At 46.8% G+C, this 71,623-nt stretch overlaps 1 protein-coding gene and 1 pseudogene across 6 annotated transcripts; one reads left to right on the forward strand and one right to left on the reverse strand.

The window, feature by feature from the left end:
* Positions 1-830: 830 nt before the first annotated feature.
* On the reverse strand, positions 831-46,131 carry LOC118985602 (signal-regulatory protein beta-1-like). 6 transcript variants are annotated; one of them, XM_037044287.1, is made up of 7 exons: positions 45,990-46,126; positions 43,826-44,176; positions 40,220-40,540; positions 39,485-39,648; positions 16,798-16,948; positions 10,608-10,716; positions 9,478-10,075 (listed from the first exon to the last, which is right to left on the reverse strand). In XM_037044287.1, the coding sequence occupies exons 1-6, from the start codon at positions 46,057-46,059 to the stop codon at positions 10,610-10,612; spliced, it is 1,164 nt and encodes a 387-aa protein (XP_036900182.1). In that variant the 5' UTR covers positions 46,060-46,126; the 3' UTR covers positions 9,478-10,075; positions 10,608-10,609. The 6 variants fall into 6 exon arrangements, with proteins under 6 accessions (XP_036900181.1, XP_036900182.1, XP_036900180.1 ...); XM_037044286.1 differs by lacking the exons at positions 9,478-10,075; positions 39,485-39,648; positions 40,220-40,540; positions 43,826-44,176 and adding exons at positions 831-1,492; positions 17,685-18,005; positions 23,836-24,186 and having other exon boundaries at positions 16,798-17,112; positions 45,990-46,130; XM_037044285.1 differs by lacking the exons at positions 39,485-39,648; positions 40,220-40,540; positions 43,826-44,176 and adding exons at positions 17,685-18,005; positions 23,836-24,186 and having other exon boundaries at positions 16,798-17,112; positions 45,990-46,130.
* Positions 46,132-64,048: 17,917 nt separating this feature from the next.
* Positions 64,049-65,161, forward strand: LOC118985993 (L-aminoadipate-semialdehyde dehydrogenase-phosphopantetheinyl transferase-like; annotated as a pseudogene).
* The last annotated feature ends 6,462 nt before the right edge of the window (positions 65,162-71,623 follow it).

A 71,623-nucleotide genomic window follows, 5' to 3' on the forward strand; every position in this document is an offset into this window, starting at 1 on the left:
TCTGGAGAGGACTGCTGGCCTTAGATGTGAGCTAAATTAGGAGCCTGGTCCTCAGACTGCAGCTTTTATGGAAACCAAACAAGCCTCTGTCAAGAAAGATTGGCAGGTGGACATTGCTCTCTGCTGCCTCCGTGCTGAGCGCCTGGTGTCAGGATAGACAGTCAAGTTAGTCCTCACAGACCATCAGGAGCTGCTTCCTTGTTCCCTGCACTGCTGTGGGCGTTGTGGATCCAAGCCCCACTGGCTTCCAGATCTATTTGGGGGGCTCATTCCTTAGGGAACTTCAACATTTAAGGTGGGAGATGTTAGGTTTAAATTCCACTCGTCAAGGAGACGCTGGGAGTTGTGAGTCTCTCCCGTTTGTAGGTCTCTGTGCTGTGGGTGGAATTTGGGGTGAGATTGTGTCCCATTCTCTCCTCTTCATTTAGATGTGGGTGTTTTCCAATGTGTGGGAGCCTTCCAAACAGTCTCTGGGTCTCTTTCTTGGGGAATCATTCCCCTAATGCCTGTAGGTACAGTGAGTCCCTGGGGGAAGGTGAGTTCCGGTGCCTCCTAAGTCACAATCTTGAACTATAAGGTTTTGCTTAAAAGAACAAAACCTTATTTTTCTCATTTAAGCCAATAAAGGCAGCCAGTTCGATGTTCAGTGCTCACAGGGAAGCCAGAACCTGAGGCAACAGGGTTTTGGAGAGACAAGGTTTACTCGTCCAGCTGACGTACTAGGGGACAGAGATGGCTCAGGTCAGTCCCTCCCGCACTCCAGAAGAAAGGCTTGAAACTTTTAAAAATAATGTAAAGGAGGGAGACATTTATTGTGTTCCATTGTACACATTTATTAAATCTAATTTATGAGTCTTGATTGGACAATTTTGGAAGGAAGTCATCAAAGGGAAGGAATGGGAAAGGTGAGAGAAGGTGTAAAGGATCCCTCGTGGGCAGGGTCTCACTGGGTGAGATCTGAGCGCCCCGCCAAGTGCCCATTCCTGGGCCTCCATCACTCCTGACTACTGGCTATGAGCACCGAGTCTGTGCTCAGAGGTTCTGGCTTGGCACAAATATAGCTTCAGGCCAGCCTTCAGGGTTAGTTGAAGTTCATTTGTTGGCTTTCTGAACTCGCCCTTTGCCTCTGGGATCAGTCTGATGCGGTTTGGTCCTGTGTCCCTGAAACTCTGCTCTGTGAGGAGGCCTGCTCTTATAAAAGGGAAAGAAAAACCCCAAACTATTAGGGTCTGGTTTCAGTGTTAGAGCCTAGTCTCAATTATATTGTGATTTGCTCCCGTTTCCCCTCACCCTGGCAATTGTGCCCCCAGCTTTGAAGCAAATGTCACTTGTGCTGTCTTTAAAGAGAGTCTCAGATCCGGATGCCAGGCTACAAGTAGGGAAATTTTTCCCAGAAAAGTCTGAAAACACCTTCAGGCAGCCAGGCTGCTGCAAGACATTCAATGTCATTTCTTCACAGGGTTGGAGACCCACAGATGGTGTGAGTTCCTCACTGAGCAAAGGAAGAGGAGGATCTTATCACACACAACCTTGTTCCAGACCCTGTGTGCTTCACAAGTTGCTCTCCCCTTTAAAGCCCCCACAGTTCTTTGAGGCAGCAGGATTCCTATTTTTTAGGGAGGCAAGGAATTGGCTCAGAGGGGGTCAGTGAGTTGCCCAAGTTCAAGGACACATAACTGAACCCAGGTATCTGAACCCAGGCATCTCTGCCTACCAGACCTCAGAGGGGAACATCTCTGCCTGATTTCTCTCAAGATGTTGAACTCACCTTCACTCAGTGTCTGATGAATCACAGGACAGTGTGGTTCCTAAAGGCTCCTCAGGTCCAGAGATTCCTACACTCAGACACTCTAGGCCAACACATTTTCAAAATATAATTGTATGTGTCAGTTTTCAAAGAAAAATTACTTTCAGGAAAATGGCAGCAGAGTAGGACGGAGCGACTCCAGTTCTCGTACCCCTGGGAGAAAATCCTGGCAGATTTACTGAAGAACAGCGCAATCAATTCCCCAACCAACAATTCCCCAGCATTTATGAAAATAAGAGACCAGAGATAGTGACGAACCAGACAGCTAGAGGTCGTTGGGGTCTCAGGGACGCAAGTAAGGACGGAGGCGGCCAGGCCAGCGGCAGCCATTTTCTAGCGCGTTAAGACCTCGGAGCTGCTGCTGCTGCTGCAGCTTCCAGGGCCCAGAGGCTTCTGTCTATTGCCAGTGTCGGGGCATCTGTCACAGAGGACTCACTGGGACCCCAGCACCTGTGAGTAAAGACAAAAGCGGCAGCGGCAGGGCCAGCTGCCCTCGGGAGCCAGACACCCCAGAGTAAAGTCAAAAGCAGCAGCGGTGGGACCGGCAGCCATTGGCCAGCGTGTGAAGACCTCGGAGCTGCTGCTGCTGCAGCTTCCAGGGCCCAGAGGCCTCTGTCTATTGCCAGCGTCGGGGCGTCTGTCACAGAGGACTCATCGGGAGCCCAGCACCTGTGAGTAAAGACAAAAGCGGCAGCGGCAGGGCTGGCTGCCCTCAGCCAGCCCAAAACGCCTCGGAGCCGCCACTGCCACTGTGTTAGGGGTGTAGAGGCTTCCTTCTGCCGCCAGTGCCATGGAGGACTCATAGGGAGCCCAGTAGCCAGTGGAGCATTGGGCCGGCTGCGGGGTCCCTGGAAGAGCTGGCTCCCTACCTCACCATCTAGGTGGGGCTGGGTGGCAGAAACCTGTCTGCCTAGATGTGCAGGGAGGGTGGCAAGGACAGGGGGCCATGTTCAGTTGCGATCTCTGTGGTCACCAGCCCACCAGCCTGCCAGCTCAGGAAATTTGAGAGGAGCGTTGTCCTAAACAGTCAGGTTGGGGATTGGGCTGGGCTGAGAGGCACGCTTTCTGGAGAAGTTTTTACTGGAAAGTGGACTGAGGTGTTCTCCTGTGAAGGCAGCTTGACTTGCTTCTCACCCAGCCACAGGATCGGGAAGGACCAGTACCAAATCCCGTGGGACCCAGGCAGCCTGTTGGGTGAGCAGGTGCCCGCACCCCAGTCTGGTAGCCTGGCTGGCGGGCGGGTGTATGCCTGGGCCTACAACCCAGCCCACAGAGGGGTCCTGCCAAAACCAGAAAAAACGGATTGGACAGTTTGAAACCAACAAGGAAGGAGTTTTTTTGTTTGTTTTGTTTTTTAAACTTTAAAAAAATTTTTTTTCAGTAATCATATATATTTTTTAATTTTATTGTTGCTGTATCTTTCTGTTCCTCTCCTTTCTTTTTTCCTGTTTTAGTCCTTTTTCCTTTCACCCCAAACTTATTGCTTTTTCCTCACTTTTCTTGCCCTTTTTTTGGTGTGTTTGTTTGTTTGTTTGTTGCTTTCTATACCACTGTAAATACTTCACAACACATCTCTCGGGTCTTAGCCCACTTTAAAGGTTCCTGAATTCTATTACTGTAGTGATTAACTCTACTTGCTCACACGCTACATCTATTTACTATTCTTTACTCTCACCTTACCTCAAAATCTGACCACCTGCAACCTCACTGCTTTCTAGATACAACTCACAAGCCTTCCCTCCCCAACCAGAGACTTATCTTTGGTCTATCCTTTCTTAAAAGTGGCAAATTGGGTTGAAGATTACAGTTAACACTATATAGAGCCTAAAGATCTTCTATCTCTTCTCTACTGGCTTTGACTGTAAATATCATAAAGTACTCTCCTGCTGTCATAAACCATTTTGCCTCCCCCTCCAGCTGATCACACACACACAAAGAAAGGAGTAGGTGGAAGCAGAGAACATCAAGATACCTGCAGGAGACTGTACCACTGAATTTCACAGGAATTCTACCACAGAAGTTCACACCATAAACCTAGGGAGTCAGAACAGATCAATTTAAGAAGCTGAAGCTAACAAGAAGAGTCTCATAAGCAATGGGAAGACAAAGAAACAATGCCCAAATGAAAGAAAAGGTGGAAGTCTCAGAAATAATGTTAGATGAAAGAGAGGCAAGTCAGCTATCAGATATTGAATTCAAAGCACTAGTTATCAGGAAATTCAAAGAGCTCACAATGAGCTACCAGAAACTAGAGGGGAGCTACCATGAGCTCTCCGCAAACTATATCAACATGAAAAAGGAAATAGAAACTATCACCAAAGGACAAGAGGAAATGAAGAATACAATTTCGGAACTGAAGAACACAGTAGAAGGAATGAAAAGCAGGATCGATGAGGCAGAAGATCGGATCAGTGAGTTGGAGGACACAGTAGAAAGAATCTCCCAGAAAGAGCAAGAAAGGGAAAAGAGGCTCAAAAAGAATGAAGATGGGCTAAGAGAAATGCAAGATAATATGAAACGTAATAATATCCGAATAATAGGAATACCAGAAGGAGAAGAAGAAGAACAAGGGATAGAAAACCTATTTGAAAGAGTAATGATGGAAAATTTTCCTAATTTGATGAGAGAAAAAGTTACACGAATCCAGGAATCACAGAGAGTCCCATTCAAGAGGAACCCAAAGAGGCCCACTTCAAGACACATCATCATTAAAATGGCAAAATTTCAAGACAAAGAGAGAATCCTAAAGGCAGCAAGGGAGAAAAAGGAAGTAACATACAAGGGAGCCCCAATAAGGTTAGCTACTGACTTCTCAATGGAAACACTCCAAGCAAGAAGAGAATGGCAAGAAATATTTCAAGTAATGAGAACCAGAGGCCTACAACCAAGGCTACTTTACCCAGCAAGGCTCTCAATCAAGATAGAAGGCCAAATAAAGAGCTTCCAAGACAAAAGAAGTCTAAAAGAATATGCCTCCACCAAACCAGCTCTACAAGAAATACTAAAAGGGCTGCTTTAAGGAAAGGAAGGAAAAGAGAGAGACAGAGAGGAACTGTGGTACAAAAATGGCAATGAATAAGTCCCTATCAATAATAACCTTAAATGTAAATGGATTAAATGCTCCAATCAAAAGACATAGAATAGCTGAATGGATAAGAAAGCATGACCCACACATATGCTGCCTACAGGAGACCCACCTCAGGACAAAAGACCATCACAGACTAAAAGTGAAAGGCTGGAAACAAATTTTCCAAGCAAATGGACAAGAAAAAAAAGCCGGGGTAGCAATTCTAATATCAGACAAAATAGACTTCAAAAAAAGGGCCATAAAGAGAGACCCAGAAGGTCACTTCATATTGCTCAAGGGAAGAATCCAGCACGAAGACATTAACATCATAAATATATATGCACCCAACATAGGAGCACCCAAATATATAAGAAAAATCCTAGAAGACTTCAAGAAAGATATTGACAGCAACACAATTATAGTAGGGGATTTTAACACCCCACTGTCAAAAATGGACAGATCTTCCAAACAAAATATCAACAAAGATATAGCAGCATTAAACGACACTCTAGAAGAAATGGACTTGACTGATATATATAGAGCGCTTCATCCCAAAGAAGCTAAATACACATTCTTTTCAAATGCACATGGAACATTTTCAAAGATAGACCACATGATAGGACACAAAATGAGCCTCAACAAATTCAAGAAAATTGAAATCATACCAAGCATTTTCTCTGACCACAAGGGACTGAAATTAGAAACCAACCCCAAAGGAAAAAACCCAAAACACCCAAAATCATGGAGACTGAATGGTATGCTATTAAACAACGAATGGGTCAAGATTGAAATTAGGGAAGAAATCAAAAAGTTTCTGGAAACAAATGAAAATGAACTCACAACAACCCAAAACTTATGGGACACGGCCAAGGCAGTCCTGAGAGGGAAGTTCATAGCAATACAGGCTTACCTAAAGAAAATAGAAACATTTCAAACAAACAACCTAACCCGACGCCTGCAAGAACTCGAAGAACAACAACAAAGACAGCCCAGAGCAAGTACAAGGAAGGAAATAACCAAGATCAGAGCAGAATTAAATGACATAGAGACCAAAAGCACAATTATAAGGATCAATGAATCCAAGAGTTGGTTTTTTGAAAAGATAAACAAAATAGACAAGCCTTTAAGTAGGCTCATTAAGAAAAGAAGAGAGAGGACACAAATAAACACAATCAGAAATGAAAGAGGAGAGATTACAACTGATACCACAGAAATAGAAGGGATTGTAAGGAATTACTATGAAGAACTGTATGCCAAGAAATTTGAAAACCTAGGTGAAATGGACAAATTTCTAGAAAAATATAATCTTCCAAAACTCAATGAAGAAGAAGTAGAAAGCCTGAACAGACCAATAACAGCAAATGAAATTGAAGCAGTAATCAAAAAACTCCCATCACACAAAAGCCCCGGACCAGATGGTTTCACAGGAGAATTCTACAAAGCGTTTAAGGAAGAGCTAACCCCTATTCTTCACAGACTATTCCAAAAAATCCAAAATGATGGGAAACTCCCAAACTCTTTTTATGAAGCGAGCATTATCCTAATTCCAAAACCAGAGAGAGACACAACAAAGAAAGAAAATTACAGGCCAATATCACTGATGAACATAGATGCTAAAATCCTCAACAAAATATTGGCAAATCGCATCCAACAATACATCAAAAAGATCATACACCATGACCAAGTGGGATTCATCCCAGGGATGCAAGGATGGTTCAATATCCGCAAATCAGTAAATGTAATACACCACATAAACAAAAGCAAGGACAAAAACCACATGGTCATATCAATAGACGCGGAAAAAGCTTTTGATAAGGTACAACACCCATTTATGATAAAGGTACTCAGCAAAGTGGGAATAGAGGGAGCATTCCTCAATATAATAAAGGCCATATATGAAAGACCTACAGCCAACATCATACTGAATGGGCAAAAACTGAAAGCTTTTCCACTAAGATCAGGAACAAGACAAGGTTGTCCACTTTCACCACTTCTATTTAATATAGTATTGGAAGTTCTAGCCACAGCGATCAGACAAGAAAAGGAAATAAAAGGCATCCAAATCGGAAAGGAGGAAACAAAACTGTCACTGTTTGCAGATGACATGATAGTGTACATGGAAAATCCTATAGACTCTACCAAAAAATTGCTGGAACTAATAAATGAATTTGGCAAAACAGCGGGATACAAAGTCAATATCCAGAAATCAAAGGCATTTCTGTATACTAACAATGAATCAGCAGAAGCAGAAATCAAGAAAAAAATCCCATTCGATATAGCAAAAAGAAAAATAAAATATCTGGGAATAAATCTAACCAAGGAGGTTAAAGACCTGTATGCAGAAAATTACACAACACTGAAGACAGAAATCAAGGAAGACACAAACAAATGGAGACGTATACCGTGTTCATGGATTGGAAGAATTAACATCATCAAAATGTCCATACTACCCAAAGCAATTTACAGATTCAATGCAATACCTATTAAAGTACCAATGGCATATTTCACAGACATAGAACAAACACTTCAAAAATTTATCTGGAACCATAAAAGACCCCGAATAGCAGCTGCAATGTTAAGAAAGAAGAACAAAGTAGGAGGGATCACAATACCTGATATCAAACTGTATTACAAGGCCACTGTAATCAAAACAGCCTGGTACTGGCATAAAAACAGGCACATAGACCAATGGAACAGAATAGAGAGCCCAGAAATAAACCCAAATCTCTACAGTCAATTAATATTCGACAAAGGGGGCAGTATCATAAAATGGGGTAAAGATAGCCTCTTCAACAAATGGTGTTGGGAGAACTGGACAGCTACATGCAAAAAAATGAAACTCGAGCACCAACTTACATCATACACCAAAATAAATTCAAGGTGGATAAAAGACTTAAATATAAGCCATGACACCATTAAAGTCCTAGAGGAGAACATTGGCAGGAAAATCTCAGATATTTCACGCAGCAACATTTTTACTGATATGTCCCCTAGAGCAAGGACTATAAAGGAAAGAATAAACAAATGGGATCTCATCAAAATAAAAAGCTTCTGCGCAGCTAAAGAAAACAGCATTAAAATAAAAAGACAACCAACTGTATGGGAAAACATATTTGCCAATGATACCTCAGACAAAGGTTTAATCTCCAAAATATACAAAGAACTCACACGACTTCACTCTAAGAAGACAACTAACCCAATTAAAAAATGGGGAAAGGACTTGAACAGACACTTCTGCAAGGAGGACATACAGAGGATCCAGAGACACATGAAAAGATGCTCAATATCACTAGCTATCAGAGAGATGCAAATTAAAACTACAATGAGATACCACTTTACACCGGTGAGAATGGCTATCATAAACAAAGCAATAAACAACAAATGTTGGAGAGGGTGTGGGGAAAAGGGGACTCTGGTCCACTGTTGGTGGGATTGCAGACTGGTACAACCATTATGGAAAACAGTATGGAATTTTCTCAGAAAACTAAAATTGGACTTGCCTTTTGACCCAGCAATTCCACTGCTGGGATTGTATCCTAAGAACCCTAAAACACCAATCCCAAAGAACCTATGCACCCCAATGTTCATAGCAGCACAATTTACAATAGCCAAGAGTTGGAAGCAACCTAGGTGCCCGTCAGTAAATGAATGGATCAAAAAACTATGGTACATATACACAATGGAATTTTATGCTGCAGAAAGAAAGAAGGAGCTCCTACCTTTTGCAACATCATGGATGGAACTGGAAAGCATTATGCTGAGTGAAATAAGCCAGGTGTTGAAGGACAAATACCATATGATCTCACCTTTAACAGGAAGCTAAACCACAAAACAAACAAGCAAGCAAAATATAACCAAAGACAGTGAAATAGAGAACAGGCTGACAGTGACCAGAGGGGAGAGGGGAGGGAATTTCAGGGGAAATAGGGGAGGGATTTAGAGGAACATATATAAAGGATACATGGACAAAAACAGAGAAGGGTAGAAATGGGAGGGAGGTGGGGAGCTCCGGGGGGGGGGGGGCAGGGGGGGGGGATGGTAGTAATAGACAGAAAACTGTACTTGAAAAGTAATTAAATTAAAAAATTGGGGGGAAAAAGAAAAGAAACTAAAAAAACAAAAGAAAAAATAAAATAAAATTCCTGAAGTTCATACTGGGATCTTGCAGAATGTATGGCACCCATACTCTTCTCAAGTGCCCCCCAATACCATCATGTTAAAAAAATTACTTTCCAATGTCCTTCCAGTTACTGTAAATGTCATCTTACAATAGAAAGCTAATACCTGGAAAATACAAAGAATAAAATTCACTTTTTCTTTCATGAAGACATATTAATTGATTGTCTATGTTGAAAAATCACTTAAAATATCTAGAGGTAATTCTAAAGAAATACATTAGGAAGATAGCATGTATTCAAGAAAATGTACTAAAACTAGGCAAGAAAAGTGGAATTCTGTGATGTTTGAATCAAGATCCTGCCCCTCAGCCCCTTCCACTCAACAAGCTGAAAACCACTTCAGACAGGAACAGCCCAAACACAGGCTGCCTCTTGGCTAACAGCTGAGAATTCTCAACTCATGTAAAATTACTCTTTTGCAGTTTCATACTATCCTTTAGGAGAAAACAGAAAGATTTTTAAAAGGCATATCCATCATTGAACCATAGCCAATATGAAGGCGGCTACCTCCCTGTATCACACTGAACAACTTGGTCACACACTGCTTTCTCTTCCTGAGGCTCCTGGTCGATGTTGACAGGAAAAGGTCTGATGGCATTAACGTCACTGTCCCTTCCATGTCCTCAATTCTCAGCAGCCCATTTTTCCTCCAACCACATTTAAGTCCTGAGTGTGAGAAAACGGCGCAGGTGACCATGCGGGGTTCTGTGTGTGAATCTGAGAGGACTGTGGATGAAGGCCCAGGTCCGGGGGCATCATGGACTGTGAGAAGGGGCCCAGGGGCAGCAAGTCTGCTCAGGGGAGAGGCATCTGAACAAGAGTCGGTGACACTTGCAGTCAGTCCCTTTTTCCTTAGGCTGGGTGTCCTGTGAGGAGGGAGACTGTGGAGATGGAGAGTGTTGAGCAGCAGGGGAGGCAGGAAGGGGCTGAAGGAAGCAGGTTCTCATTTAATTCTCTGCTCCTCATTGAAGAAGCGGTACCTGCCTGTCTCCTGGGTTCTGGGCTGTCTTCTTCCTGACACACCTGTCGTGAGAGAACATACAGCACCTGGCACAGGACTCTGCCACCTCAGCCTTTCTCCCCAAGTACTGATGACTTTCTCCATCCCTTCCCCTCTGTCACAAGGAAGATCAGAGCCAGGACAGCCCTCAGAGCAGCAGGCTCAGGAATTCTCAACAATGCTCTAAAGTGTGAGTTCTTTCAACTCCCAAAAGACCAGGGATCACATAATCCAGGGATGGTCTTCAAGGGAACCACCCTCTCTGCTGCGCCTCATTCAGCTCCCTCTGTCCACTTCCTCCAGAGAAACCCTAAGACATTGTGAACACCCTTTAAAGCCTTTGATCCAGCCCCACCTTCTGCAGAACCCAGCCACTTCATAGGAAGTGAAATTCTCTTAGAGGGATCTTAGAGATTCCTGAGTGTACTGATGTACGGGCATCACCTCTTTACGCCATGTTACCTCTGACCCTGTGTGACCTGTGGCTGGCCCCTTCTGCTGACCTTACCCCTTCTGGGACAGACCTTGGCCTGCTCTCCCCATCATACAACTTACAGTCAGGCTTTCCACTTCCTGTGGGCATAGAGGGCAGAGACACCAACCACCAGCAGCACCTTGAAGCCTAGGAGGAGCCCTACGAGGTCGTCAGTAGATGGTCCTGGGCCTGAAAACAGAGAAACGGGAGGAGTCATTAAAGGAGACCATTCCCAGGGGCCTCTACTGGCTCCGTCTCAGGCTGCCTGCATCCACCAATGCCCCAAATCACTTTAATCCCCTCTGCTCTCAGGCTCAAGGCAGAAATCAGGGTAAAGAGCTTCTTCATCCTCAATCACCTCCTTCCTCGTTTGCCAGGGCTGTCTTCCTTGAGGGAGGGGGTGAAGAAAATGTGTGCTCAGCAACCCATGAGTTTGGCCCCTGCTTAACTGACATGAACCTCACTCCCCTATGAGGCAGGTAGTTTTATCCTCAGTCTAATGAGGAAATGGACACTCAGAGAGTTTATGGAGGTCACAGATTACTGGGATTCAAACCTACAACATAGACCTCTGTTGCTTTTTTGATGATCCTAAGCCCTCATCTTTTGAGGGGAAACAAGACCAGCCTCTCAGAGTTGCAGCAACAATGTACTTCTCATGAGAGCTGCAGCTGGAAACATCCTGGGATTCAAGGAAATGCAGACAAAGACTGGGAGGCGCTGAAACACCTTTCAGGGGGCTGTGACCCCAGGGCCGATGTCAGCTGAAATGTTTCTACTGCACAGAGAAAGTCAGATCTGGGAAGACACACTTTTAGATTCTTTGTACATTTATAATGACTCATTTTTGTTTAAATAAACAAAGACATTAAATAATTCATTATAATTTAAAAATGCTTAATGTAGGACTGAGGAATTCACCATGTTTCCTGTGGGAAGGTGGAGAAGGGCAATTCTCAGCTGAGAGACTCTCTGGGACTTTCCCTCAGGGGAAGGGAGCTTCACTGTCAAGTTTGCACCCCTCTTAGCGGGGGGAGAGGGTCAGAGGACTGGCTGGATGGGGAGTATAAAGGTTCAGCCTCCTCGCCTCCATTTAAACAACACTTAGAGACTGTTCTCCTGTCCAGGTCTCTGTGGAGCAGCCAAGTCTGGAGCCTGCACTGCAGTCCAGCAGCTCCCTCTGCTGCTCCCTCACTCCCCCAGGCATGTGGATCCTGACGACCACCAACAGTGAGCTTTCCACACCCTTCTGTCCATTCAGAGTGTGCTTCCTGGGGAAACTGAGCTAAAGGAGTATGTCTGGGAGTCCTCTGGGTAAAAAACATGAAAATGCAATTTAGAAATGGGTCACGCACTAGTGGGTTGGTCAAGAAGACCCAGCTCTGGCTGGAGGAGGAGCAGGGGTCAGCCCTGCTGGCCCTATGGATGTAATGGTTAAAGTTTTCACTGGTGATCCACTTCTGGCCAAGATGGAGGCCTAGGTGGAAATACTGTACCTCCTCGCACAACTGAGTTTATGAAAAACAGATATTTAAAAACCAGAATGCAACCAAAACAGAGAGAAAAATTCAACTGTACTGAAGTCCGGCAACAACAAACCATTCATCCAGACCAGTAAGAGGGGTGGAGTCAGCAGCTGGTGGGGTGGGGTCGCACAGGAAAAACTTGATGGACCCAGGCACCCAGGCCACTGTTGGCAGATCCCAGGTCGGGGTGGCAACGGGCAGACGCAGTGAGGGTGTAAGGCGGCTGGCTGATCATGGTCACACATTTGTGCGCAGATGAAGGAATGAGCAGAGAGATAGACCAATCAACCCAGGGCCCCTGTGCCTGGAAATAAAGCCTAAAAGCATCAATTACAAAAACTTTCGGGGGTTGAGGTGCTGGGAGAGGCTCCCAGGCTCACAGAGAGTTTGTTGTAGAGACCCACCTGGTTCTGGAGGGTGCACAGGCCCACACATCTGAGAACTAGCACCAGAAGAGCCTAGTTTGCATGTGGAAAGCAGCAGAAGGGACCGGAATCTGAGGGAGAGGAGAGCAAAGCGCCATTGCCCCTCTCTGACCCCACCCTCACATATAGCATCACAACCCAGCCACCTGGGTTGCCCCACCCTGGTGAACACCTAGGGCTCCACCCCTTGTACACAACAAGCACAAACATACCAAAACATCATGGCTCAAGAAGAACAAGAGCTCAAAGCCCCAGACCAATACTTCTAAATGATCAAGAGAGAGCTAACCTATCGGATGCACAGTTCAAAATATAGGTGATCAGGATGCTCACAGAACTGGTTGATTTTAGCCACAAATTAGATGAACAAATGAAGGCATCACTAAGTGAAATAAAGCAAAATGCACAGGGAAACAATAGTGATGGGAAGGAAACTGGGACTAAAATCAATCGAGTGGACCAGAAGGAAGACAAAAATGACCAAACAAAAAACAATGAAGAAACGAGAATTCAAAAAAATGAGGAGAGGCTTAGGAACTTCCAAGATATCTTTAAACATTCCAACAGCCAAATTATAGGGGTACCAGAGGAGAAGAGGAAAAGCAACAAGTGGAAAAGTTATTTGAACAAATAATAAAGGAGAACTTCACCAATCTGGCAAAGGAAATAGACTTCCAGGAAGTCCAGGAAGCTCAGAGAGTCCCAAAGAAGTTGGACCCAAGAAGGAACACACCAAGGTACATCATAATTACATTAGCCAAGATTAAAATGAAGGAGAGAATCCTAGAAGCAGCAAGAGATAAGGGGACAGTCACCTACAAAGGAGTACCCATCAGACTGTCAGCGGATTTCTCAAAAGAGACCTTGCAGGCAAGAAGGGGCTGGAAAGAAGTATTCCAAGTCATGAAATCCAAAGACCTACAGCCAAAATTGCTCTATCATGCAAAGCTTTCATTTAGAATGGAAGACAGATAAAGTGCTTCTCAGATAAGGTCAAGTTCAAGGAGTTCATCATCACTAAGCCCTTATTATATGAAATGTTAAAAGGACTTATCTAAAAAAAGAAGATTAAAAAATACGAACAGTGAAAGGACAGCAAACTCACATTTATTAACAACCACACCTAAAACAAAAGCAAACTAAGAGGACAGCTAGATCAGGAGCAGAACCATAGAAATGGAGATCACAAGGAGGGTTAGCAACAGGGGAGTGGGAGGAGGAGAAGGGGGAGAAGGTACAGAGACTAAGTAGCATAGATGTTAGGTAGAAAATAGATGGGGGAGCAAGAATAGTATGAGAAATATAGAATCTAAAGATTTGTGACACATGGACATGAACCAAAGGGGGGGAGTGGTGGGGGACGGGGTGTGTAGGGTGGAGAGGAATGAAGGGGAGGAAATGGGACAACTGTAATGACATAATCAATAAAACATTAAAAATTTTTTTCACTGGTGGTGAACAGGAATTCTCTAACAAAAGCAAGGGATAATGAAGCGTCAGTCCTTAGGAAATGAGTTGGGAAGTGGTAAATAAAAGGACTATGCAATTAGATGACTGTTGCTGGGGCATCAGTCCTTTGGAGAAAGACAGAGAAGAGTTAAGAGGGATTATTGCAAGGTAAAGCTTAAGCGTCAGCCAGAAAGCTTTTTTTCATAGTACTGCAGATTGTTTTATTTCTAGAACCATAGAGCAGACAAAATTGAGATTTGGGTCAAGGATGTAATTCTAGGAGTAACAGGACACAGAGGAGATTGAGCTTTCCACTCCAATGGGCCCTCTGAGCCAGAGCAGGGCCCTGATGGGGAGATGGGGACCCTGACCTAGGGGACTCTGGGCCAAAGCACCCAACAATCTTGAGTTGCATTTTGGCTGCTGAGGACAACGGCAGCAGCACAGCTACTCAATTGCAACCATGGCCTCTCCAAACCAAAGGAAAAATGGAAAAGGGAAAGTAAATCTTGCACACAACGGGCTCTCAGTGTTACTTGAAAAGAAAATATAAAAGTGTAAAAATAAGTGTAGGTGAAACAGAACAATGACCAAATCCTAGCGCAAACTTTTCCGCACGGCACCTTCCTACCCCCACTCAGGCACAAGGCACAGGGCAGCTACCGAAGGGGCTGAGAGCTACTGGGGATGCACCACCACCAATACCGAATCCACCCTAACTCTGAAATACTGCACAGTGTCCTGGAGATCAGAGCACAGACCATAGGAGAAGGCTTGAAGTAAGTCTGCACAAAAGGGTCGGCACAGAATCTCCATAATCTGTGACTATGTTACCTTTCCTGGCAAAAGGATCTGGTCATAGTGATTAAGAAGTGAAATGGGGTCATGATCCAGGATTTCCCAAGTGGAGCCAATATACTCACAGAGGCTGTTAAGTGAAAGGGGAGGCAGATGAGCCAGAGAAAGACATGATGATGGGGCAGAGCTCAGAGTGCTGTGGGGTCTCAGCTGAGGGTGTGGGCAGCCTCTAGGGCTGCAAAGTCAAGGACCCAGATTCTCCCCTACAGTCCCCAAGGGCAGCCCGGTCCTGCCAACCCGCTGCAGTCCTCTGACCTCTAGAGCTCGAGATAATGAACCTGTGTTGTTTAAGGCACTGAATGTGTGGTGATTTGTTGTAGCAGCCACAGGAAGCTAATGCAAGGAAGCAGGAATGTTATAAAGGGACAGAGGAGATTGAAGAGACAGGTACAACTTCCACTGAGAAAAGGCAAAAACATAACAAAATAAATGTTGTTTGGCAACTGCATGTTAACTGAAAATAGAAATAGCAGAGATGGGAAATTTAGAATTCTAAAGACAAAACAGAACAAAAACTATAAGGACTCAAACCCATGTTCTCTTTTTGAAACCAACCATTCACCGTAAATCTGCATTGATATAGGTGGATTTTGCTATACTGACAGAAGAGAGGTTCATTCATCTAGAAATACTGTAACTTCAATACCATAAACATGACCAAAAAAATGTGCGTTGTTGTGCCACACCCATTGGCTCTGGACTGCAGTGGCCTGAATCCTCAGATGCTGGTGTAGACGGTGACATCCCAGTGCAGGGGGTCACATATGTACGTTGCACTTCACTTCAGTCAACCCAGACAGCCCAAAAACCATTTCCAGCTTAGGACTCAGCAGTGCGCGGGCCAGGCCCACTGGGGGAACACAGAGGTAACGGCCTGCTCTGAGACACATGAGAGGTAGAGACTCAAAAGCAAACCCAGGGTGGTGCAGGGAAGACGGCAGAGACTCATCTCACCTGCTTCCCTGTTCAGTTCTACTCTGACCCCTGGAGACAACACCGGGTTCGAGCACAGGAGGACTGGAGAGATGGAAGAAAAGGCACACTGGCTCGGGACCTGGGGATGGGAGAAGAAACTCAGCATTCAGGCATTGGAGATGGCTCTCTCCTAACACTCCAGCCCAGAATGCATCCCAGGTGTGGCATTTAAAAAGTCTAAAAGCAACAATCTGTTTCCACCTCCGAAAACAAGCAAAGGGGGTGCAAAATCCACCCAAAGCAAGCAGCATGAGGAAATTATAAAGAACACAAGTATCAATGAAATTGAAAATAGAGAAACTCATTGAAACCATAAGTGGGTTCTGTGAAGAGATCCATAAATTGAAAATTTTCTATCAAGACTGATGAAGGAAAAAAAGGAATGGCACATTTTCATACCAGGAATGAAATGGGATAGCACCACTGACCCCGCAGACCTCAGCAGTGTGATGAGGGAGTGTCTGAGCAACTCTGCAGGCAGACGGGTGTGATGATTGCGGGTCCATTGTCCCAATGTGGGAAAAAGGAGGCCTGTGCTGTGTCCACCCGTGGTCACTTGGATGACTTGCCTTGACTCAAAGTCCACATCCTAGGGCTCACTTCTTTTTACAGAGCCGCAGTTCAGGAATTTGTGAGTGACCTTATTGATGCAGATGGAAAAGTCTAGGATGGAATAGAGACCAGGGACAGGTTGGAAACACCAAGGAGGAGGGAGGGGCTGACATGGACAGTGCGCCCAGGGACTGTTAGGAGAAGAGAGGGACAGGCAGGACACTGTGAACACATGACCTCTGCCCCCTCCTCTTTCTTCCTTTAATGTATATTGATGTGAACAGATCTATGAATACATGTACCAAATTCTTACCAGTGATGACTCTTTTAGTGGGGGGTTTGTGGGAGGGGATCTCCCTCTAAAATTCTACTTTCTATCAATAAACTTCAAGTTTTTTCTATAATAGGCACTAATTACTATTTATAACAGTAAAATTTAAATGGAGCTGGGTGAGTTGAAGTGGTTGCCTCTCTCTGGACTTTACCTTTGTCCTTCTGGTGAGCAGAGGCCTCCAGGGTGAGATTCCTGCTGACGGCCGGCTGCCCGTCATGCTGCACCAGACAGGTGAGCACCACGGCCTCCCCGCGGGCAGATGAGTTCACCAGGATCCAGCTCCCCCAGGTGAAGGTCCCATCCTGGTTCTCCGTGAGGGTTGAGGGCGTTTCTTTTCGGGACATGTTTCCATTCACCAACCAGGTCAGCTGTAGGCGCTGGGGGTAGAAGTTCTGTACCTGGCAGATGGTGATGGTGCCCTGTTTCTCCGACACGGTGTGTTGGGAAACCTCCAATGTGGGCGGAACTGAAACAGCACAGGGCAGAGGCTCTGGCCTCATGCACACACAGGTCACAGAGGATGACTCTGTAACTGAGCTCCCCCACCACAGCCAGGGGGCACCCAGGAGAGTGCAGCAGGTGCTCTGACACTAGGGTTCCCTTTGAATACGAATGACATCACTAGGCATAGTGCCCTGCACACAGTAGGTGCTCAGGACTGGCAATTGCTAGTGGGGTGATATGAGTGAAATCAAACCAGCATATCCCTAGAATGCAGTAGGAATATAATAACTGTAGCAAAATAAGTGAAATCACCAAGCATATAATGGATCGGTTGATTGTAGGTGCTCAATAATTGGAGTTGCCCTTGTACAGTAGGTGAAACTACCAAGTACAGTTAATTGTAGGTGTTCCCCTGGTAACTGCCATTAAACATTGTCGAGTGACAGACTCATCCAGGTGTTGGTGATGGGAAGGACTTAGATTCCTCAGGAATTAGATTCCAGGGAAATTAAGTTGGAGCAAATGGCAGGGGGAGGCACAGGCTTGGAGGGTAGGAGCCAGGTGTGGGCCCGGGCTGGGTGTGAGGGCATCTACCTCGGATGATCTCAGACAGGTTGGCAGTCCCACGAAGAGGAGGGCCCCCCTTCAGGGTGACATGTTCCACCTGGCAGATGACCTGGGAGCGGACATCCCCCCGGGCCAGCCGCACCAAGGCTGTGCTGTTGATGCTGTAGGGAGGGCTGTCTCCCTTTGGGTCCACGGTGGTCTGGGAGGCTGGGAGCTCATTCCCACCTTTGAACCACCTCAGGACGATGCTCCTGGGGGAGAAGCCATGGGACTCGCAGGTGAAGCTCACTGTCTGCCCAGGTGTGGCCCTCTGCGTGGGGGCTGACACCACGGGGGGAGAGGGCTGGGCTGTAAAAGGAGCACAATGGACAATAAACATGATTGTGACCATCACCACCAATGACAAGTACGTGAATGTGTAACAATCCTTCTCATACATTGTCTTTACCCTCTAACAATGCTATGCCATTGTCCTCATCTTACAGAGCAGGACACTCGGGTCACTAGAGGTGAACCTTGAGTGAGGGGCAGGACCCACAAGCAGCTCCAGGCCTGAGGTCAAAGTGCACCTTCCTTCGTCCCCAGGTGACCTCTGACCCGTCTGGGCTTAAGAACAACAGTACCGAGTGCTTGCCCTCTTCCTATTAACTCTCCTGTCTGGCCTCCCTGACACCTTCCCAACCTCACAGACAGTGTTCACAGAGTAAATGCGGGGGAAGCCATCGGGGGCAGGACCCCATGCAGTGGAACCAGGCTGGCAGCTGAGGAGAGGTGCACCAGGGAGCATCCCAGTTCCTTCTGGGAGAGGGGACAGCAAGCATTTCTCCTTCTCCAGCTGCAGGGAGGGTTGAATTGGGCAATGGAAGTTGTTTGGCTTTGAGTGAAACAGAAGATGCTTTGGAAAAGTCAGTAAACACAGATTCATCTTGAACCTGCATCTAATTTATATCCGAAACTCTCCCTTCAAGCACTAGTAAGTTTACTCCATAATTTTCATCATTTCAACAAATATTCCACTGGGGGCAAATCTGTGTCAATTGCTCAATTTCAAGGGATGGGTTTGCGATGATTTTCTGATTTTGAGTTGTTCTCCTGAATAAGTTTTGGCTTCAAAAAGAATGGTGCTGAGAGAGTCAAAGGTAGTTAATTTCCCAAATGTTACAAAATGAGAAGAGACCCAGTAACAGGCCCATGAACAGGCAGACTCCCCCAGGTCCTGAAAGGATCCGCACTGATTCCAAAGATCATTGAATCAAAAACAAGAGCAGTTCTCCCTGTAGAAAGACTCTGCAGGGTGTCTTGAAATTGTTAATTATCACCCAGCACCATCTCTAACAGGGGCACACATCAAATATAAAAAAAACATTAGCATTTCTAAATATCTGCCTTGCTTCCTAAAACTCATCACACATTTTGAGGACATAGGTAAAGGGGTGTCTCTTGAGTAAGTCAAGTCATAAGAATACCAGCAGCCTGGATGTCACTGGGGGGATGGATGCTGCGATCAGTTAGCGTTGATCAGGAGCTTCTTGGGCTCTTGATGATGGGCTGATGCTTCTGTGCCCCTCAGCTACTCACCCTCCCACCGCCCTGCAGGCAGGCCCTGGGTGGACTCAATTATGGGAGGAGGCTGAGAGGGGAACCCTGCTCGCCAATGGCACACGGGGAGCAAAGGGCAGAGTTCATCTCACTGCACTTGGGTTAATTTCAGCGTCTCTGTTCTTTATCCTTGAGCCTCAGTGTCTGTTTCTGCACAAAGTGGATGGAGACACCACCCAGGCAGGAGGAGTGAGGAGGTGTATATAACACAGAGACTGGCATATGGAAGGTGCTTAATAAATAACACCTATGACTGTTAGTGTAAGATCTGGTCTTTCTGTTTCTGACACTGCTGATTTGTTCTGTCGTCTGTAGGAAGGAAAAACAAACGCACAACAGAAACACCAAGAAAGTCTCAAACCCGCTTGTTGCAGCTACTCTGCAAACACCCAGATGAAAACAAAAGCAAAGAAACCACCAAATTTTGGTTCTCTCATTTGTTTTTAAAATGATTCCCCAAGGAAGCAAGTCAGGTGAATTGATTTTCAAAACACACAATAGGTCATAGGTCATTTTGAAAAAGGAGAGCAGATTTCAGAACTGGCAAGCTGGTGTGTTGGGGCAGGAAGGGCTCTGAGGCTGAGCAGTGTTTGTGGGGTTTCAGACCCAGTTTAGACACAAACAGGTTTGAAGATGGGAAGCCATCCCCAGCCATGGAGCTCAGATTGACAGGGTGTCCGGCTGTGCGTCCTCAGGGCTGGAGAGAGCAGGGTGCCACTCTCAGCCCTGGCCTGCTCTAGGGGACGGTGTCCCTGCCCCTCCACTCTGGCTCATTTTATTGGGGCTCTGATGACCTGTCTCTGGCACATGAGTTTCTGAAGCGCCCACAACACCCAAAGGTGTTGTTCTCACAGGCCAGCAGCAGGGGGAGCCACCTTTGTCAGAATGTGAGGTTTCCTCTGTGACCTCAGAGAACATTTACCTCAGGGCTCTCTGCCTCTGGATAGTGAAGAACTTCAGCTGCCAGGCCCATGTCTGACAGTTAAATCAGAATTCCTAGACTTGAGCCAGGATCTGGGGACCTTTGCAATGATTCCCAGGTGACTCCAATGACAGGCAAGGTTGAAAGACACAAAGCTCCACCTCCAACCCCATTGTATTGAGACTTGGGAAGGAAGGTGTCCTGTTGAAGGTCCTATGTCTTTGGTGTGTCATAGCCCACAGTCGTCAAACACCTACCACGTGTCAGGCACCACTCTGATCACTTCGCACGTGGTCACTCACTCAGTCCTTGGAGCTGCTCTGAGGTCAGTGCTGTCACTGACAGGTGAGGACACCAGGCACAGTGTGGGGAGCAATGGGTCAGAGGTCACAGGCCAGGAAGTGGCAGAGCTGGGATGTGGGCCTAGGCAGGGGCCTCAGCACAGGCACTCACCCACTGGGCACTGACGCTCAGTGACACCCTGACCCACCCATCAGGGGCTTTCTAGACATCCCCTTCTGGCCTCACAGACCCCTGAGTGGGAGCTGGGATTGGCACCCCTGCACAGACAGGGAAACTGAGGACCCCAGAGACACTGAGACCTGCTCAAGAGCACCTGGCAGTGGGATGACGCCATCACTCACCAAGGCTCTGCCCTCTCCCCAGGCTCACTGTGGGCTCAGTCCTTCCTGCAGAGGATGGGGAGAGAGTCCACTGTCTGCAGGTGAGGACATAGGGGCCCAGCCAGAGTGAGGGGGCCACACTATAAAATAACACCCAATTTTGGGAGCGACTCTGTGCTGGGAGATTCAGACAGAGCACCTCACATCCTTCCACTCTCCAAAGGAGTCCATGATTATCACCAACTTACAGAGGAGCAAAGGGAGGCTGAGAGATGAAGGGGCTGTCCCTCACCCAGTACTAGGTCCTGGGCATATTTGCCGTGGCCCCTATTCCTGTCCATCCATGCAGGTCCCAACACTGTCTGCCTCCTCCTCTTTTCTCTCTGAGATTTTGACTTTAAGGAACAGTGAAGAGGAGTCAACTCCAAGTGACCAGGACTTGAGACCCTCTCACTATAAACAAAAGATGTGGTCTCCTGAAAAATGAGTCCAGAATTCAAAATCGGCCCATGCAGGGCCCCACCCAGCCTCTAAGAAACTCCTTATTCTGAGTCTGCAGGTCTAGGATTCTTATTCAAGGTGTTTCTGGGGGTGCTGTGACCCCTCTCTGCTTTATCCAGGCCTTTGTCCCCAGGCTGCTCCTGCAGGTGCTAGGAGAAGGACAAACAGCACAACAACGAAGGGGAGAAGCCTCCTGGATGCTCCTATGCGCTGAGCCCTGTCACTAGGAGCAGGGTCAGCACATGGTGAGACTTTGCGTACCTGCCTGATCCAGGTTGTAAAGTTGTCCCTCCCGCCCCACAGAACCTGTTAAAAAGTGCTTACTGCTGAAGACAAAACAATTTAAGTTTTAAAGGAGAGGTTTTAAGGCTTCTGCACACTTTGACAAGCATGCAGGGGGGCGCAAAAACCAGGGGCTGTGAGTCAGGCTGTTTGGGGTCAATCTTAGCTTCCCTGCCTGCTCACAAGTCAGGTCCCCTCCCTGAGCCTCAGAGTCTTCACCAGTCAACAGTAACCTCTGCCACAGCACTGGTTACCAGAGTGAATGTCACGAGGAAGGTGAGGCACCTACAAAGCTGCTGCTCCCGCCCCCTCCCGCCTCCCTGCCTTCTCACCCAGGGCGCCCTCTGGGCAGGCAGCTTGGGGAAGAGGAACCAGGACTTTACCAGGAGGCAGCAGATCTGAGCCACACACTGTCTGTGATTATGTAAGCAAGGGACTCATTATTAGGAACTACTGTAATATTAAAAAATTCAGGATAAAGCCACCTTCCCGGCCAGTGTTCAGGGGCTGTAGAGAGACTCCATTGCTACCACATCTAGGACAACAATGGGCAATAGCCACACAAAGTAAAATCACATACCCTGTGACCCAGCAATGCCACTTCCAGGGGGCATCTCCCTCTTGGCCAAGTGACCCATGGACACGGTCCGCTCCCTGCATCACTGTTCTAGTAGCCAGAGGTTGGGAACAACTTATGCATCAACACACCATCAGTGAACGATGCTGTGTCCATACACTGGAGGGTGAGAAAGCAGTTGAAGAAGGGGCAGCTCTAGGTGCTGCTGTGGATGCTCGATTAGGGGGATGGGGCTGAAGGATCCAGTGGCTTTCAATGACCGTGGGCTTCAGGGTCTGAATCTGAGGGGCACCTGAACCTTTGAGAGAATAATGAAAGGAATATTCTGGTTCTTTGTTCAATGGTTTGGTGTAACAGCCTTTTAATCAGCACCTACTATGTGCCAAGTCTTCCATGGAAAGAGGGTCCTATGACAGGACAGGAAGGAATTTTTTAAAATAGTATTTATTTATTTATCTTTAGAGGGGAAGGGAAGGAGAGAGGAAGAGAAACATCAATGTATGGTTGCTTCTCCTGCATCCCTTGCTGGGAACTGGCCCTTGCCGGAAACTGGCCTGCAACCCAGGCATGTGCCCTGACTGGGAATCGAACCGCGATCGTCTGGTTTGCAGATCTGCACTCAATCCACTGAGCTACACCAGCCAGGGCAGGAAGGAATTTGTCTTGGGCTCAGATTGGACCCTGGGATGATGCCTTCATGCACTTGCCGTGTGACCAAAGGCAAAACCACTGTCACATCTTGGCCCCAGGCTCCCTTGTTTTCTTGGGGTGTCAGGCAGGGTGGGCTAACAGGGCTTTGTGTGCAGACATCCTAGGTCTCAGGATCCTGGGTCTCTTGCAGAAAATCCTAAGTGGGCATTTTCTGGGTCTCAATGGGGTGACCCTGAAGGCACCCATATTCGGAACCCTCTCCCAGAGTAAAGGATAGAGTGATAAAGCTCTTCTCAGGGTCTAAGTGACAGTGTGACTGGGTCCCTGAAATAGAGGGGGTTTATCAGACAGACCCACAGTGAGCGCCCAACCTCTGGCACCTCCTCCCAGCAGGGCTGGCAGAGTGGACAGGAGTCTGTGCCCCTTAGGAACGTCTTCTCATGGGATGCTTCTGAGGAGGAAATAAAGGAACACGCCCCTCTCCTTGCCCTGCATGGATCTCTCCCAACTGCAGGGAGGGGAACGGAGCTCCGTGGGGAAGAGCTCTGCCTGCTCAGGCCCCTGCAGCTCCCACAGCACCCAGAGCGGAGCCCGGCTCCCAGGGGGTGTCAGTGAGTGTCAGTGAGGGAGGCTCGGCTACACTGAGGGGAGGGCTCTCTGGAAGCAGGGGTGGGGGCTGACCTCATGACGGGCAAGTCCCTCAGATGTTCAGTTCCCTCATCCCTGGAACCAAAGGGCTGGACTGGATTGGAAAAGGCAAGGGCAGAGAGGGTGTTCAAGCAAATGAGGGGTTCCAGAATTTTCTTAGCATTACCAGCCATGGGCCCTAAGAAAATAGCAGGACTTGCTCAGGCCTCAACTTCCCTGACCTGCAGAAGGGGTGACTTCAGACCTAGGAATCAGATCCTAACTCTATGCGCCCACAATGACTACCTGGTTCCTAGTTGCTGCTCAAAGAACAGAGGTTGTTCTTATAGACTTGTTGTCACACACCAGGGACAAATGGTCCCACTCAGTACTCACCACTCACAGTGAGCCGAGTGCCTGCTCCAGACTTGAGCTCCGTGTCAGGGGTCCCTCTGTGAAACTTCACACAGTAGTAGGTACCGGAGTCTGCTGGGGTGATGTTACTGATGCGGATGGAAAAGTCCGTGTTGTTTACCTTCGTGGTGTCTGCAGCACTTGTTACTCGGGGAGAGTGGTCTCCTTTTTGACTGTAGATTAACTCCCGGCCTGGTCCTGTCCCCCTGAACCACATTGTGGGCCCCACTGGGAGAATGGAGGTCACGGTGCAGTTCAGAGTGGCCATCTCTCCTGCTGCCACTGCCACTGACTTTTCTCGCTGAATCACCTGCAGCTCCTTACCTGCCCCTCCTGGAGGGAAACACAAAGCAGTTATTTATCCATCCCTGTGTGATCATGTGGGATTTGTTAGGTGTTTATCAGCAACAACTTTCATGGACTGGGTGTATACCCTGAGCAGGCCTGAGCTCAGCACACTGCATGTGTCATACATGTAACCCTCAAAACAGGTCAAGTGACTGGGCAGAGTGTGTTTCAATCTTTCCCCGCCGAGCAGTTCTGCTTGGTGCCAACAATGGAGGGTGTGTGCTGGGCCTTTTCCTGTGACACTGGGCTGCCCAGCTGAGTCAAGTGGCTACTGGCAGGGTGACAGATGCGGCCTGAGGAGCAGGAGCGTGTCCATCAGTCCTCCTGTGCCTGAGACACCAGCTCAGCCATGGCTGATCTTGTAATGATGACAAAATTAGTTGATAAAGGCCCAATGAATTTTTACCCCAATTTCAACTTCCACATCTCTCGTGAAAGGGACTGGGCTGCTGAACCTGAGCCTCAAGTTGGAATTGATGTAAAGGGGAGAAGTTTCTAGGTGATGTTTCAATTTCAGAATTCTTTTACATTATTAAAAGAAAGTTTACAAAAAATACGAAATAATGAGACGCTCTAAGGATGAACGCACTCAGCTAGATATGTTTTACAGGGGTGGGGCCCTGAAAGAAACGCTCATAATTGGGTTGTCTTCCCGAAGTGGAGTGTATGAGTTCTTTGTATCTTTTGGAGATTAAATGTATCTTTGTATCTTTTGTTCAACGTATCATTGGCAAATATGTTTTCCTACACAGTTGGTTGCTTTTCATTTTACTGTTGTTGTCTTTAGTCGTGCAGAAGCTTTTATGTTGAAGAAGATCCATTTATTCACTCTTTCCTTTGTGTCCCTGGCTCTAGGGGACACATCAGTGAGAATATTGTTCTGTGACCACAACAGCATGGGTGGAAATGGAGAGCATTAGGCTAAGTGAAATAAGCCGGGCAGCGAAAGCTAAATAACATATAATCTGACCTATAAGTGGAACCTAATCAGCAAAACAAACAAGCAAGGAAAATAGAACCAGAGGCATGGAAATAAAGAACAAACTGACAGTAGCCAGAGGGAAGCGGGCAGATGGATAAAATGGAGAAAATAAGGGAAGACCATCCAGGAGCATGTGTAAGGGACATGTGGACAGAGCCAAAGGGGGTGGGTTCGAGGGGGGGAGGAGGGGATGGGTGAAGTGGGGTGTGGCCTGGTGCGATGGAAATGGAGACAACTGTACTTGAACAATAATGAAAAGAAAAATGAAAACAAAAGAGGCCCTCATAAAAGCCATAGGTACTTGGACTAGGATTTGAACCACAACGGCTTGTGTTTGCTATGTCCCCACTAACCCTGGGTGTAAGCCAGGCTTGTAAAGAGACACAGTGGCTCTGGAGGGAGAAGAAGAAAAGGAAAGGAGGTTGAAGAACAGAAAACGATGAGGGCCATTTGTCGCAGTGACTCTTAGGGAACCCGGTGGGTCCTTACCATCAATGATTGTATCACCTGCTGTTCCCATGGCCCCTGAAGATCCTTCATTTTAGGACAGTTTTTGCTTCCCAGAAGAAAGTTTGATATGAAATGGTACAAAGTAATCATAAGACCACAAGAGAAATAAAACCTGCTTTGTATTATTCTGTAGTCAATAAAAGGTTAATGCCTGATGCTATCCAATTTTATTTCACAAAACAGTTTGAAAAAGAAAAACACAACTTTCCCTATTAAAAAAGTGTACTCCCATAGAGTTGCTCCATTGGCTGGAGCAACAACCCATAGCCTAAGGGTCATGGGTTTGATTCCCAGTCAGGGCACAGACCTAGGCTGTGGGTTTGATCCCTGGTACCTGCGCTGGTGCCAGTGACCCCCATCTGAATGCGTCCAATCTTCCACCTGTCCTGGTGCACATACAGGGTCTGGGTGCACAGACAGACAACCAATTAATGTTTCTCCTGCACCTATGTTTTTTTTCTCCCTTCCTCTCTCCCTTCCTCTCTCCCTCTAAAAAAACCAAATGAAAAAAAAAAATGTCCTCAGGTGAGGATAAAAAAAAATACTCCCAGTTCAACATAGCTTAGTAGAAGACACTTTTACCTTTTCTTCCTCCCCAAATCTCATTGCACTGACAGGAGAAATAGCGACAGGTGGCTGAATCTTCAGTGATACAGGATACCCCATTGGACTGCACTGGGCTTTACTGGGCTTCACTCAATTGCACTTCACACGTGTTGAGTATTTGACAAACGAAAGGCAAGAAGACCGTGCACCAGCAGAAACACAACTCTCTCTGTTTCTAAACTGTACTAACCGTATCTCTGAGGCAGCCTGCACGTGCGTGTTGCAGAAAAAACCAGAAAATGAAATTGCAACAAAGAAACATTTAAATTTTGTCTTTAAGACAATATCAGAGATAATGATTTCTAAAAACCTTTTTTTCTTAGCAAATGAATTCATATTAATGTACTTGGTTTTTTAAAAATAGTTTGTTTATTGATCTGTAGAGGGGAAGGGAAGGAGAGAAGGAGAGAAATATCAATGTATGGTTGCCCCTCGTGAGTCCCCTGCTGGGAACTGGCCTGCAACCCAGGCATGTGCCCTGACTGGGAATCGAACCGCGATTGTGTGGTTCGCAGGCCCGCGCTCAATCCACTGAGCTACACCAGCCAGGGTTGTACTTGGTTTCTAAATGCAAGATGGTAACATGATTGTATAAGTTTTTCTCTTAACTGCACATCTGCCGTTCAGAAATACATCTGTGGCATAACTTTCACTGGCTCTAAATATCCCATTTCATGGCTAATATCAGTTAATGCTTTTGACCAGAGGTAAGTGTCCAATATAACTGACTTCAATGACCAAGCACATTTATTATCTCACACAACACGCAGCTCAGACATGTCATTAAGGACACTTTTTTCCCCTCAGCTTCAGTTTATTTTGCTTTAGGCTTGTCTCATGGTCCCAGTGGTATACTTTCTCTCCCAATAGTGTTCTTTGAAGAAATAAAATGCCTATGTAGAAGTTCATAGACCATTTCAAGGGGTCTCAAATAATGAAGCCATCTTGAAAAAAGAATGTCCTACCTCCTGATTTAAAAACTTACTACAAAAGTAAAGTAATCGGTGTTGTCTTGTCAGTAGAGTAGATGGAGAGACCCATGGAATAGAATAGAGAGCCTAGAAACAAGCCCTCACATAGATGGTCAAATAATCGCCCACGAGGAGGCCAAGGTCGTTTAATAAGGAAAAGACAGTGTTTCAACGAATGGTGGTGCGGAACTGGCTTTCCATGTGCAAAAGAATGAAGTTCGATTTTACCTTATTTTTTAAGAACAATAAACAACATGAATACAAACCCTAAATAGCAGAGCTAAAACTTTAATATCCTTAGAAAAAAAGCCATAGGTGAATTTCTTTGTTACTTTGGATTTGACAGTGGTTTCTTGCACGTGACACCAAAACCATAGGCAACAAAGAAAACAAACCAAGTCCCTCAGAGGAGGAGGCCGCTGTGGCACCGCCGACAAACCCTGTGCTCTGCTCTGTTTCTCAGCTTCTCCTCAGGGAGAGGATCTGTGGGCCAACTTTGCAGAGTGTGAGCTGGTGAGCCCCTCCCCCTCAGCACTGGGTGTGACCACAGCCCCCAAGGAGGGCCACGTGCTGTCACAGGGCAGGCCCTTTCTTGCCAAGGACAGGAGAGGGACTGAATTTGAAGGCAGGAGAAGAAGGATGGGGACAGGGAAGTGGAACGGCGGAGACCAAAATGGGGGAAACAGGAATGAATCTTGGAGGGAGAAGAGGAGGGAAAGGAGGAGGGAGAGAGGAGAGACATCAGAGCGTGGAGAGGAGGGGGAATGACATGCTCTGCATCTGTGCTTCTGTAACCCTCACACCCACACACGTGACCCAGGCCTTTCCCTGAACGCCGCACTGTATGTCCAACCGCCCACACTACGTGTTCCTTCTCTGGAAACAAACACCTCACAGTTAACGTGTCCAGAGTGAACTCCTGAATTTCCCCCACAGCTCTCGGTTTCTCACTTGAGACATCTCTATTCTTCCAGATGCTCAGGTCACCAACGCGTGGAGTCTTGCCCTCCCACCCTGAATCCTGTGCATCAGGAATCCTGTGCATCAGAAACCCCGTGGCTCCACTTCCTCATGCCTCCAGCTCCCCATCTTCCCCCTTGTCTCTGCTGTGCTGGTACCAGTACATCCTGTGCATCAGGAATCCTGTGCATCAGGAATCCTGTGCATCAGAAACCCCGTGGCTCCACTTCCTCATGCCTCCAGCTCCCCATCTTCCCCCTTGTCTCTGCTGTGCTGGTACCAGTCCCTTATTTGCATGATTGCTTTGTTACTTCTCTCTATGTCCTGTTGGAGTCTGTTCTCAGCCAAAGGATATGATCATTTAAATCTTCTATCGGTTAGATCACGTCTTTCTTTAACACCTTGCTCTATTCTCATGGCCTTGGCACGTGCTGTTCCCTGACAGGAAAGCTCTTCCCCCAGATGACACCATGGCTCACTCTCAACCTTCTGTTAATCTGGTTCAAACATCTTTTTCTTAAGGACGCTCAGCCAGACTACGTGGTTTCAAATTCATTGCACTTTAGAGATTCCCCCAATTCTTCTACTTAACGATACCTCAATTTCTCCCTAAAGCTTATTTTCTAATATTCTGTATTTTCTATTTTTATTCTGTTTTTTTTTTATTGTTTGTTTGTTTACTGTCATTTCCCCACTGGGATACAAGCTCCATGAGGGCAGCTACCTTGTCTCTTTTATTCGCCAGCACACCCTGAGTTCCCATAATGTTCCTGCTACATTGTACGTATCCAATAAATATTTGAATGATGTGTGGGAATTGCCCAGTCAGACTTCCCGGAAATCTTGAGGCCTATTTAAGTCAGCAAATCAATAGAACTTATGTCAGCAACTGAGTTCCCCAACTAGATAATGTGGCGAAAAACAAAAGCAGCTGGTGTGTGTGCAGGAAGAGGAATGACCCAGGAGCAGAGAACCACAAACCTCCCCACCCCAACACCCACCCCTCCCCACACCCACTGGTCCAAGTGGAACAAATCTCATGGGATGGATGTGGCAAAACAGGGGAACCTGTGAGTTCTTGGAACCTGTGAGTTCTTGGATGAGTTCAAATAGTAGATAAATCACCTACCATTGAGCGACCTTAAGCCTCTCTGTGCTTCTCTATTCTCTTCTATAGGGACAGGTGACAAGAGAACCTGCCTTGGATATAAGGATCACAACAGAGAGCAGATGCAGGGACTTCCAACGTGTCTGCACGTGCTGAGTGTTCAAGCCATTGAAAAGGTGTTATCATCATACTTCCTGGAGCTATGATGCTTCAACTGACATTGGAGGATATAGATATGATATTGACATAGATGTAGATATAGACATACTGATATTGGCATAGATAGAGTTGTAGATACAGACCAGACAGGGAGGCATCTCTGTATCTGTTATCCACTTCTTTCCACTCACTCCCATCCCTTATAAAACAGGGAATCCAATATAATCACGCACACTTCTACTCATTTTACCAAGAGAGAGGCTTGCTTGTCGTAAGGGTTCGGGGAAGGTAAAGGGTAAGTTTACGGAAGTGGAAAGGAGGGAGGCCACGGGGAGAACCGAACATCTGTTCACGTGCATTTCCTATAGACTGAGAAGGGTTTGAATTAAACAGTAAGAAAAGACTTTTCAAAAATCTCGTGTGTCTGTGTGCACACACTCACACCAATTGTACACACAAACACACACGGGTACATGTGTCACAAATATATATGGAAGTCTGGCCTCGCATTCCAGTCACAGGTTGTTTTGAAGATTAAACGAAACGATTATACATATTAAATGCTGAGAAACACACTTGACACACAGGCACCCTTGCACACATCATCCACAAAAGTTCCTGCGTAAACAGCAGAACTTGAACTCTGGGTGTCTGTGTGGCCTGAGGGGAGATGGCTGTTCTTCCTCTTTACTCTTTGTGATTTCTGATTTCTCTGCAATCAGCCTCCACGGAGAGCTGAGCAGCATCACCTGGTTAAAGATAAGCTCTGCAGCTGCGGGGTCTGGACGTGAACCTGGCTGAACCACTGCCTCACATAGGTGATGTTGCAAAGTAACTCTCTCTGCCTCTGTTTCCTCATCTGCAAATCAGGGATAAAAGTCATAGTTCTCACATAGCCATATTGTGAGGATTAGAGACTTTCATACCCATGAAGCTGTCACCGTTGTGGTTTGAAGCATCATCTGCTTTGATGCCTCCAGTAAACAGGTGCAGACAATGGACCCACAGAGGCAAAGCCCTGATCCCAGATTTCAGGATCTCAGATATGAAAGCACGGGTGATGCACCCTGCTTTCCTGGAGGCCCTAAAATTTTTGAAGGTCAGGAAGAGGTCCAGGGGCAAAAAAGAGGGGATTCTACCCCAAGGCATGCTCACCTGTGAGGCCCAGCAGCAGAGTCAGCAGCAGGCAAGGAGGGCAGGGCCAGGAGGCAGGGACCAGCATCCTGGAGGCCTGAGGAACCTGCTCTGTCTTAACGTGTGCTGGGAGAGCCCGGACTCTGCTCTGTGGGCGGAGAGAGGCCCCACATCACAGGATATAAGAGGAAGTGCCCAGGACAGGGTGCAATGGCTGTGAGACAGTAGCCCGCTTCTAGATCTGAGACAGTTTCTACTTCCAGATTGTGGGATAGAATGAGGAAGAGAAGGCAAATACAGGGTGAGGAGCTACTCATCTTAGTTGTCAAAGAGACTTGGACAGGGCTACAGGAAGTAGTACTTCCCCTGCCTGGGGCTTCTGCTTTCCACCAGGCCTGTCATCTCGTCTGGGGTCTTCACAGTGATGCCACATTTCGGGCCCGGGATGAGAAGGGTCTGCAGTTGTGGACTGTGTCCCAAACTCTCAAGCCTGAGCCTTAAGGTGTGTGGCTCTTGGCCTCATCCACACCAGCCTCACTAGAAGCTACACCAATATAGGGAGGAAGAGGATTCACCAGAGTCTGGTTAACATTGGGATGGAAGCAGGTCTGGTCCTGAATGACTCCATGTACCTAACCTTTAGGGGTGGAACTGGTAAAACGTAGCCTAATGCACAGTGCATTCTGGACCTCAGAACTCGTATGTGCCTCCAGCCAACAAAAGAAATAATATCCTGATTTCTTTCAAAGGAGGGAGGGGATTATGAGACCCAGTGTTTGATTCCCAGGCATTTAGCTCAGTGATGAAATTTCTGTTACAACCAAAACCTGTGTGCTAGGTTTATAGCAGCTTTCTCTGTAGTATCAGCAAAAAAAAAGTACAATAATAAGTGAACAGTTAATCAAACTATAATACCTTGTAATGCCTCCATACCAGGACATGCAGCAACTTATAAGTTTCTCAAAGGCATTTTTGGGGTAAATAAGGTAAATCTGAAAATCTCACATCCTGTATGATTCTACTTATAGCGCATTCGCAAAACTATGGAATGGAGAAAAGATGGGCATTTGAGGGGTTTGGTGCAGTGGGGACAGGGTCACTGTGAAGGCGAGCACAGTGGTCCTATGTGGTCATGGAATTGCTCTGCATCCTGGCCATGGCAGTGGTGACACAAACCTATACCTGAAGGATTGACATAGCACAACTGAAGATGTTACAAGATTTAGCTATAAGTACCAATCTCATAGTCATTGTAATACAGACATGGACTACTCAGTTATCAATGTCTTTAGATTATTAAATTATACCGTAATGGCATTAGGGTGATGGGAGTAGAAAGTGTGCGTGTGCAACATGAGGTCAGGAGAAACACATATGTCCAATCTTCTTTAGTGGGACGTCCACACATAAACCCGGAAGGTCAGAGACCAAGAAGCGCAATAGAAGTGCATCATGGGAGATGAGACCATGAACTCTAAAATAACCAGTTCACAGAGTTGAGAACGTTTGCTTCTTGGAAGTAGGAGACAGTGGGTGGCTCGGGAGACTCGAGTTTGCACATGTAGGACTTGTAGAACTACTTGACTCTTTAAACACGTGCACATGGAACTTTGATCAAGGTAGAGAACAATTCTAGATAATTACTGTCTGAAGTGTTGCAAATAGGAAGTGTACATACTTTTAGCACTAGTAAGACTTCCATGAGCTTGGTGGATATAGAGTGATGATTGAAATCAATTACCTTCCTAAAGAGTAGTCAAAAAACACTGAAAATAGTAACTATTACTTCTAAAGATTTCATGAAAGAGAAAGTGTTAGACATAGCTCTAAGTTAGAGATGCATAAAACCATTAATGGGAAAAATCTTGTAAAATTGTGAATTTAAAGTTATAAATGTAAACCTACATAGATGTTCATCTTACAACAGAAAACTATAGAGCAGGGAAAATTGATACAATGGAGCTACAATGATCAACATTAGGAAAACACACAAAACTGTGTTGAGCTTTATCAAAAATAAAGCTATGGAATGTTGTATACAGTAGAATAGCTCTTAAATAAAGTTTAAAACAAGTGAAATAATGTTAAATATTGCTTAAATATTGACACATAAATTGTAAAAGCATAAAATCATACTTGAGTATAATAGCAGCAAGCTGAGAACATATTTTGCAAAATAAACACAAATCATAAGGCTAAATGTAACCATTTGGCAAAGATAGGATGGTGGATCCATGGGATTTTTGACATTATCCATTACGTAGTGGAGACTACCAAAATAAGAATATCAGCATAGTGATTTCAAATATCTATGTGTTAAAATAGAATCATACTTGCAGGATCTCTGGATAAAGAGGTTTAATGTTCAGCGGAGATTAAAATCTCCTCTGAATATTAATGATTGTTTACAATCAGAAAGAATGGAAACCTGTTGCTTTGCTCTGAATGGTTCTCTTTTGGAAAAGGCAGGGCCAGTTTGAAGCTCAGTGCATCCAGGTACAAACATCTCAGAGTCCCCCTGACCAAAGTCCATCCTTGACTCATGTTCATTATCAGAGAGAAGGACCCTCAGGAGAGTGTGTGGAGGAGCATGTTTGTGGCTCAGGTGGGGCTGACAGAGTACAGGGCCAGGGTCCTGGGTCACCTGAAGGTCCTTGCAGCTTCTTCTCTCCAGTTGAGTCCCTTGTAGAAGACAGGAGACAAGGTATCACAGAGCATGGAAAGATGGAGTGAAACTCTTTCATTCATTCATTCACTCCCATATTAATTGTAAAAATATTTATTGAGCACATGCCAAGTGGAAAGCACTCTGGCCTGGGTTGGTGGCACAGATCAGAAATCAAGCCCCTACTCACCTCACCCAAACCTTTTCTCTGAGTTCTGCTCCCCCTTTCATGCCTACATTCACCTTCACCACTAGTCAACACCTCTAAGGCTCTCAGGTTGTATTCATTAATTTTGGTTGTGCTTTTCTATTCATGCCAAAGATGTATTAAACGAAAATGAACTATACAACAGTTTATGGAGGACTCTTTTTAGTCTGGGTCACAAAGCTTCGGTTTTCATTCCACCTCTACACATTGGACCACCATCTCCCAGGTGCCAGGGCACTTAAATTGAAAACCTTCAAACTCTAGGACACAACACAATGTGGAAGAGTTGGAAGCCTCTGAAATTCCAAAGGTATCTAGGGAAAATGAAAGCTTTCACAACCTTGTCTTATTGCTGCATCAATCTTGTGATGGCCACGTGACTACGCAGCCACACCCTGGACGTCTCCTGCCAGCCCATGAGGTTTGCCCTGACCTTTCCATTTAAGGACTGACGCCTGCCTCCAACTCACCTGTTACAGGACCACCACCTGTGGACGTAGGTGCCTGTGAAACTCATCACCAGCAGCACCTTGAGGCCCAGGAGGAACACCACGAAAATAATGGCAGATGTCTGTGGACCTAAACACCAATAGGCAGAAGGAGACATGAAAAGGAGCTTTGTGAGTTTAAATGCCTCACAGCACTCAGGAGACAGAGGTGACCCAGCTGCTCACAGGAGTGGAGGTGAGTGAGCTTCTATGCACTCCCAATAGGCTCTACATGATGTGGGCTGCTGTGGACAGTATGAGTTTGGTTGAGTGCAAGGATGTGTTTCATGCTGCACCATACATGTGAGTGCTGACTCAGACCCTTGGAATAACACATTCACCCACCTACTCCATTCCAGGGAGTAGGTTCCATTATTTTTCTCCATAGACACAGGTTACTCAGCTCCCTTGAACATATGACAGTTCTCCAGCCAGGTGGGATACTCGCTCTGTGGATAGAATCTCTGCACCAGGCAGGTAATAGCCATCACATTTAAGGTGGGTGAAGACTGGGACACTGACTGTGCAGAGGGGACTGACAGAGCCCAGAGAAATCCAACAATTACTGTAGAAAAGTGCACTGCGGGAGACTGAGAGCTCTTTAAATATGGAGTCATCTGCCAGGGCCTGGTAAAGAGGAGGAGGCAGGCATTGGTGAACAGCTTCATGCCTAAGTAAAGCACGATTGAACGAGAGTGTGAATGCATGAGTGAATGAGTGCTTGGACAGATGGACAGATGGATAGATGGATGGATGGATAGATGGATAGACGGATGGATGGATGGATAGATGAGAAGAGAATGAATGGGAATCTGAATGGGATCAAAGACATCCTACTCTTTTCTTTCTTTTCTAATTTGGAACCTGGTCACAGGATGCAACATGAATGAATCTTGAGGACATTGTGCTAAGTGAGATAGGCTAGTCACCAAATAAAAAATACTGCCTGGTTCTACTTAAATACATATCAAAAGGTGTCATACTGAGGGAGACTCTGCCCTATTGCCTCCAGAAGGAACTCAGCTCTTCCAAACCACTACAGACTCCTGACCTCTCCAACTGCAAGATAATAAATTTGCCTTGTGTTAAGCCACTAAACATGTGGTCGCAGCACTAACAGGCATCTAATCCAGGGAGTCAGGTACATTTAAATAAGACAGACATAATTAAAGGATCAGATACAATTAAATGTCATAACTTGCGCGTTGGTCAAGATGGTGGAATATGTAGATGTTGAATATGCAATCTCCCAAGGTTACAACTAAACTATAGAACAACCATCATTTAGACCTTGCTGAATTCTAGCTGAACAGAAGTTCTATGCACAGGACAAGTCACACCTAAACTTTAGTAGGGATGGAGACATGGAACTGGCTGGTCACACCCCCACGATGGTGGTTAAAAATATCTGGAGGGATTTTCTTGCTGTGGAGTCAATCCTGAGGAACAAGGGTCCAAGAACCACACCAGGCTGGCCAACCAGGAACTCCAGTGCCAGATGAGAAGTCTCCAGTCCTTCTTGCTGTGAAAACCAGCAGGGTTATGGCTGATCAGAAAGAGGGCTGTTGGAGTCCCAGATATTCCTCTTTTTAAAAAAATATGTAAATATTATTTTATTGTTTGTATTGAATTTATTGCAGAGATAGTAACAGAAAGACAAATACCATATGATTTCATTTGTATGTCAAATCTAATGAACTGAATGAACTAACAAACTGAATTGTCTGGTGACATGGAGAGGGCTGGAAAGGCACATCTCCCAGACAGAAGTGCTGACAGGAGCCATTGTTCCTTTGCCGAGCCCAACTGTGTGTGCACAGGTGGGTCCCACAGCTGAGTCCTCATCATTCTGGGTCACACTTCTGGGAATCAGAAGCTCTACACTTCTGATTCCCTGAGACTTCACCCCATATAACTTGTGGGCCAACTCAGGACATTTCCAATTGTTTTCCTCACAAATGGCCTCTGTTGGCTTATGCTCCTGATAGTTCTGAAATTTCTCAAAGGTTAACAAGCCCCCAGCAAGCTGCATTTGCTCTTGGTGTGCCCTGTAACTCTTGCTAAGTGGTCCCAGGACCAGCATAGTGGCAGCCAGCTTCAATCTGCAGCCTAGCCTTTCTCAGGCACCGCCAACCACAACACAAAAAGCAGCCATCTGCAGATTGCTTTGTAATTCATGCCAGATGGCCCCAGGCAAGTCACAGGCAATTGTAGAAAAACCCCAGAGCTAGGGAAGCCAGCGGACACCTTCAGGCAATAGGGAAGCACCACCCAATCATTTTCACAATTGATACACTCAAGGGGGTCTTGTGAGGCACCAGATTCCTGCTGAAGTGAGTCCTACACTATGAGGTTGTCCCCTACACCACAGTTCCTTTGCTGTAGTCTCGGCCAGTGTTCGCAGCTAATCAACCTGGGGATAAATTCCTGCCATTGACATACCAACAATGAGCAGTTGAGGCTCCACTTAAAAAGTGGGATGTACACCTCCCACACCAGGGGAGCACCTAGAGTGCTGAGCTTGAGTGACTGGGAAGACTGCAGCACTAAGCACTGTAAGACATCTATTACATAAGGCTACTGGACCAAGACTCAGAGGTACAGCAGCTTTACCTGATACATAGAAACAAACACGAGAGGCAGCCAAAATGAGGAGACAAAGAAACATGTGCCAAAGGAAAGATCAGGACAATTCCAAGGAAAAAACAATGAAACATGGAAATAAACAATCTACCAGAAGCAGAGTTCAAAACACTGGTTATAGAAATGCTGCATAAAATTAGGGGGGAGAGTAGATACACTTAGTGAAAACTCCAACAAAGAGATAGGGAACATAAAAGCAGAGAGAGAAAACATAAAAAGAACCAGTCAGGAATGAAGAACAGAATAACTGAAATGAACAGTACATTATAGACAATCAAAGTGGAGCAGATAAAGCAGAGGATTGAATCAGTGATCTGGAAGATAAAGAAGGAGAAAACACCCAATCAGAAGAGAAAAAAAAAAAAGAACAGTAAGGATATTTTAAGGATTCTCTGGCCCAACTTCAAGCAAACATTTGCATCATGGGGCTGCCAAAAGGAGAAGAGCAAGGAATTAAAAACCTATTTGAAAAAACAGTGACAGAAAACTTCCTTAATGTGGTGAAGAAAATAGACATACAAGTCCTGGAAGCACAGAGAGGCCCAAACAAGATGAACCCAAAGAGGCCACACCAAGACACATCATAATTAAAATGCCAAAAGTTAAGGACAAAGAGAGACTCATAAAACAGTAAAAGGAAAGTAGTTAGTTACTTACAGTAGAGCTCTCATAATACTGTCAGCTGATTTCTAAACAGAAACATTGCAGGTCAGAAGGAACTGACACAAAATACTGAATGCGATGAAAGAAGCAAAACAAAACAAACAAACCCAAAGTGATGACAAGCAAGGACCTACAACATGATTACTCTACCCAGCAAAGCTATCATTTAGAATCAAAACACAGATAAAGAGCTTCCCAGACAAGAAAAGGCTGAAGGAGTTCATCACCACCAAACTCATATAAGATGAAAAAGTCAAAAAGATGAAAAATTCAAAAAGATGAAAAAGAAAGTGGCAATAAATAGATACCTATAACAATTAGTTTAATTGAAAGTGGATTACATAATTTTGAGGTATGGGAAGGCAAAAAAGAAGGAAGAAGTGCCGTTTCATCATTCAATGGTAAAGAGAGAAAGGAAAAAGGGGGTGGAGGGAAATTTAGGGTCCTGAAAGTCAAAAGAGAATCAAAACATTTGAGGACTCAGAATCTTTCTCCCACTATCCAAACTAACCAATTAACTCCATCAACATGCATGGATTAATCTACACTGACAGAAAGAGGCCCATCACCCAGATACATTATCAAACACCACAGCATTATATAAACATGACCCAGACTTTGTGCATCCTCACACCAAGCCCACTGCACCAGGACTACAGTGACCAGAGACCTCAGATTCCATGCAGGGAGTGGCCCCATAGTACAGAGCCACACAGGCCCTCCCACGTTGCCCCACTCGCTAACCCAGACAACCCAAACACCATCCCCAGTCTCAGGACTCAGAAGATGTGCTGGGTCACATGCACTGAGAGTACCAGGAGGTGACAGGCTGGTCTGAGTAGCAGCAGGAGGTGAGACTCAAAGCACCTGAGGGGGCTCCAGACCAGATGATGTGGACACAGCTCTCCTGCTCTCCCCTTTCAGTGCAGCTCTGACCCCTAGAGACGATGCCAGTACAAGGTACACACAGACCAGGACTCTGAGCGATGGAAGAGGGAGGCAGAGGGCTCGGACCTGAGGACTGGAGGAGGGACACAGTGACAGGCCTCAGAGGTTGCACTCCCCTAGATCTCCAGGCACAGAAGGTGACTCGGGTGTGGCTTAGGGAAGAGAAAAACGCCCAAATCAGCGATCTACGTTCCCATCACAAGAAACAAGAAGAGGTAAAACAAAGTCAACTTAAAGGGCAAAAGGAAGTTAAGAGGAGAAAAATCAATGAGAAAATCACTGAAATGAAAGGCAGATTCTTTGAAAAGAGCCATAAAATTGAAAAGCTTTCATCAAGACTGGCAAATAAAAAAAGAGAAATGACACATTTCTGATATCAGACCCAACACTGGGGATGTCACTATAGACCCTGCATCACCAGAAAGATACTAAGAGATTAGTATTAACATCCCGACAGGCAAATATTTGTGATGATTGCTGGCTCACTGTCACAACACTGAGGACAAAGGTGGCCTGTGCTGTGACCACCCATAGTCACTGTGACTTGTCCTGACTCCAACTCCACGTCCTCCGGGATCCCCCTGTGGAATTTCACGGAGCAGCAGGTTCAGGCATTTGCTGGGTGACCCTACTGATGCAGATGGAAAAGTCTGGGATGGAATGGAGACCAGGAGGAGGTTGGAAAGAGCAAGGAGGAGGGAGGGGCGGATGTGGACAGTGGACGCAGTGACCATTAGGAGAACAGAGAGACAGGACACTGTGAGCACATGATATCCTTCTTTCTTTCTTTCTTTCTTTCTTTCTTTCTTTCTTTCTTTCTTTCTTTCTTTCTTTCTTTCTTTCTTTCTTTTTTCAGTGTGCACTGATGTCAAAAGATCTTTAAGACATGTCCCAAACTCTTACCACTGGTGACTCTTTAGTGGGGGGTTTGTGGGAGGGTGCCTCACTTCAAAATTCTACTTTCTATTGATAGACTCCTGTATTATTCTATTATAAGCACATAGTACCACTCTTAACATTTTTTTAAAAAGATAAACTTTACATAGAGCCAGGTAAGGTGTGGTGTAGGCCTCTCTCTGGACTTTACCTTTGTCCTTCTGGTGAGCAGAGGCCTCCAAGGTGAGGTTCCTGCTGATGGCCGGCTGCCCGTCATGCTGCACCAGACAGGTGAGCACCACAGCCTCCCCGTGGGCAGATGAGTTCACCAGGATCCAGCTCCTCCAGGTGAAGGTCCCATCCTTGTTCTCTACTCCAGTTAACGGCGTTTCTGTTCGGGACATGTTTCCGTTCTCCAACCAGGTCAGCTGTATGCGTTGGGGGTAGAAGTTCTTCACCTGGCAAATGGTGATGGTGCCCTGGTTCTCTGACACGGTGTGTGGGGAAACCTCCAAGGTGGGCGGCACTGAAACAGCACAGGGCAGAGGCTCTGACCTCATGGACACGCAGATCATAGAGGATCCCCATAACGTAGCTCCCCCCACCACAGCAAAGGGACACCCAGGACAGTGCTAGGTAAATAGCAGGTGCTCTGACACTCAGGGTGCACTGTGAATATGAATAAAATCACTAAGCACAGTGCCTGCACACAGTAGGTGTTTAAAAACTGGTAGCTGCTATTAGGATAATATGAGTGAAATCAACCAGCACAGCCCCTGGCATACAGTAGGAACATAATAACAGTACCAAAATAAATGAAATCACCGAGCACATAGAGCTGGGCTTACAGTAGGTGCTCAGTTGTTGAAGTTGCTGTGGGTAAAGTAGATGAAACCAGGAAGTACAGTCGTAGGTGTTCACCTAGTAATTGCCATTAAACAGTGCCGAGTGACAGGCACATCCAGGTAACTAGTGACAGGAAAGACTGTCAGGAATTAGATGCAGGCAATTGCAGGCTTGGAGCAAAGGTCAGTGTGAAGAGCAGGCTTGGAGATACACGTAGGTGTGGGCTTGGGCTGCACTCGAGGGGCATCTACCTCGGATGATCTCAGACAGGCTGGCAGTCCCATGAAGTATAGTGTCTCCCTTTGGAGTCTTGTGGGCCACCTCACAGATGACCTGTGAGCGGACATCCCCCCGGGCCAGCCGCACGGAGGCTGTGCTGAAGATGCTGTAGGGAGGGCTGTCTCCCTCTGGGTCCACGGAGGTCTGGGAGGCTGGGAGCTCATTCCCACCTTTGAACCACCTCAGGACGATGCTCCTGGGGGAGAAGCCATGGGACTCGCAGGTGAAGTTCACTGTCTGCCCAGGTGTGGCCCTCTCCGAGGGGGCTGACACCACGGGGGGAGAGGGCTGGGCTGTAAAAGGTGCACAATGGACAATGAACACGATTGTGACCATCACCACCAATGACAAGCATGTGACACTGTTAAACACCTTTCTATACATTGTTTTTTCTCCTCTAACAATGCTGGGAGAGTGTATCATCATCCTCATCATACAGAGCAGGACACTTGGGTCCCCTGAGGTGAACCCTGAGTGAGGGGCAGGGCATACAAGCAGCTCCAGGCCTGAGGTCAAAGGGCACCTTCCTTCCTCCCCAGGGGACCTCCCACCCGTCTTGGCTCAGGAACAACATTCCTGGTCAGTCTCAGCATTTGCACTGACTGTTTACAGCTGACCTCCACCCTCACAGACCCCTGAACAGAAGCTGTGACTATCACTCTTTATCAAGTGGGGAAACTGGGAACTGAGCGAAACCGAGCCTTCCCAAGAGCACCCGGCGGTGGGATGACAGCGCAGTGCCTCAGCCAGGGCTGTCCTCTCCCCAGGGTCACCTCGTAACACCCAAATCAACCCCATGTGGTCAATATTGCATTAATTATTTGATTAATATTGCATTAATTTTAAATATTACATTATTAACATATTGTGCAGACTTTCTGCAAGCGAGGACCTGAGGCCCCACAATGTTCCCTGGGTCACGACACTGACATGACACCTGACTTGGGGATGCTTCTCTGTGCTGGGTGACTCAGACAGAGCACCTCAACCCTTTCCACTCTCCTCAAAAGCACCCAGGGTTATCACCATTTTACAGATGAGAAAACTGGGGCTGAGAGAAACAAAGGGACTGTCACCTCCCCCATCGCTGTGTCCCAGAGCTGTTTCCTGTGTCCCCCAAGTATTTATGACCCTCAGTAGAGCAAGTACCCACCTTCAGGAGCCTGTCACTTACTGCCACACACTCCAGGGAGGAGTGGCCTTCAAGTGCCCAGGCCTGGTGACCCTGTAGTAATAAATGGAAGAATAGGCTCCTGACACCTGGGACTAGCATATGAACTCTTGCTCATCTGGGGCCCAGTACTCTAGGAAATGCCTACTCTGCTCATCCTCCATCTGTGGGGACAGGAAAAGGGGTGCACAGTGTTGTTAGGGGTGCAGTGACCTTTCTCTGCTCTATCCAGGTCACTGTCCCCAGGCTGCTCCTGCAGGTACTCAGTGAGGGACAGACACCGCAATTGGGGAAAACACCCCTGAATGCTTCTATATGCTGAGCTGTGTCATTTAAAGTAGTTCCAGGACCTGGTGGGACAGTTGAGTATCTGTCTCATCTCAGTCTTACCTCTAGCTCTAAAGCTAGACTTGCCTCCCCCACCGGATCCTTTTAAAAAGTTTTCTTTGCTGAAACAACAACATGTGATTGTGAAGAGAGAATTGGATCTGTCTCCACGCGTTGATAAGCACCGTGTGGGGAGGGGAGGGGGCTGTGATTTGTACAGAGTGGGGGCTGTGATTTCTGCTGCTTGGGGTTCAAATCTTAGTTTCCCCTTCCTCCAAGTTCAGGTCCCTCTCTGAGCATCAGTGTCCTCATTTAGCAAACGGGCAAGAGAGCCCCCCCCCCTCCCTGCACTGCTTATAAAGTAAGTGCCCCATGAAGACGTGGTTCCCGCCCCCTGCCACCTCCCTGCTTTCTCACCCAGGGCATCCTCTGGGCAGGCAGGTGGGGGAAGAGGAACAATCACTCCACTAGGGGGCAGCAGACCTGAGATGGAGCCACTTACTACCTGCGGTTGCCTAGGCGAGGGACACACAGTTTTGTAATACCTGAAAATTCGGGATAAAGCCACCTTCCTTGCCTATGTCTAGGTCTCGCGGGGAGACTTCATTGCTACCACCTCTAGATGGGAAATTCGACAATTAAATAACATACCCTCTGACCCAGCAATGCCACTTCCAGTGGGCATCTCCCTCTTGAGCAACTGACACACAGACATGGTTCTCCCTGCAACACTGTTCTAATAGCCAGAAGTTAAGACCAACTTATATCCATCAACAGACTGTCAGTGAACGATGCTGTCTCTATACACTGGAGGGTGAGGCAGCAGTTGAAGAAGGGGCAGCTGTAAGTGGCGATGTGGATTCTTGATTGGGGGGGATGAGGTCAAAGGCTGGGAGAGGATTTCAGCCATCTTGGGCCTCAAGGTCTGAATGTGAAGGGCATGTGGACCTTGGATAAAATGATAGAAGGGATGTTCTGGCTCCTTGTTCAATGGTTTGCGTAATTAGCTTTCATTCAGCACCTACTATGCGCCATGTTGTCCATAGAAAGAGGGTCCTGTGACAGGTCCTGTGACAGGGCAGGAAGGGACCTGCTTGGACTCAGATTGGACTCTAGGATGATCCCACCATGCACCTGCCATGGGACCGTCACCCCTTGGCCTCAGGCCCCCTTCTTTGCATGGGGGGGTCAGGCAGGCTGGGCTAACAGTCCTTTGTGTGTGGACATTCCAATATTCGGGGTCCTGGGCCTCCAGCAGAAAACCCAAAATCAGCACTTTTGCTGCCTTAATGGAATGACACCTAAGTCACCCACATGGGAAGCCTCCTCTCAAAGTGAGGGACAGTAGAGAAAACTCTGCTCAGAGCCTAAGTGACAGTGTGACCAGGTCCCTGAAATAAAGGGGGTTTATCAGACAGACCCACAGTGAGCACCCAACCTCTGGCACCTCCTCCCAGCAGGGCTGGCAGAGTGAACAGGAGTCTGTGCCCCTTAGGAATATTGTCTCATGGGATGCTTCTGAGGAGGAAATAAAGGAACACGCCCCCCTCCCTGCCCTGCATGGATCTCTCCCAACTGCAGGGAGGGGAATGGAGCTCCGTGGGGAAGAGCTCTGCCTGCTCAGTCCCCTGCAGCTCCCACAGCACCCTGAGCGGAGCCCGGCTCCCAGGGGGTGTCAGTGAGTGTCAGTGAGGGGGGTCGGCCACACTGAGGGGGGGCTCTCTGGAGGCAGGGGTGAGATCTGACCTCGTGATGGACAAGTCCCTCAGACCTTCAGTTCCCTCATCCCTGGAACCTAAGGGATGGACGGGATTGGAAAAGACAAGGGCAGAGAGGGGGGTCGAGCAGAGGGCTCCAGACATTTCCCACCATTTACCAGCCGTGGGCCCTGAGAAAATAGCAGGACCTGCTCAGGCCTCAGCTTCCCTGACCTGCAGGAGGGGTGACATCAGAGCAGGAATCAGACCCTGACTATAAGCACCTCCCACTGCACCTGATTTGTAGATGATGCTAAAAAAACGGAGGTTATTCTCATGGACTTGTCACACAGCAGGGACAGAGGGTCCCACACTGTACTCACCACTCACAGTGAGCCGAGTGCCTGCTCCAGACTTGAGCTCCGTGTCAGGGTTCCCTCTGCGGAACTTCACACAGTAGTAGGTACCGGTGTCTGCTGGGGTGATGTTACTGATGCGGATGGAAAAGTCCGTGTTGTTTTTCTTTGTGATGTCTGTAACATCTGTTACTCGGGGAGAGTGGCCTCCTTTGAGACTGTGGATTAACTCCCGGCCTGGCCCTGTCCCCCTGAACCACATGATGGGCCCCACGGGGAAAATGGAGGTCACGGTGCAGCTCAGAGTGGCCGTCTCTCCTGCTGCCACTGCCACTGACTTCTCAGGCTGAATCACCTGTAGCTCCTCACCTGCGCCTCCTGGAGGGAAACAAAGCATTTATTTATCCATCCATGTGTGATCGTGTGGGTTTTGTCAAGGGTTTATCAGCAACAACTTTCATGGACTGAGTGCACACCCTGAGCAGGCCTGAGCTCAGCACATTGCATGTGTCATATACCCGTAACCCTCACAACATGCCTGTAATGTGAGACCCGATCAGGAATGAGGAAAATGAGGCACTGAGAGTTAAAGTGATATGACAAAGAATGAGTTTAACTTTTTTCCTCACAAAGTGGTTGTGCTTGGTGTCAGCAATGAAGGGCGTGCCCTGGGACTTTTCCTGCCACTCGGCTGCAGAGCCAACTGGAGCCAACTCGGCTCCAGTGGCAACTGGAGGTGTGACCCACCCAGCCTGAGGAGAAGGGTGTCAGCTAGTCCGTCTGTGCCCGAGAGCTAACGTAGCCATGAGCGGTCTCCTAATAATGAGGAAATTACTGTAGTTGAAGAGAAGTTAAATATCATTGGAATAAAATTGGTTTGCAATGAACTGTGAAAGGAAAACCAGTTCTTGCAAAAGACTCGGTGAATCCTTACCCCATTCCAACTTTCACATCTCTCGTGAAAGGGACTGTGCTGCACCTGCCGCTGAACCTGAGCTACACGTTGGGATTGACACAGTGAACACTCATTTTCCAGGGCGTGGTCCAATTTCCGAATCCTTTCATCACATGAAAAGAAAATTTTTCAACAACGAATGAGGAGCAAGCGCGCGCTTTAACAATGAGTGCACCCGCCTGGGTATGTTTTACAGGGACTGGGCACCTAGAGAAATGCTGATAAAGGCCGTAGGTGGTGGACTAGGGTTTGAATTTTAATGAGTTGAATTTGGCCAGGTTTGTAAAGACACAAGTTTGTTCCTGGGTGTAGAAAAAAGAGACTGGGAGTTCACACCCACCCACATACACACAGATACATGCATCATAAAAATACGTGCAAGTGTGACCTACCATGACAATACAAGGTTGTTTTGAGATTTCATGAAGTCATAACACATATTAAATGCTCAGTAACATATTTGCACACAGACACCATGCCACACATCATTGACACAAGCTCCTGAGTTAAAAGCAGAACTTGACCTCTGGATCTCTGAGTGGTACGATGAGAAATGGCAAGTGTTCAGTTCAAGTTCTCTGTGGTTTCTGGTTTTTCCACAATCAGCCTCCACTGAGAAGCCGTATCACATGGTTAGAAGAATCAGCTCTGCAGCTGCTCGGCTTGGACTTGAATCCGGCTGAACCACTGCCTCACACAGATGACATTGGACTAGTTACTGTCTCTGCCTCAGTTTCCTCACCTGCAAATCAGGGATGATAATCGTAGTTCTCACACAGGGATGTTGTGAGGATCACAGGGGTTAATGCCCACAAAGCTGTCACTGTTGTGGTTTGAAGCATCATCTGTTTTTTTTTAAGATTTTATTTATTTATCTTTAGAGGGGAAGGGAAGGGGAGAGAGAAGTATCAATGTATGGTTGCCTCTCATGAGTCCCCTGCTGGGAACTGGCCTGCAACCCAGGCATGTGCCCTGACTGGGAATCGAACCGCAATTGCGTGGTTCACAGGCCCACGCTCAATCCACTGAGCTACACCAGCCAGGGCTAGCATCATCTGTTTTGATGCCTCTAGGAAGAGGGTAAAAGCGATGCACCCACAGAAGAAACATCCAGGTCCCTGATTTCTTGCTCTCAGATATTGCACTTGTCTTGGCCCTCTGTAACAGCCTGAGGTGATGTTCCCTATTTTCCTGGAGGCCCTAAATCCCAGGCATGCTATCCCGACACATGCTTACCTGTGAGGCCCAGCAGCAGAGTCAGCAGCAGGCAAGGAGGAAGGTGGGGCCAGGAGGCAGGGACCAGCATCCTGGAGGCCTGAGGAGCCTGCTCTGTCCTAATGTGTGCTGGGAGAGCCCGGACTCTGCTCTGTGAGAGGAGAGAGGCCCCACCTCCTGTGATACAAGAGGAAGTGCTCAGGCTGGGGTGCAATGGCTGGGAGACAGTAGTAGATTTCAGACAGTTTCTACTTCTAGATTGTGACATAGAATCAGGCAGAGAAGGCAGCTACAGGGTGAGGAGTTACTCGTGTTCCTTCTCAGAGACACTTGGAAAAGCTTTCAGGAAATAGTGCTTTCCCTGCCTGAGGCCACTGTCCCCTACTGGGTCCCTCGCCACATCTCAGATCTTCATGTGATGCCCCATTTGGGGGCCCAGAATGAGAAGGGTCTGCAGTTGTGGGCTGTGTCTCAAATTCCCAAGCCCCAAACCCTAAGATGTAACCTCCAAAAAAGTCATTTGGAGCAAGATGGGATGAATAGAGAGGGTGGGGCACCTGTTTGGGTCAAAAACTGCTGAACTCTCAGTGCCGAGTGGGCTGGTGTGTTGTCATGGTGGACAATCCTGCTTGCCACAACCCAGGACGTTGCTTCCACAAATCAGGATGCAACCTTCTCCAACTTTCCAGATAAAAACTTTGCTTGACACTTTGACCCGGAGGAACAAATTCCGAGGGCACAATGCCTCTCACATTGAAGAAACAGATGGTCGTTATTTCCAAGTTTGACTTTGCTTGTTGTGCATTGTTGGGTCCCAGGGAAGTGGCAATTTCCCCTTGGCTACTTGCAGATTGCTGATTTGTTTAGGGCTGCAACCGTAGCACCAAGATTCACCACCTGCTATGACTTTGGAAAAGAAATCAGGATCAGCCTCCAAACGCTCCTTCAAAGCACAGCGTGTAGCCAAGCGATTGTCTCTCTGTTCAGGTGTGAGCAAACTGAGGTGTGAATTTGCTGAAACTCATTTCATGCCCAAACCTTCAGATACAGTCCACTGACAGGAAGTCCACACCACCCCAGTCAACTCCACAAGATCATCAGTGGCCCAGTGTTGGTCTTCCAAGATGGCTTGGTGAAATCTTACCTCATTTTCTTCAGTTGGCTGGTCAAAGGATGCCAGGAAAGAGGATGGTCACCAACTGACATTTGCCTCATTTAACATGAGACAAGTTTACAACAATTTGTAAACTTGTGTTTTACTCAGAGCAGCTCCCTTGTAAGCTGTCCATGAAACAGCCACTTCTGTGACAATTTGCTCCCACTAGAAACAAAATTTTATTGCCTTGTTGTTTGTGTAAATCACCCATCATGAAATGGTCAAACACATTGAAAAGAATTTTTTAAAAAAATTTGCTGAGGTCAAACGCAGCCTCTCACAACAACACCAGCTGGTACACTGACCCACATGGGTTCCTAGTACATTCATCTACTGGGAGACACCTGTACTGCGAGGGACTTGCTCTCCAGAAGGTTCTTCTGTTTTTTGGGGGGGTCACCCCTCATATGTGAAAACGTATAATATTTGTCTTTCTTTTGTCTGACTTATTACATTAGCATAATGCCTTTAAGCTCCATTTATGTTGTTGCAAAGAAAGTATTCCTTTCTGTTTTTTAATGAATAATATTCCATTAGACATAGGCATTCATCCACTGATGAAGACTTATGTTACTTTACTTCTATCTTGTAAGTAATGCTACAATAAACATGGGGGTGCAGGCATCTCTTCAAGATACTGATTTTATTTTTTGTTTGGATGTACACCCACAGGTGGAATCACTGGGCCATATAGTAGTTCTATTATTTTTTTTAAAACTCTCCACACCGGCTGAGCCAAACCTCTGATTGGAAGACTTTCACTGGCCAATCTCTGAGTTTCCTGACCTTTTCCTCCCTGTCATCTAGTCTGCTGTTAATGCCTTCTGTGCGTTTTTTCAGTCAGTGATTGCATTCTTCACCTCTGTGATTTCTATTGGGTGCTTTATCATATTTTCTACCTGAATGTTGACATGATCACATTGTGCATCATTGCCCACCTGGGCAGGTGAGCATCTTTAGAAGCATTTTAAAAATTCTATCAGGTAAATACCTTATCTCTATTTTATTAAGGCATATTTCTGGAGTTTTATTTTATTCTTTTGTTTGGTGCACATTTATTTATTCCTCCGTTTTCCTTGACTCTCTGTGTTAGTTTCTGTGCACTAAAGAGGTCCTTCTTGCAATTTTGATGAAGCGGTCTCTTGTACAAGAAGGATCTTAAAATTCAGCCTTGTTCTAGCACTGGGTTGTCTCTCCAAGCTTTATGACTGTCCAAACTGCCTTGTCCGTTCTTGACTGGCTCCCAGTCAGCGAGGTGATGCTTCAGTGTTCCAGGCAGCAATCTCAGGCCCCACCTAGTTGCAGGCTGACTGGAAGCTGGATGTTCAGACAGAAGCATCTGAAGTATTCAGGTAGACCTCCCTCGGGGCAAGACTGGGAGATGGGAGGTCTGCCTGTTGTCTGTGATTTTGTTGTTTGTTCTCTACCAGCCAGTGGGACCCACTAACACAAGCCCCACGGCCTCCAGAGCCAGGCCATCAGTGGCTGCATCCCCCGAGCAGCAGCCACAAGAGCCAAGGGACCAGACGTGTATGTGCACGGGCTCCTTCAGGGGGACACCAGGACCCCGTGTGCAGCAGAGGGAGAATGCGCAGATGATACCGCCCAGCTCCCTGGCGTCTGCAGAGGACTGTTGGCCTTGGATGCAGGTTAAATTAGGAGCCTGGTCCTCAGACTGCCACTTTTATGAAAACCAAACAGGCCTCTTCAAGGGAGAGTCTACAAAGTGGGCATCTCTCTCTGAAGCCTTTGCACTGAGCCCTGGGGGGATAGACAAAGTCCTCACAGCCCACCAGGAGCTGGTTCCTTGTTCACTGCGGTGCTTGGGTGTTGTGGATTCAAGCCCTACTGGCTTTCAGATCTACTTGTTTTGGAGGCTCATCTCCCAGGGGAACTTTAAAAATTGTGGTTGTAGATGCTAGGTTTAAAGCCCACTCTTCAAGGAGAAGCTGGGAGTTGTGTGTTTCCTCGTAATTGTATGTCTCCATATGGGGGCAGAGTTCATGGTGAGACTGTGTCTCATTCTCTTCAATTTGTGTAGATGTCAGTTTTCTCCTTTGTCTAATGTGTGGGGGTCTCTCAGGTAGCTTTTGGAATTTTTTCTCAGGGAATGATTCCGTTAGTGGCTGTACGTTCAGTGAGTCTCTGGGCAAAGCAAACACAGGTGCCTCCTAAGATGTCATTGAACAATTAGGTTTTGCTTAAAAGAAAAAAAATGTATTTACATTAGCCAACAAAGTCAATCAGTTCCATGTTTGATGTTCACAGAGAAGCTCATGTCTGAAGGCTTAACAAATTCCACTGAATTTCATTAAGATGTGGTTGTCCTGCTGCTGAACCAAAGACCAGAACCAGGGCTCAGGTCAGGCTCCTTTCACACGAAGAATGAAGACTGAAGCCAGTTTATTAGATGATAGTAAGGAGAACCTGTACATATTTATTAATTCTAATTTGTGCGTCTTTTTCTGATCCTCACCTGAGGACATTTTTTCATTGCCTTTAGAAAGAGAAAGGATGAGATAGAGAGAGTGAGAGAAACCTCAAAGTGAGAGAGAAATATCAATTGACTGCCTACTTGTAGGTGCCCGACTTGGGATAGAACCTGTAACCTGGGTACGTGCCCTGACCAGAAATTGAACCGGAGGCCTTTTGACCTGTAAGATGCTTCAACAAACTGAGCCACACTAGCCAGGGCTAATTTGAGAGTCTTGATGGAACATTCTTAAAACGAAGTCATCGAGGGGAAGAATTTGGAAGGTATAGAGGAATTTCTAGTGGGCAGGGTCTGTTTGGGTGAGATCTGGATGCCCGGCCAGGTACAAATTCCTGGGCCTCCCTCGCTTCTGAATCATGTCTATGAGGACCAGGTTTGGGCACAAAGTTTCCGGTTTGGGGAGAACTTTGGCTCTGACCACCTGCCCTTCAGGGTTAAGTGAAGGTCATTTGTTGGCTTTCTATACTGTCTATGCCTCCGGGACCAGTCTGATCTGGCTCAGTCTGGTCCTACCTGGGGCTCTGGGAAGAGCTCTGCTGTTATCTCCTGAAAGGAAAAAACAAAAACAAAAACAAAACTATTAGATCTGGTTTCAGTGTTAGAGCCCGGTTTCCGTTACATTAAAGTTTCCTTCAGTTTGCCCTCATGCTAGCAAGTGTGTCCCCAACTTTGAAGCAAATACTGCTCTTTTGCCTTTAGAGATTCTTGGATCCAGGTGCCAGACTCTGAGCAAGGAAATTTTTCCCAGAAAAGTCTGAGAACCCCTTCAGGCAGCCAGGCCACTGCAAGACTTTCAATGTCATCACTTCATGGGGCTGGAAACCTGCAGAGAGTGAGTTCCTCACTGAGCAAAGGAAGAGAAGGATCTTATCACACACAACCTTGTTCTAGGCCCTGGATGTGTTTTCATACATTGCTCTCCCCTTAAGCCCCCACAGTTCTTTGAGGCAGCAGGATTCCCATTTTTCAGAAGGCGGGGAATTGGCTCAGAGAGGGTCAGTGAGATGCCCAGGTCACATGGCTGGTATGTGTTTTCCAGTATCTGAACCCAGGCCTCTGCCTACCAGACCTCAGAGGGAACCTCTCTGCTTGACTCTCTAAAGAACTGTGGACACACTGCCCCTCAGTGTCTGATGGGTCACAGGATGGTGTGGTCCTTAATGGGTCATCGGGTCCAGAGGTTTCTCCACTCAGGCACTGGAGGTCAACACATTGTTGAAAAAAGTTTAACCTTAATATTCCAAGTAAGAATAATTTCAAATAGTGTGCCAGTACTGGAAATGCCACCTTACAGAAGAAAGCTAATACTAGGAAAATAGAAAGGAAATAATTCATTTCTTCATTCTATTCAGAATATTAATTGACTGTATATGTAAAAATCACTTCAGATCTCCAGAGATAATTGTGAAGGTATACATTAAGAGGAAAACATGTATTCAAGAAAATGTACTAACACTAGGGATGAGAAGTAAAATTCTCTGGTGTTTGAGTCAAGGTCCTGCCCCTCAGCCCCTTCCACTCAACAAGATAAAAACCACTCCAGATGCGAACAGCCCAAACACAGGCTGCCTCTTGGCCCAGCTCCCAGTTGAAACAGTTGAGGATTCTCAGCTCACATGAATTACTATTTCGCAGTTTCATACTGTCCTTTAAGAGCAATGAAAAACATTATTTAAAAGGCATATCCATCATTGAACCATAGCCAATATGAAGGTGGCTACCTCCCTGTATCACACTGTCCAACTTGGTCACACACTGCTTTCTCTTCCTGGGGCTCCTGGTCGATGTTGACAGGGAAAGGTCTGATGGCATTAACGTCACTGTCTCTTCCATGTCCTCAATTCTCAGCAGCCCATTTTTCCTCCAACCACATTTAAGTCATGAGTGTGAGAAAACGGCGCAGGTGACCATGCAGGGTTCTGTGTGTGAATCTGAGAGGACCGTGGATGAAGGCCCAGGTCCGGGGGCATCACGGACTGTGAGAAGGGGCCCAGGGGCAGCAAGTCTGCTCAGGAGAGAGGCATCTGAACAAGAGCCGGTGACACTTGCAGTCAGTCCCTTTTTCCTTAGGCTGGGTGTCCTGTGAGGAGGGAGACTGTGGAGATGGAGAGTGTTGAGCAGCAGGGGAGGCAGGAAGGGGCTGAAGGAAGCAGGTTCTCATTTAATTCTCTGCTCATCATTGAAGAAGCGGTCCCTGCCTGTCTCCTGGGTTCCGGGCTGTCTTCTTCCTGACACACCTGTCGTGAGAGAACATACAGCACCTGGCACAGGACTCTGCCACCTCAGCCTTTCTCCCCAAGTACTGATGACTTTCTCCATCCCTTCCCCTCTGTCAAAGGAAGATCAGAGCCAGGACAGCCCTCAGAGCAGCAGGTTCAGGAGTTCTCAACAATGCTCTAAAGTGTGAGTTCTTTCAACTCCCAAAAGACCAGGGATCACATAATCCAGAGATGGTCTTCAAGGGAACCACCCTCTCTGCTGCCCCTCATTCAGCTCCCTCTGTCCACTTCCTCCAGAGAAACCCTAAGACATTGTGATCACCCTTTAAAACCTTTGATCCAGCCCACCTTCTGCAGAACCCAACCACTTCATAGGAAGTGAGAATCTCTTAGAGGGATCTTAGAGATTCCTGAGTGTACTGATGTACATGCATCACCTTCTCTTTATACCATGTTACCTCTGACCCTGTGTGACCTGTGGCTGGCCCCTCCTGCTGACCTTACCCTTTCTGGGACAGACCTTGGCCTGCTCTCCCCATCATACAACTTACAGTCAGGCTTTCCCCTTCCTGGGAACATAGAGGGCAGAGACACCAATTGCCAGCAGCCCCTTGAAGCCTAGGGGGACCCCTACAAGGACGTCAGTAGATGGTCCTGGGCCTGAAAACAGAGAAACGGGAGGAGCCGTTAGAGGAGACCATTCCCAGGGGCCTCTATCAGTTCTTTCTCAGGCTGCCTGCACCCACCAATGCACTGAATGTCTTCAATCCCGCTCTGTTCCCAGGGTCAAGGCAGAAATCAGGGTAAAGAGCTTCCTCATCCTCAGTCACCTCCTTCCTCATTTGCCAGGGCTGTCTTCCTTGAGGGAGGGGGTGAAGAAAACATGTGCTCAGCAACCCATGAGTTTAGCCCCTGCTTAACTGACGTGAACCTCACTCCCCTATGAGGCAGGTTGTTTTATCCTCAGTCTAATGAGGAAACGGAATCTCGGAGAGTTTATGGAGGTCAGATTAGTGAGATTCAAACCTGGAAAATACATGGCTATTGTCCACGCAATGACCCTAAGGCCCCGTCTTTTGGATGAAGAGAAGTCCAAACTCTCAGAATTGTAGGAACAACATACTTCTAGTGACTGGAAAACACCCCAGGATTCAAAGAAATGCGGACAAAGATTGGGAGGAACTGAAACACCTTTAGGCGGCTGTGCCCCCAGGGTCAATGTCAGCTGAAATGTTTCTATTCCACACAGAAAGTCAGATCTGGGAGAGCACACTTTGAGATTCTTTACAGGTTTATAATGACCCATTTTTGCTTAAATAAAGAAATGAAGATATTAAGCAATTCATTATAATTAAAATAACCCTTAATGTAGGGCTGAGGAATTCACCATATTTCCTGTGGGAGGGTGGAGAAGGGCAATTCTCAGCTGAGAGACTCTCTGGGCCTTTCCCTCAGGGGAAGGGAGCTTCACTGTCAAGTTTGCACCCGTCCTAGAGGACAGCCTGAGTAGAGGACTGGCTGGACAGGGAGTATAAAGGTTCATCTCCCTCCCCTCCATTTAAACATTTCTCAGAGAATGTCCTTCTGTCCAGGTCCCTGCAGAGCAGCTGAGTCTGGAGCCTGCACTGCAGTCCAGCAGCTCCCTCTCCTGCTCCTTCACCCCCTCAGGCATGTGGACCCTGAGAACCGCCCCCCCCGCCCCCCCCCCCTGCACCGTGAGCTTCCCACACTCATATCCAGTAACAGTCTGCTTCCAAGGTGAGTGATGTGTAGGAGGCACCTGTGAGTCTTCTGGAGAGAAAACTCTAAAATGCAATTTGGAAACTGCATCACTCATCAGCTGGCTGGTCAAGAGGACCCAGCACTGAGATGCCGCAGGGGTGAGCCCAGCAGGCCCTGTTGTTGCAGCTGTTAAAATTCTCACTGGCGGTGAACTGGGATGGAGTACCCAGAGGAAGAGAATACCTGGGCATCAGGCCTTTGGAAGTGAGTTGGGAAATGGTCATTATAAGGACAACAGGACTGGATGACTATTGCCTGGGCATCACTCCTTTGGAGAAAGACGATGAAAAGTTTGTGTGAGCCAGAAGACTTCTTGGTAGTATTTCAGATTCTTTTCTTCTAGAGTCAGAGGGCAGAAAAAGCTGAGATTTGGGTCAAGGACATAATTTTAGGTATAGCAAAGGGGCAGAGAAGTTAAATTCTCTATTTAAATGAGGCAATGTTGGGAAATAAGGGACCCCGAGACTGGGGCCTGTGGGCCAGAGCACCCAACAACCTTCAGTCCCCTCTGAGCAGCTGGGGACAGAGACAGCAGCACAGCTACTTATCTCCAAAGACGGTCTCTCCAAACCAAAGAAAAAACACACAAAAAGTAAGTAAATTGCACATGCAACTGTGTGTCATAGAAAAAGTCAAAATACCTTTGAGTCAAAAGAGAAAAATCACCAAATCCCACAGCACAATCTTCCATGTGGTACCTTTCCATCCCCCACTCAGGCACAAGGCACAGGGCAGCTAGCAGAGGGGCTGAGAGCTACTGGGGATGCACCACCACCAATACCGAATCCACCCTAACTCTGAAATACTGCACAGTGTCTGGAGATCAGAACACAGACCATAGGAGAAGGCTTCAAAGTAAGTCTGCACAAAGAGGTCAGCACAGGATCCCCATAATCTGTGCATATGTTACATTTCCTGGCAACAGGATCTAGTTGTAGTCATTAAGAAGTGAAATGGGGACATGATCCAGGATTTCCCAAGTGGAGCCAATGTACTCACAGATGCTGTTAAGTGAAAGGGGAGGCGGATGAGCCAGAGAAGGAGACGTGATGATGGGGCAGAATTCAGAGTGCCGTGGGGCCCCAGCGAAGGGTGTGGGCAGCCTCTGGGGCTGCTAAAGGCAAGGACCCGGATTCTCCCCTAGAGCCCCCAGGGGGAGCGCAGTCCTGCCAACCCACTGCAGGCCTCTCCCTGCTAGAGCTCGAGATGATAAACCTGTGTTGTTTAAGGCACCAAATGTGTGTGATTTGTTTCAGTCGTCACAGGAACCTAATACAAATAGGAAATACCTGTGGATTTTGCTATATTGACAGAAGAGAGGTTCATTCATCTAGAACCACTGTAAAGCACCTCAGTGCCATAAACATGATCAAAAAGACGTGTGTTGTTGTGCCACACCCATTGGCTCTGGACTGCAGTGGCCTAGATCCTCAGATGCTGGTGTAGACGGTGACATCCCAGTGCAGGGGGTCACATATGTACGTTGCACTTCACTTCAGTCAACCCAGACAGCCCCAAAACCATTTCCAGGTTAGGACTCAGCAGTGCGTGGGCCAGGCCCACTGGGGGAACACAGAGGTAACAGCCTGCTCTGAGACACATGAGAGGTAGAGACTCAAAAGCAAACCCAGGGTGGTGCAGGGAAGACGGCAGAGACTCATCTCTCCTGCTTCCCTGTTCAGTTCTACTCTGATCCCTGGAGATAACACCAGGTTCGAGCACAGGAGGACTGGAGAGATGGAAGAAAAGGCACACTGGCTCGGGACCTGGGGATGGGAGAAGAAACTCAGCATTCAGGCATCGGAGATGGCAGTCTCCTAACACCTCAGCCCAGAATGCATCCCAGGTGTGGCATTTAAAAAGTCTAAAAGCAACAATCTGTTACCGCCTCCGAAAACAAGCAAAGGGGGTGCAAAATCCACCCAAAGCAAGCAGCATGAGGAAATTATAAAGAAGACAAATATCAATGAAATTGAAAATAGAGAAACTCATTGAAACCATAAGTGGGTTCCGTGAAGAGATCCATAAATTGAAAATTTTCTATCAAGACTGATGAAGGAAAAAAAGGAACGGCACATTTTCATACCAGGAATGAAATGGGATAGCACCACCGACCCCGCAGACCTCAGCAGTGTGATGAGGGAGTGTCTGAGCAACTCCGCAGGCAGACGGGTGTGATGATTGCGGGTCCATTGTCCCAATCTGGGGAAAAGGAGGCCTGTGCTGTGACCACCTGTGGTCACTTGGATGACTTTTCCTGACTACACTCCCTAGGGCTCACTTCTTTTTACAGAGCCGCAGTTCAGGAATTTGTGGGTGACCTTATTGATGCAGATGGAAAAGTCTAGGATGGAATAGAGACCAGGAGCAGGTTGGAAACACCAAGGAGGAGGGAGGGGCTGACGTGGACAGTGGACACAGGGACTGTTAGGAGAAGAGAGGGACAGGCAGGACACTGTGAACACATGACCTCTACCCCCTCCTCTTTCTTCCTTTAATGTATATTGATGTGAACAGACCTATCAATATACGCCCCTAACCCTCACCAGTGGTTACTCTTGGAGTGTGCAGTTGGAAGAGGGGAACTCCCTCTAAAATTCTACTTTCCATCGATAAACTTCTAGATTTCTCTATATAAGCACTAATTTCTATTTGTAACATTAAAAGCAAAAAAAATTTAAATACAGCTGGTCAGTTGGGGTGCAGGACTCACCAGAGGGTCCACCTGTGCTCTGGATGTTCCAGTGAGCGGGGGCCTCCAGGGTGAGGTTCCTGCTGACGGCCGGCTGCCCGTCATGCTGCACCAGACAGGTGAGCACCACAGCCTCCCCGCGGGCAGATGAGTTCACCAGGATCCAGCTCCCCCAGGTGAAGGTCCCATCCTGGTTCTGTACGTGAGTTAAGGGTATTCTTGTTCCAGACATGTGTCTGTTCTCCAACCAGGTCACCTGTAGGTGCTGGGGGTAGAAGTTCTTCACCTGGCAGGTGACGTTCACCTGGTTCTCTGACACGGTGTGTGGGGAAACCTCCAAGGTGGGCGGAACTGAAACAGCACAGGGCAGAGGCTCTGACCTCATGCACACACAGGTCACAGAGGATGACTCTGTAACTGAGCTCCCCCACCACAGCCAGGGGGCACCCAGGAGAGTGCAGCAGGTGCTCTGACACTAGGGAATACGAATGACATCACTAGGCATAGTGCCCTGCACACAGTAGGTGCTCAGGACTGGCAATTGCTAGTGGGGTGATATGAGTGAAATCAAACCAGCATATCCTTAGAATGCAGTAGGAATATAATAACTGTAGCAAAATAAGTGAAATCACCAAGCATATAATGGCTTGGTTGATAGTAGGTGCTCAATAATTGGAGTTGCCCTTGTAAAGTAGATGAAACTACCAATTACAATTAATTGTAGGCATTCCCCTGGTCACTGCCATTAAACAGTGGTGAGTGACAGGCACCTCCAGGCGCTGGTGATGAGGACTGTCAGGAATTAGGTTCCAGGGAAATTAAGTTGGAGCAAATGGCAGGGGGAGGCACAGGCTTGGAGGGTAGGAGCCAGGTGTGGGCCCGGGCTGGGTGTGAGGGCATCTACCTCGGATGATCTCAGACAGGCTGACAGTCCCACGAAGAGGAGGGCCCCCCTTCAGGGTGACATGTTCCACCTGGCAGATGACCTGGGAGCGGACATCCCCCCGGGCCAGCCGCACTGAGGCTGTGCTGGAGATGCTGTAGGGAGGGCTGTCTCCCTCTGGGTCCATGGTGGTCTGGGAGGCTGGGAGCTCATTCCCACCTTTGAACCATCTCAGGACGATGCTCCTGGGGGAGAAGCCATGGGACTCGCAGGTGAAGCTCACTGTCTGCCCAGGTGTGGCCCTCTGCGTGGGGGCTGACACCACGGGGGGGGGAGGGCTGGGCTGTAAAAGGAGTACAACGAAAAGTAAACATGACTGTCACTAACCACCAATGACAAGCATGTAACACTGTCAAGAACCTTCTCATATTATTACTTTTTATTCTATAACAATGCTGGGAGGGCATGTCACTGTCCTCATCTTACAGAGCAGGACACTCATGTCCCCAGAGGTAAACTCTGAGTGAGGGGCAGGGCACACAAGCAGCTCCAGGCCCAAGGTCAAAGTGCGCCTTCCTTCCCCACCAGGTGACCTCCCACCCGTCTGGGCTGGGGAACAACAGTACCGAGTGCTTGCCCTCTTCCTATTAACTCTCCTGTCTGGCCTCCCTGACACCTTCCCGACCTCACAGGCAGTGTTCACAGAGTAAATGCGGGGGAAGCTGTGGGCACCGGGACGCCATGAAGTGGTGGAACAAAGCTGAGGAGAGGAGCAGCCAGGACACATCCCCGTCCCGTCTGTGAGAGGGGACAGCTGGCACTTCTCCTTCCCAGGCTGCAGGGAGGGTTAAATCAGGTAACAGAAGCTGTTTTGCTTTGAGTGAAACAAAAGATGCTTCACAGAAATAAACAGACACAGATCCATCTTGAACCTGGATCTAACTTATATGTGGAGCTCGCCCGTCAAGGACTAAGTTTACTCCATAACTTTCATTATTTCAACAAAGATTCCACTCGGGGCGAATATGTGCCAACCACTCAATTTCAAAGGATGGGCTTGGAATGATTTTCTGATTTTGGGTTCTTATCTTGGGTCAGTTTTGGATTAAAAAAAGAATAGAGCTGAGAGAGCCAAAGGCAGTTAATTTCCCAATCATTAGGAAATGAGAAGGGACGTAGACACAGGCCCAAGAAGCAGTCAGCACCCCCCTGTGTCATGAAAGGATTTTCACTGGTTCCAAGGATCACTGAATCAAAACCAAGAGTGGTTTCTCCCTGTAGAAAGTCTCTGCAGGGTGTCTTGAAATTTTTAATTACCACTCAATACCGTTTGTAACAGGGGGCACATATCAAGTATGCAAAAGGTTTGCATTTGTAAATATTTAGCTTGCATTATAAAATTCATCAAACATTTTGAGAACATAGTTAAGAGGGTGTCACTTGAATAAGTCAAGTTATACACATCCCAGCAGCCAGAATGTCACTATGGGGATGGATGCTGGGATCAGTTACCATTGATGGGGAACCTGTTGGGCTCCTAATGATGGGCTGATGCCTCTGTGACCCTCAGCTGCTCACCCTCCCACCGCCCTGCAGGCTGGCCCTGGTCAACTCACTTATGGCAGGAGGCCGAGAGAGACTGAGTGCAAAAACCCAGATGGGAAAAAAAAGGAAACAACCAAATTAATATTCTCTCACTTAATTTTTTTAATAATCCCCTCAGGAAACAAGTTTGACAAATTGACTTTCAAAACACACACCAGCCCTGACTCAGTGGATTGAGTGCAAGCCTGAAAACCAAAGGGTCGCTGGTTCGATTCCCAGTCAGGGCACAGACCTGGGCTGTGGGCTAGGTCGCAGTACAAATTGCATGACAGGCAACCAGCCACACATTGCTTTCTGTCCCTCTTTTTCTCTCTCCCTTCCCCTCTCTAAAAATAAATAAATAAAATCTTTAGAATCACACACACACACACACACATACCAGGTCACTGGTGTTTCCCTGCAGATCAGCTGCTTACAGACACTGGGAGCATTTTGAAAAAGGAGAGCAGATTTCAGCAGTGACATGCTGGTGTGTTGGGGCAGGAAGGGCTCTGGGGTTCCACAGTGAGTATTTGTGGGGATTCCAGAGCCTGTTCAGACACAAACGGGTTTGAAGATGGGAAGGTGTCTCTAGACATGGGCTCAGATCTCACAGGATATCTGGGCTGTGTGTCCTCAGGGCTGGAGAGAGCAGGGTGCCACTCTCAGCCCTGGCCTGCTCCATGGGAACGTGTCCCTGCCCCTCCACTCGGGCTCATTCTCTTGGGCCTCTGATGACCTGTCTCTGGCACATGAGATTCTGAGGCACCTGCACCCAAAGGTGTTGTTCTCGCAGCCCAGCAGCAGGGGGAGCCACCTTTGTCAGGGGAAAGAATACGAGGTTTCCTCTGTGACCCCAGAGAACACCTAGCTTAGGGCCTTCTGCCTGTGGATACTGAAGAACTTCAGCTGCCAGGCCCACATCTGACAGTTAAATCAGAATTCCCAGGGTGGAGCCAGGGTCTGGGGACCTTTGCAACAGTTCCCAGGTGATTCCAAAGAGCAGAGAAGGGTGAACAGCACAAAACCCCACCTCCAACCCCATTGTATCGAGACTTGAAAAGTGACCTGTCCGATGTCCTATGGTTTCAGCCTGTCATGGCCCACAGTCATCAAACATTTACTATGTGTCAGATGCTGCTCTGAGCACTTCACATGTGGTCACTCACTCGGTCCTCAGAGCTGCTCTGTGAGGTCAGTGCCATCACTGAAAGGTGAGGACACCAGGCACAGTGTGGGGAGAGATGTGTCAGAGGTCACAGGCCAGGAATTGGCAGAACTGGGGTGTGGGCCCAGGCAGGGAGCTCAGCACAGGCGCTCACCCACTGGGCACTGATGCTCAGTGACACCCAGACCCACCCTATAGGGGCTTTCTAGACATCCCCTCCTGGCCTCACAGACCCCTGAGTGGGAGCTGGGATTGGCACCCCTGCACAGACAGGGAAACTGAGGACCCCAGGGACACTGAGACCTGCTCAAGAGCACCTGGCAATGGGATGACACCATCGCTCACCGAGGTTCTGCCCTCTCCCCAGGCTCCCTGTGGGCTCAGTCCTTCCTGCAGAGGGTGGGGAGAGAGTCCACTGTCTGCAGGCAAGGACACAGGGGCCCAGCCAGAGAGAGGGGGCCACCCTGTGAAATAATGCCAGATTTGGGGAGCGACTCTGTGCTGGGAGATTCAGACAGAGAACCTCACATCCTCCCACTCTCCAAAGGAGTCCATGATTATCACCATCTTACAGAGGAGCAAAGGGAGGCTGATAGAGATGAAGGGGCTGTCCCTCACTCAGTACTAGGTCCTGGGGTATTTTCTGTGGCCCCAATTCATGTCCATCCATGCAGGTCCCAACACTGACTGCCTCCTCCTCTTTTCTCTCTGAGATTTTGACTTTAAGGAACAATGAGGAGGAGTCAACTCCAAGTGACCAGGACTTGAGACCCTCTCACTATAAACAAAAGACGTGGTTTCCTGAAAAATGAGTCCAGAATCCAAAATCGGCCCATGCAGGGCCCCAAGCAACCTCTAGGAAATGGCTGGCCCTCCTTATTCTGAGTCTGCAGGTCCAGGATTCTTATTCAAGGTGTTTCTGGGGGTGCTGTGACCCCTCTCTGCTTTATCCAGGCCTTTGTCCCCAGGCTGCTCCTGCAGGTGCTCAGAGAAGGACAAACAGCACAACAACAAAGGGGAGAAGCCTCCTGGATGCTCCTATGCGCTGAGCCCTGTCACTAGGAGCAGGGTCAGCACATGGTGAGACTTTGCATACCTGTCTGATCTGGGTTGTAAAGTTGTCCCTCCCGCCCCACAGAACCTGTTAAAAAGTGCTTACTGCTGAAGACAAAACAATTTAAGTTTTAAAGGAGAGGTTTTAAGGCTTCTGCACACTTTGACAAACATGCAGGGGGTGGCAAAAATCAGGGGCTGTTAGTAGGGCTGTTTGGGGTCAATCTTAGCTTCCCTGCCTGCTCACAAGTCAGGCCCCCTCCCTGAGCCTCAGAGTCTTCACCAGTCAACAGTAACCTCTGCCACAGCACCGCTATCAGAGTGAATGTCATGAGGAAGGTGAGGCACCTACAAAGCTGCTGCTCGCGCCCCTCCCACCTCCCTGCCTTCTCACCCAGGGCGCCCTCTGGGCAGGCAGCTTGGGAAGAGGAGCCAGGACTTTACCAGGAGGCAGCAGATCTGAGATGGAGCCACACACTGTCTGTGATTGTCTCGGCAAGGGCCACGCCATTGGGAACTTCTGTTGTATCAGAAAATTCAGGATAAAGCCACCTTCCCGGCCAGTGTTCAGGGGCTGTAGAGAGACTCCATTGCTACCACATTCAGGACAACAATGGGCAATAGCCACACAAAGTAAAATCACACACCCTGGGACCCAGCAATGCCACTTCCAGGGGGCATCTCCCTCTTGACCAAGTGACCCATGGACAAAGGTACCTCACTGCATCATTGTTCTGATAGCCAGAGGTTGGGAACAACTTATCCATCAACACACTGTCAATAAGCAATGCTGTGTCCATACGCTGGAGGGTGAGGCGGGCGTTGAAGAAGGGGCAGCTTTAGGTGCTGATGTGGATGCTTGATTTGGGGGGACGGGGCTAAAAGTTCGAGTGGATTTCAATCACCTTGGGGTTCCGGGTCTGGTGTGAGGGTCATGTGAACCTTTGAGAAAACAATGAAAGGGATGTTCTGGCCCCTTGTTCAATGGTTTGGTGTAATTACCTCTTATTCAGGACCTACTATGTGCCATGTATTCCATAAAAAGAGAGTCCTGTAACAGGGCAGGAAGGAATTTTGCTTGGACTCAGGTTGGGCTCTGGGATGATCCCCTCGCTCACTGGCCATGCGACCAAGGGCAAAACCACTGTCACCTCTTGGCCTTGGGCTCCCATCTGTACGTAATGGGTCAGGCAGGATGGTCTAAATGTTCTCTGTGGGCTGACATTCCAGGATTCAGGATCCTGGGTGTCTGGCAGAAAATCCTAGATGGATATTTTTGCTGCCTCAGTGGTGTGACCCTGAAGGCACCCTCATGGGGACTCCTACCCAGGGAGAAGGACAGTGTGAGAAAACTCTGCTCACAGCAAAAGTGACAGTGTGACCAGGTCCCTGAAATAAAGGGGGTTTATCAGACAGGCCCACAGTGAGCGCCCAACCTCTGGCACCTCCTCCCAGCAGGGCTGGCAGAGTGGACAGGAGTCTGTGCCCCTTAGGAACGTCTTCTCCTGGGATGCTTCTGAGGAGGAAACAAAGGAACACGCCCCCCTCCCTGCCCTGCATGGATCTCTCCCAACTGCAGGGAGGAGAACGGAGCTCCGTGGGGAAGAGCTCTGCCTGCTCAGGCCCCTGCAGCTCCCACCGCACCCAGAGCGGAGCCCGGCTCCCAGCGGGTGTCAGTGAGTGTGAGTGAGGGGGGTCGGCCACACTGAGTGGGGGCTCTCTGGAGGCAGGGGTGAGATCTGACCTCGTGATGGACAAGTCCCTCAGACCTTCAGCTCCCTCATCCTTGCCCCAGACTGGACAGGATTGGAGAAGGCGAGGGCTGGGGAGTCAAGCAGATGAGGGTTTCAGACTTTTCCCGCCCTTTACTGGCCATTGGGGCTAAGAAGATAGCAGGACCTGCCCAGGCCTCAGCTTCCCTGACCTGCAGAAGAGGTGACATCAGACCAGGAATCAGACCCTGACTATAAGCACACACCACCTGATTCCTAGTTTCTGCTATAAAAACAAAGATCTTTCTTATGAACTTGTTGTCACACAGCAGGGACAGAGGGTCCCACTCTGTACTCACCACTCACTGTGAGCCGAGTGCCTGCTCCAGACCTGAGCTCCGTGTCAGGGCTTCCTCTGCGGAACTTCACACAGTAGTAGGTACCGGCGTCTGCTGGGGTGATGTTACTGATGCAGATGGAAAAGTCCGTGTTGTTTTTCCTTGTTACATCTACAGCACTTGTTACTCAGGGAGAGTGGCCTCCTTTTTGACTGTAGATTAACTCCCGGCCTGGCCTTGTCCCTCTGAACCACATGATGGGCCCCACTGGGAGAATGGAGGTCACAGTGCAGCTCAGAGTGGCCGTCTCTCCAGCTGCCACTGCCACTGACTTCTCAGGATGAGTCACCTGCAGCTCCTCACCTGCCCCTCCTGGAGGGAAACACAAAGCAGTTATTTATCCATCCCTGTGTGATTGTGTGGGTTTTGTTAGGTGTTTTTCAACAACAGCTTTCATGGACTGAGTGTAAACCCTGAGCAGGCCTGAGCTCAGCACATTGCATGTGTCATACATGTAACCATCACAACATGCCTGCAATGTCAGACCTTATTAAGAATGAGGGAACTGAGACACCGAGAAGTAAAGTGATATGACAAAGAGTAGGTTTAAATCATTCCCTGCAAACAGTTCTGGTTGGTGTCACCAATGGAGAGTGTGTGCTGGGCCTTTTCNCTATAAAAACAAAGATCTTTCTTATAGACTTGTTGTCACACAGCAGGGACAGAGGATCCCACACTGTACTCACCACTCACAGTGAGCCGAGTGCCTGCTCCAGACTTGAGCTCCGTGTCAGGGCTTCTTCTGTGGAACTTCACACAGTAGTAGGTACCGGAGTCTGCTGGGGTGATGTTACTGATGCGGATGGAAAAGTCCGTGTTGTTTTCCTTGTTACATCTACAGCACTTGTTACTCAGGGAGAGTGGCCTCCTTTTTGACTGTAGATTAACTCCTGGCCTGGCCTTGTCCCTCTGAACCACATGATGGGCCCCACTGGGAGAATGGAGGTCACAGTGCAGCTCAGAGTGGCCGTCTCTCCAGCTGCCACTGCCACTGACTTCTCAGGATGAGTCACCTGCAGCTCCTCACCTGCCCCTCCTGGAGGGAAACACAAAGCAGTTATTTATCCATCCCTGTGTGATTGTGTGGGTTTTGTTAGGTGTTTTTCAACAACAGCTTTCATGGACTGAGTGTAAACCCTGAGCAGGCCTGAGCTCAGCACATTGCATGTGTCATACATGTAACCATCACAACATGCCTGCAATGTCAGACCTTATTAAGAATGAGGGAACTGAGACACCGAGAAGTAAAGTGATATGACAAAGAGTAGGTTTAAATCATTCCCTGCAAACAGTTCTGGTTGGTGTCATCAATGGAGAGTGTGTGCTGGGCCTTTTCCTGTGACACTGGGCTGCCCAGCTGAGCCAAGGGGCTGCTGGCAGGGTGACCCATTCAGCCTGAGGAGCAGGAGCATGTCCATCAGTCCATCTGCTCCTGAGACACCAGCTCAGCCATGGCTGATCTTATAATGATGACAAAATTAGTTGATAAAGACCCATTGAATTTTTACCCCAATTTCAACTTCCACATCTCTCGTGAAAGGGACTGGGCTGCTGAACCTGAGCCTCAAGTTGGAATTGATGTAAAGGGGAGAAGTTTTCTAGGTGATGTTTCAATTTCAAAATTCTTTCAGATTATGAAAAGAAAGTTTACAAACAAAGAGTAAGAAACACAATCAGAAGCTTTAAGGATAAATGCACTTGGCTGGATGTTTTACAGGGCGGGCAATGAAAGATACCCTCATAAAAGCCATAGGTACTTGGACTAGGATTTGAACCACAACGGCTTATGTTTGCTATGTCCCCACTAACCCTGGGTGTAGGCCAGGCTCGTAAAGAGACACAGTGGCTCTGGAGGGAGAAGAAGAAAAGGAAAGGAGGTTGAAGAACAGAAAACGATGAGGGCCATTTGTCACAGTGACTCTTAGGGAACCCGGTGGGTCCTTACCATCAATGATTGTATCACCTGCTGTTCCCATGGCCCCTGAAGATCCTTCATTTTGGGACAGTTTTTGCTTCCCAGAAGAAAGTTTGATATGAAATGGTACAAAGTAATCATAAGACCACAAGAGAAATGAAACCTGTTTTGTATTATTCTGTAGTCAATAAAAAGTTAATGCCTGATGCTATCCAATTTTGTTTCACAAAACAGTTTGAAAAAGAAAAACACAACTTTTCCTATTAAAAAAGTGTACTCCTAGCTCGTATGGTGTGGCTCGGTTGGTGGGAGCATCATCCTTGTAGCTGAAGGGCTGTGAGTTCGATTCCCAATCAGAACACAAGCATAGGTGGTGGGTTTGATCCCTGGTACCTGCTCAGGCTCAAGGGACCCCCATCTGGTTGTGTCCAATTCTCACTCCCAGTGAGGATCTCAGGTCGGGGCATGTAGGGAGGCAACCAATTGATGCTTCTGTCCCAGTGATGTTTCTCTTTCCTTCTCCTTCCCTCTCTCTCTCTCTCAAAAAAAAAAACAACAAAAAAACAAATGAAAAAGTGTCCTCAGGTGAGGTTAAAAAAAGAAAAACAGCATTCTATCAGTTCACCAAAGCGTAGTAGAAGACGTGTCTTCCTTTTCTTCCTCCCCCAAATCGCACTGACCTGACAGAAGAAATAGAGACGGGTGGCTGAATCTTCAGTGATACAGGATATCCCATTGTATTGCCTGTGGCTTTACTGGGCTTCACTTAATTACAGTTCACAGGTGTAGCGTTTTTTTAACAAAAGAACGGCCAGAAGACCAAGCACCAGTAAAACACGAGGAGTCGTTTCAGAAGTCTGAAACTGCACCTGCGGTGTCTCCCAGGCAGCCTGCTTGTGCTTGTTGCAGAAAATGCAATTATACAATGAAGAAACATTTACATTTTTGTTTCTAAGACAAACTATAGCAGAGATAACTATTTCTAAAACTTTTTCTTGGCAAATGAATTCTAGTGAATGTACTCGCTTTTTAATTCACAATGGTAACATGATTTTGTAGTTTTTTTCTAGTAACTGCATATCTGCTGTTCATAAATACTTCTGTGGTATGACTTTCCCTGGTTCTGAAGCGTTCTACTGTACAGCTAATGTCAGTCAGGATGCTTTTGACCAAAGGTAAGTGTCCAAACATAACTGACATAAGTAACCAAGCACATTCATTATCTCACACACACACACAGCTCACATGAGTCATTAAAGACTCTATTTGGCCTCATCCTCAGGGTTTTTGGCCTTAAGCTTGTCTCCTGGTCTCGAGAGCTGCTACTGTAACTGCAGCTTCACATCTTCACAGAACTGCATCGAAAAGTCAGGAAAGGCTGTTCCTCTTCTCAGGTCTCAGTTTGTCAGTGAGAAGTGCATTTCCCACGGGTCCTCAGAAGATTCCTCCATGGTTCCCTGGACTCAGTACCCTGGGTCAGCTCACTGAGGAAGTGATCCTTAGACCCTGTGGGAGGTGGACTCTGTGGGGGGAAAGGAGCTGAGGGAGGCTGGGAGGGTGGCATCGAGGGGACACCCACAGCCTGCGGAAAGGGAGGGCGCCACCGCTTACTCAGTGTTCCTCTGGGTCAGACATTTGGTCGTCTGCAGATGTCACTGTGAGCAGTGGTATGGGGAGCACCCTGTGACCATGTTCTGAGGTGTGTGCTTAGTCATGTCCTTGAGAGAGGGTTCTGGAAGTGGAACGATTGGTTCAAAGGGATTAGACTTTTTTAGAGCTTTGATGAGTATTGCCAAGTAGTTCCCCCAGAAGGCTGTGCACTAAACACACTTCTAGCTAGTTTATATGCGTGATCACCCTTTCACCCCCACCTGTATACTCCCTGATAAACTGTAGATACTTTAAAAAAATTAACCTTTGCCATTGTCAGTGAAAACTGGTACCTTATTTGTAATTTTTTTATGTATGTCAATACAAATAGGGTTGATATGTCAGTGTCTCTTATTTTAATAAGCATACCCAAATACTCAACACATTGTAAATAATGTGTTTTAAAGGGATCAAGCAGCATTTACAATAGAGAAAGCATTGTTATCCCTAGCATGAATGCAAAGGGGATATGAAAAAATGTCATCTATCTTGTCATTATAATAATAAAATGATTCACATTGAAATAAGCAAAAAGAGTGTGTTAAAGTGCTGAGTCACCTCCGGAAGTGTCACGCTTCCCCAGACATTTCTGGCTGTGCACTCTCTGCCTCACGGAGTGTCCCACTTATGGAACATTGCAGGGTGGGACCCTGAGACTTCTCTAGACCACTGAGCTGTACACAGTGAGAGTGTGTGTTGTGGGACATGGATTTAACTGCAAGACCCTCTATGGAGCAACTTCCCTCTGCCACGGAGATGCCCCATGTCACGCTGGGCTCTGCTCCGTTAGTCTGGGCACCCGAGTGACAGTGACGTGCAGAGCTCCCAACACACAGTGATCATGTCATTCAAATAAGAAGTAAAACAAGGTCTCAAGTTCCTGAGATTTTTTCCCCATAGTATAATCATGTTACATTAGATTCCTAGGCTGATTTAAGAAAAGACCAAAATTTCAGTGGCTTAAAACAACTGAAATTGATTATTTTATAGTTCCAGAGGTCAGAATCCAAAGCTGGTATTAGTGGACTGAGTTAAAGGTGTCAGCCAAGCTGCATTTTTGGAGGCTGTTCCCCACTTTTCCAAATTCTAGAGGATGTCCACATGTCTTTTCTTATGATTTCCAGCTTCCTATAACTCCAGCCTTTTGATTTGTTTTGTTACTTGTTCTTCTCTAACTCTGATTTTCTTACTACCTTTTTGTAAGAATGCTTGTGATCATACTGTGTCCACCTGAAAATCTAGGATAACCTTTCCATATCAAGAGTCTTAACTTAATGACTTCTCCAAAATCTCCTTTACTGTATAAAGTAAAATATTCCCAGGTTCTGGGAACTAAGACATAGACCTCTTTTGAAGGCCCATTGCTCTCTGTACCAGGCACACCTCTATGACTGTCAGAGAAACCAGTGTTATAAGTAAAACACCCATGTATGTGGCATTGTCACACTGTATGAATGACAAGGCCAAACCTGGAATCTACAAGAAGAACTATTCAAGCAGTGGATTGGTAAAACAGTTTGAAAAAGAAAACTAGAAAGCAATCACAGATGGAAAATGAAGTAGTCATGAATAAAAAGAAATTAAGTAGCACACTAAAAAAATCAGTAGGTCATACAGCCAACATCATACTCAATGGACAAAAACTAAAAGCTTTTCCACTAAGATCAGGAACAAGACAAGGTTGCCCACTTTCACCACTTCTATTCAATATAGTATTGGAAGTTCTAGCCACAGCAATCAGACAAGAAAAGGAAATAAAAGGCATCCAAATCAGAAAGGAGGAAACAAAACTGGCATTGTTTGCAGATGACATGATAGTGTGCATGGAAAATCCTATAGCCTCTACGAAAAAACTGCTCAAACTAATAAATGAATTTGGCAAAACAGCGGGATACAAAGTCAATATCCAGAAACCAAAGGCATTTTTATATACCAACAATGACCATAAAAGACCCCAAATAACAGCTGCAAAATTAAGAAAGAAGAACAAAGTAGGAGGAATCACAATACCTGATATCAAACTGTATTACAAGGCCACTGTAATCAAAACAGCCTGGTACTGGCATAAAAACAGGCACATAGACCAATGGAACAGAATAGAGAACCCAGAAATAAACCCAACTCTCTACAGTCAATTAATATTCGACAAAGGGGGCAATAACATAAAATGGAGTAAAGATAGCCTCTTCAACAAATGGTATTGGGAGAACTGGACAGCTACATGCAAAAAAATGAAACTCGAGCACCAACTTACACCATACACAAAATTAATACAGGTGGATAAAAGACTTAAATATAAGCTGTGAAACTATTAAAGCCCTAGAGGAGAGCATTGGCAGGAAAATCTCAGATATTCCACACAGCAAGATTTTTACTGATATGTCCCCTAGAGCAAGGGATATAAAGGAAAGAATAAACAAATGAGATCTCATCAAAATTAAAAGCTTCTGCATGGCTGAGAAAAACAGTATCAAGATAAAAAGAGAAGCAACAGTTTGGGAAAACATATTTGCCAATGATACCTCAGACAAAGGTTTAATCTCCAAAATATACAAAGAACTCACTCGACTCCACTCAAAGAAGACAAGCAACCCAATTAAAAAATGGGCAAAGGACTTGAACAGACATTTCTCCAAGGAGGACATACAGAGGATCCAGAGACATATAAAAAGATGCTCGATATCGCTAGCTATCAGAGAGATGCAAATTAAAACCACAATGAGATACCACTTTACACCAGTCAGAATGTCTATCATAAACAAAGAAACAAACAACAAGTGCTGGAGAGGTTGTGGGGAAAAGGGGACCCTAGTTCACTGTTGGTGGGATTGCAGACTGGTACGACCACTATGGAAAACTGTATGGAACTTTCTAAGAAAACTAAAAATGAACGTACCTTTTTACCCAGCAATTCCACTATTAGGAGTATATCCTAAGAACCCTGAAACATCAATCCAAAAGCACCTATGCACCCCGATGTTCATAGCAGCACAATTTATGACAGCCAAGAGTTGGAAGCAACCAAGATGCCCATTGGTAAATGACTGGATCAGAAAGCTATGGTACATATACACAATGGAATTCTATGCTGCAGAAAGGAAGAAGGAGCTCCTACCTTTTGCAGCAACATCGATGGAACTGGAGAGCATTATGTTGAGCAAAATAAGCCAGGCGGTGAAAGACAAATACCATATGATTTCACCTTTAACAGGAAAATAAACAACAAAACAAACAAGCAAGCAAAATATGACCAATGACACTCAAATACGGAACAGGTTGACAGGATCCAGAGAGGAGAGGGAAGAGAATCATAGGGGAAAAGGGGATGGACTCACATGAATAAGTAAAAAGGACACATGGACAATAATTAAGGTGGGGGGCGGAAATGGGAGGGAGGTGGGGAGCACTGGGGGGAGGCAGGGCAGGGAATATAAAACAGAAAACTGTACTTGAATAAGAATTAAATAAATTTTAAAAAAAGAAATAAAAAAAATCAGTAGGTCAAAGAAGAAATCACAAGAGAAATTAGAGAACCTTAAGAAACATGGGAGTGAAAACACAACACAACAAAACATATGATGCAGGCAAAGCAGTCATGGAGGGAAATTCATAGATGCAAATGCATGCATTTAAAAAGAAGAAAGAGCCCTGGCAGGTGTAGTTCAGTTGGTTGGAGCATCATCCTGTAAACCAAAAATTTGCAGGTATGATTCCCACTCAGGGCACGAGCCTATGTTCTGCCAACTTTGGTCCATGCCTTCAGTCTTAGTTGGGGCATATATGAGAGGCAACTGATCAATGTTTCTCTCTCTGACATCAATGTTTCTCTTCCTCTCTCTCTCCCTCCCTCCCACTCTCTCTACAAATAAATAAAAAGATCTTTAAAAAAAGAGAAAAAGAGAGAGAAAATATCATAAATGAATAATGTTACTGTGCACCTTAAGGAATTAGAGAAAGAAAATCAAAACAAACTGCAAACTTAAGGTGTCAGAAAGAAGAAGATTATAAAGAGTAGTGCAAACATAAATAAAATGCAAATAGAAAAACAACAGAAAAATCAACAAAACCAGGAGTGGTTCTTCAAAAACATCTAAAGCACAATTAACAAACCTTTAGTTATACTGACTAACAAAAAAGGAGAGAAGATTTAAATAAGTAAAATCAGAAAAAAGGACATTCTTAAGATTTTTATGGTAACAAAACTCAGTTACAATTTACAGTAGTGATGAACAATTCAAAAATGAGAGTAAGCTAACAATTTCATTTTCAATAGCAACAAAAAATATAAAATACTTTGGAAAAAAATTTAATCACTGGGGTGAAAGACCTGTACACTGAAAAGCAATAAACATTGCTGAAAGAAATTTCAGCAGACTTAAATGGAAAAACATCTGTGTTCATGGACTGGAAGACTTAATATTATACAGATGTCAGTAGCAGCTAAAGCAATCTATAGATCCAACAAAATATCTATCAAAACATCAATGGCCTTCTTTGAAGAAATAAGTTTATTTTGAAGCTCATGTAAAATGTCAAGGGACCCCAAACAATGCAGTAATCTTGAAAGAAGGATGTAGTTGAAGGACTCACATTTCTTGTTTGAAAAACTCAGTACAAAGCTACAGTAATCACAGTAATGTCCTGTCATTAGAGTAGATGGAGAGATCAAAGGGATAGAACTGAGAGCCTAGAAAGAAGCCCTCACACGCATGTGAGATGATTTTCAACGAGGATGCCAAGACTGTTTAATGCAGAAAAGATAGTGTTTCAATATCTTGGTGCTGGGAGACTGGATATCCACATGCAAAACATTGAAGTTGGACCCTTATCTTGTATCATAAACAAAAACAAATGCAACATAAATCAAAAGCCTAAATATAAGAACTACTACTTTAAAATTCTTAGGAAAAAAAACCCATAGGCAAAACTCCTCATGACTTCAGATGTAG

Source organism: Sturnira hondurensis, unplaced genomic scaffold, assembly GCF_014824575.4.
Source record: "Sturnira hondurensis isolate 20B ecotype Veracruz unplaced genomic scaffold, ASM1482457v3 Scaffold0004136, whole genome shotgun sequence".
NCBI lineage: Eukaryota > Metazoa > Chordata > Mammalia > Chiroptera > Phyllostomidae > Sturnira > Sturnira hondurensis.

Bases quoted from the DNA above. Each gene is read 5' to 3' on its own strand.
- LOC118985602 (XM_037044283.1), bottom strand. From the start codon at position 46,059: ATGCTGGTCCCTGCCTCCTGGCCCCACCTTCCTCCTTGCCTGCTGCTG. The intron at 40,541-43,825 runs GTGAGTACAGTG...CACCTTTTACAG, and splicing joins CACTCGGCTCACTGTGAGTG to CCCAGCCCTCTCCCCCCGTG. The intron at 39,649-40,219 runs GTAGATGCCCCT...GTGCTGTTTCAG, and splicing joins CCTGTCTGAGATCATCCGAG to TGCCGCCCACCTTGGAGGTT.